This window comes from Mus musculus, chromosome 19 (genome assembly GCF_000001635.26).
Source record: "Mus musculus strain C57BL/6J chromosome 19, GRCm38.p6 C57BL/6J".
NCBI lineage: Eukaryota > Metazoa > Chordata > Mammalia > Rodentia > Muridae > Mus > Mus musculus.
In genome coordinates this window covers 36,074,755-36,142,526 of record NC_000085.6, presented here as the reverse complement: position 1 = coordinate 36,142,526, position 67,772 = coordinate 36,074,755, and the positions used below count along the sequence as shown (strand labels likewise).

Here is a 67,772-nt window from a genome sequence, read left to right as displayed (position 1 = left end):
TCCATTCCTTATAGAAGTGCCTCTTCTATGTATAAGACCTTGGAGGTGGTGCAGTCCTTCTAGAGCACTGGTTCTCAACCTGTGTGTCTCAACCCTTCTTGGGGGTCAAACAACCTAAGACCATCAGAAAACACAGATATTTACATTATGATTCATAAGAGTAGTGAAATCACAGATATGAAGTAGCAACCAAAATAATCTTATGTTGGGGATAACCACAACATGAGGAACTGTGTCAAATGGTCACAGCATTAGACAGGTTGAGAGTTACTACACTAGAGCCTCCAGGGAAGAATTTGTTTTCTTGTATTTTCCATTTCTAGACTACATTTCTTGGATCACGGTCCCTTCTTTCATCTCCAAAGTCAATGATTCATATTCATTCTGTCTCTGTCTCTGTCTCTGTCTCTCTCTCACCTTCCAGAAGACCATCACATTCAGTATGTAATAAAATATCTACCTTCTAAAGACACTTGTGTTTGAACTAAGGGGTCACTTAGACAATTTAGAATAATTTACTATCTAAAAGTATTTAACTTAACCACATCTTAAAAGCCTGGTTTGCCATACAGTAGCTTTGGGGGCCACCAGAAACACTACCATATGGAATTTCTAAAATGACCTGCTTATGCATTCTAGGACTCACAGAAGTCTGGGGGACTGAAGAACAAACAGCCTGTGGTTCAACCCTTGGCCAGTGTAGAATGAGAGCTCATGGGTTGTCCTCTGCCCCACTCTTAGACAACTGACACACTTTCAAACACTTGGCTATCAGGGTGACTCTACCAGGATTGGAACTCAGACATTCACAATGGCACCCAGCCTGACAAAGTGGACATGTTTATGGAAAACATTTTACCCCCTGTAGTACTGACTTTGAAGTACCTCTCCAGTGTAAATGACCTCACTGAACTCCAAACTCCCAAATTTAAATGTATACTCTCCATATCTTCCTAATGTCTAATAGATGCCTTTGGTTCACAGGGCCTCAAATCAAACTCCAGCTTCTGCTCACCTGAAGTATATTCTTTCCAAAGTCTTCTGTATTTGATAATTGGCAGTTTTATTTATGTCTTTATCCAAAGCCTCAGATAAAAACTTGATGTCATCCTGGACTCTATTCATTCTTGGACCGTATCAGATTTCCATCTATTGGTGCTAGGTTCTACTTTCAAGTATACCCATTTTCCATGCACCCCTTACATGTCTGCTTGACCCAGTTACAACACTCACTTGGCCTACTCTCATACCCTTTCAGATGTCTCCCAACATCCATCTTGCTCTGCAGTCAATCTTATGGATGACAGAAGATCCTTTAAAACTCAACCTGCACAAAACTCAAGTCCAAATGGATCAAAGAGTAAAACCAGATTACTAAATCTTGTAGTACAGAAAGCAGGGGATAGCATGAAACTCATCAGTACAGGAGACAACTTCCTGAACAGAACACAATGGCTCAGACACTGAAGTCAAGAATTAATAAATGGGACCTAATGAAACTGTAAGTCAAAGGATACTGTTAATGGGATAGAACAACAGCCTACAGATTGGGGAAAGATCTTTACCAATCTTACATCTGACAGAGGGCTAATATCCAAAATATATAAAGAACTCAAGAAGTTAGACACCAACAAATCAAACAACCTAATTAAAAAATGAGGCACAGCACTAACCAGAGAATTCTCAACCGAGGAATCTTGAATGGCCAAGAAGCACCTAAAGAAATGTTCAACATCTTTAGTCATCAGGGAAATGCAAATCAAAACGACTCTGAGATACCACCTTACACTCATCTACACTTGGCTAAGATTAAAAAAAAAAAAAAAAAAACCTCAAGGGACAGCTCTCGAGGCCGTGAAGCACAGGGAACATTCCTCCAGTGCTGGCAGAGTTCAGACATGTACAACCACTCTGGAAATCAATCTGGCGGTTTCTTAGAAAACTGGAAGTAGTTCGACCTGAAGACCCAGTTAAACTGCTCCTGGGCATATACCCAAAAGATGCTCTACTATCTCACAAGGCCACTTGATCAAGTATGCTCATAGAAGCCTTATTTGTAATACTCAGAAACTGAAAACAAATTCGGATGCCACTCAACTGAAAAATGGATAAAGAAAATATGGTTCATTTACACAATGGAATGCTACTCGGCCATTAAAAACAAGGACATCATGAATTCCACAGGCAAATGGATGGTACTAGAAAATATCATCCTGAGTGAGGAAGCACAGACTCAAAAGGACATGAACATTGTACACTTATAAGTGGATATTAGTGACAAGGTAGAGGATAAACACACTATAATCCACAGACCCCCAAAAGCCAAATAACAAGGAAGGCCCAAGGGAGGATGGCTGAATCATACTCAGAAGAGGAAACAAAATAGACATCAGAGGTTGATGGAAGGAGGGAACTGGATGGGAGAGATCGGGAGGGGAGTGGGTATGATCAGATGTAGGGAGAGAGAAGGAAAAGTGCCCAGGGTGGAGGGGCAATCTCTAGGACTTGCCAGAGACTTGGGATGGGTGGAAGCCTCAGGGGGTGACTCTAGCTGAGACTTCTAGCAGTGAAGGGGAATTTAGATCTAGAAGTGGTCACTTCTTCTAGCCAGACTGGACTTCCAGGGGAGGGATAAGGACAGTAACTCACCTACAAAATCTTCTCCCCAAAATGTGTCCTGCCTACAAGAAGTGTAGGGACAAAGATAGAACAGAGATGGATGGTATGGCCAACCAATGACCGCCTTAAATTGAGACCCATCCCATGGGCAAGAACAAATCCCTGACACTATTATTGATATTCTGTTATGCTTACAGACAGAAGTGGAGCATACTGTCCTCTGAGAGGCTCCACCCATAGCCAATGGAAAGAGATGCAGAGACTCATAGATGGAGCATTAGATGGAGCTTGGGGAGTCTTATGGAACAGTTGGGAGAAGGAATGAGGTCCCAAAGAGGATAGGGACAGAATCAATTAACATAGACTCTTGGGGGCCCCCAAAGCCTCAGTTACCAACAAAGGAGTGAGCACAGGCTGGACATAGGCCCTGCATGTATGTAGCATATGAGAAACTTGGTCTTCAGGTGGGTCTCCCGAAAACTGGTGCAGGCTCTGTCCCTGAGTCTGTTGCCTGCCTGCATGTGGATCCCATTAGCCAAAATGGTCCACCTTGTCAGGCCTCAGTGGGAGAAGATGCGCCTAGTCCTGTAGTGACTTGATGTATAGGGGAGAAGGATGGGGGGGGCACTAATACCCAGAGGGTGTCTCCCTTTGCAAAGAAGAAGGGGAGGGTGGAATAGGGGGAATCTGCATAAGGTGGTACTGGGAGGAGAGAGGGGCTGATATATTTAAGTGTTACTTAAATAAATGTATCAATTCAACTTTTTAAAAAGTCAATTCAGTCTTCAAGCTTTTAAGTTTGTCTTGCCCTTCAGAATAATCTACATATTGTCAATAATCTAGAAAGTTCTGCATAATCTGACCTCTTTGGGCTTAGGGCCATTTTGGCTTTTGGCAGTTCCAGTGTACTAAGCATGCTTTTCCCTTGGGGATTGCTCCCAAGCTGTGTGCTCTATTTTGAAGTCTCTGTCAGCAGAGAACCATGTCAATTTCTGTCAGGCTTCTTCTTTGGCTCCTCCCACATCACACATATAAATAAACAGACAAACAAACAAACAAACAAACAAATAAATAAAACTAAACAAAAAAATTAAAACTTTGTCTCTTGCTATGTTTTCCTTCATAGGACTTTTGTAGTCTACAGGACATTCTTGCTTATATCGATATTATTTATGCTCTACACACATACACACACACACACACACACACACACACACACACACACACTGTAGAATTCTGTCTCTTCCACTGGAGCAAGGATTTGGTTATGGTTTTAGCATTAAGCAATCCTCCTGCCTCAGTCTCCTAAGTAGCTACTCCTTATATCCATATAATACTTTCCTTGTATGAGTCTGTATCCAGAATTTTTCTTCTTAGAACCTCAGTCATATTGAATTAGAGTCCTCCCTGGGGGGCTTCATTATAACTTAACCCTCTAACTACTCCAAATAAGTTCACATTCTAAAGCATGAGGGGGTTAAGATTTCAAAATAAGAATTTTATAGAGATGTAGTTCAACCTACAATAGGCAGAAACCCAGGGAAAAGGCCTCCTTCATTGGTGCTCTTGGAAGGGAACAATTCTGGTTACATCTTGTTTTCATACCTCCAGTCACTGAAGTTTGAGAAGAGAAATTCTTGTTGATCAGAATTGCAACGGGTGGTCTTTGAGGTGGCAGGCTAAGAATCTACGAGTAAGTAGGGTGGTTTCTGCAAGAGCTAGGACAGCAGCCAGGCACCCATGCTGGTTTTACCACATTGATGGTTTGAAGTTTAGGAGTAGACGCTTGCGTTCACATCTGTTAACAGATTAAAAATATTCTATAAGTCATTTGCGGAGGTTTTACATGTGCTAGTCACAGACTCCATCAGCTGGAAATCCTCATAGTTTGCACATTTCCAAAAGAGAAATCCAGGCAATAATATTCATGATTTTAATTTACACCCCTCCTTGTGTCCCCCCCCCCCCATGAAAACATAAATTGAAGCAAACCAACAGCCAGAAACCAAAATATTCAGGGTTCAAAAAGTGGCATTTGATCACATCTGGTGTTATTTCATTTAATAGCTGGGGGTGGGGGTGAGGGTGGTTAAAAATGCATGACTTTTGTAAACCCATAAGTTCCAGTCACAGATCGCTCACTGGATCTGGGCTATGCAAATGCCTCCAATGGCTTTGCCCTTGGCCTGATCCTCTTTCAAATGACTGCTCACCATTTCTACAGGACCTGGAGAAGCAGCAATGCTGTATGCTTTATTTACTATGTAGAGCTGGGGTTTTTTTTGTGTGTATGTTTTGCGCTTTTTTTCTCACATATTTATTCTCATCTTTTTCTTGCACAGCAGGATTTATTACTTCAGTCTGTGGCTAAGCATGTTGACTTTCACGAGCACTCATAATCAATTAGATTCGTTGACCTCACCATCAGCTGTGGAACAAAGGCTTCTCAGGAGTTAAAGTCAGTTGGACCACAGAATCAAAATACCAGGTATTGCTTTAACTTGCTACTGTGGTTTAAATGTGGTATAACACCTTATATAGAGGAATCAGAATTATGCAAATTTAACCTAACTATGATATTTAAAGATGATGCCTTTGGGAGATTGGTAAGATTTGACAAGAATTGAGTAGGTCTTTCATTACTAAATTTTGTTGAACTTCTAAGAAGAGACAGACCAGAACACACACACACACACACACACACACACACACACACTTCTAGTCTCTCACTCTATGATGCCATCTGTTGGCTCTGAAACTCAACCAGAAAGGAGGCTGTCCACCCACTGTCTGTTATTGGGTCTCCTAAACCGTGAACTAGTTCTGTCTCTGTCTCTCTGTCTTTCTGTCTCTCTGTCTTTGTCTCTGTCTCTCTCTGTCTCTCTCTCTCTGTCTCTCTCTGTCTCTCTCTGTCTCTCTCTGTCTCTCTCTGTCTCTCTCTCTCTGTCTCTCTCTCTCTCTCTCTCTGTGTGTGTATGTGTGCAGGCATTCTTGCTACAAAGCATGAGTAGAGGTAAGAAGACAATTCATGGGAGCTGTTTTCTTCCCTTCTTCCATGTTGGTAGCAGATAGTGAATGCAAGTCATCAGGCTTTGTAACACGTGTCTTGATGAAATGAACCATTCCCATGGCTGGACTTTGTTCAAGTCAGTAAGAATGGACACAAGGTCAGACAAAGTCAAGAAGAGTCTATGGATGAGCAAGATAAGGTTTTCAGCCAACACGGAACAGTTCATGGTTGTAGGTAACATAGGGTACAGTTCTTTAAAGACAGGAGGACTAGCCAAGGATGGGGATGGAAGGGTCAGTGCTGGTGACAATAAATGGGAAGGCAGGAGGAAGAAGGGTCTAGACTGCTTGGTGAAGGCTAAACATTGTGACATTAATCTCCCTCCGCCCAGGACACACCCTAGCTCAGTTTGATCACTACCCTCCAACTACCTACCACAATAAGAGACTGTGAAACTTGTTACTGAACATGCAGGAGCATGAAAAGCCTGGCCTTTATGTTTTAAGTGTTACAGCGAGTGATCTGGATTTCAAACTCCTGGGTTTTTCTATGTTTGTTTTTTGTTTGCTTGCTTGCTTATGGTGAGAGGGGGTGTTGTGTCTTTGTTTATTCTTGCCTCTGCCATTAACTCTTGAGAGAATCTATCAAAATTCCCAGATGTCTGAGGTGGGCCTCCATTTCCCTTTCTGCAGAATGATGAGGTTGCACAAAGTAGACGAAGCTAAGAGTTGTGTGACAACCGTGCTGCTCCCAATTCTGATGTTCTTACACAAACTTAACCAATCACAACACCTTTCTTGCTAAATCTTAACACGTTCTGGGACAAACTCTGTTTCAACGTGATGCCCCCAACCAGTCATGATCCATTGACCCAGAAGGCTGGCAAGGACACTTAATGGGCACTGGACTGGTTGTAAGCCCCGTCTTAGACCCAAATCTCAGCTCTGCCGGCTGCCATGTGCCATTGAGAAAAATCACTTAGCCACCCTGGCTCTTAGTCTCTGTTTCTGTCAAAAATCTAAAAATAACCCCCTTTTATGCAGTTCTTAAAATGACCACCTGAGACCATAGACATCAGGCTTTCTTTGCAAATAGTGCAGGGTTGGGAGTATTGGAACAATTCTTGCCCCTATGGTCTCTAAAGTCTTGCACAGAGTGTATGTGTGCAGAAAGCCTATGGAGGCTCTGAAGAAGGTAAGCAGGTGACATTTGTTGCCAGTTTTATCTCTAGCTTCGTTCAGGGTGGGGAGTTTAGCTATAAGCATGGGATTTGAAAGTGAAGATGGCAAAGTTAAAACACTGGCATTTGACCCTCAGATCTCTTGGTTTTGAGAAAATTGGTTTAAAACATTGGACTCAATTTCTTTATCTGTAAAATGGAAATGGATTAAAGAGTCTCACAAGGTTCTTAAAACAAACCTATCAAAAATCCCAGAGCTTTGCACCTGGCAAATGGCCATCAATGTTATCAAACAGGTGGAGCCAGGGAAGGAAATATTATACTGTTAAGACTTTATCCCAGTTGGGAGCTATCACATCCCACAGAGCCTTACTGAAGACTTTAAAATCTTTTCTCATCAATTTCATGAGCCATGAAATGAAGAAGAAAGTATCCTTGCTTTTCTGACTTAGATTCCCCTAGAAAAATTATAAAAAGAAAACAGAAAGCAAGGGATGGGGGCCCGGGGAGATGCTTCGGTGGTTAAAGTACTTGTGTGGAAGCTGAAGACCTGAGTTTGGATCCCCAGCACCACATAAAAGGACCGGATGGCAGCATGATCCTTCACCCCAGCACTGAGGACTGGGAAAGAGAGCCTGGGACATCCCAGAAGCTCACTGGCATGTCAATCAAGCCCAAATGGTGACAGTGAGGTTCAGCGAGGACACTGTCTTAAAAAATAACATGGTGGGCTGGTGAGATGGCTCAGCGGGTAAGAGCACTGACTGATCTTCCAAAGGTCCTGAGTTCAAATCCCAGCAACCACATGGTGGCTCAAAACCATCCATAAAGAGATCTGACTCCCTCTTCTGGAGTGTCTGAAGACAGCTACAGTGTACTTACATATAATAAATAAATAAATAAGTCTTAAAAAAAAAATAACATGGTGAGCTCGACATAGTGGTGCATGCCTTTGACCCCAGCACTTGGGAAGCAGAGGTGGGCAGGTGTCTGAGAGTCTGAAGTTGGCCTATTCACCAAAGTGAGCTCCAGGACAACCAGGGATATATATGGTAAGACCATACATTGTCATCGTCATCGTTGTTTTTGTCATCATCATCATTGTTATTGACAGGGAGCAACAACAGCAAACACCTAATAGTGACTGCATGCTCACATGTACAGACACAGTAATAATAATGAAAAAAAAATACTGCTCTGTAACCTCTCCCCTATGTCCTTCAACAGCAGACAGCCATCCTCTGTGACTGAAGATGGCTCAGTTCACTCAGAAGGGTTTCTGTGGATCCTAACAGAACAGTCTGTGTTCTGCGTGCATGGTTAATCAAAGTTCTTTAATCAAAAGATGGCTTCTTCATTGATCCATTGGGAGTTTTTTTCAGGTAGCCTCTCACTCAAAGATCACCCGGAAAACAAGGTTCTCGTATGGGTTAACTCTCAGGCAAATGGGATTCTCCTTTCTCCTTCCTTCGAAGAAATAAGACGTCTCAGTGGCCTAGAAGGTTCATGGCTCTAGCTGCAGCAGGAAATGATAGGAATTTTTTGACATTTCAGAACCTTGAAGGAGCCAATCTCTTTGGACATTCTTTCAAAAAAGAGAGTGTGTCAGAAAAGAAAATATTTCAATAGTTTCATTGTTGTACCTGCTTTAATAATCTAAGGGGAGCCAAGGAAGATGGCAGGAGCTGAGCAAAGTGATCATAACAGGCAGGAATGCAAATTAATGTGGAATGGAAAATTGACGGTATTACACCAAGAGGCAGCTGCCAGCAGAAAGCCTTTGCTGCCTTTTATAAACAGGACTCTGGCTTCATCTCTTTTCCTTCCCGACTTGTGGTGTCTGGATTTCAGTGGACCAGTGTTTCTCTGACAACCCTTTGTTTCCTTAGTTCTGAGCAGAAGGCAGGCATTGCTTGTCTACTGTGGTCTCGGCCCTGACGGGGACCTCTGACCATATTTGGGTTTCTTTGACGCTCACTCCATCAACAGAAAATGCACTGCTCAGTGGCAGGCTGCAGCCACAGCCAACACAGAACACAAAGAAAGGAAGGCAGGAGATAGACTAATAATGAAAAAAAAAAAAAAAAGGACAGACAGCCAGGGGAATAGAAATCTTGTGAGTCCCATTGGAGAACCAAGAACACCCGACTGAGTCAGGGGTCTGAAGGAAGTGGGACCCAGAGACCACCATGCAGACTAGAGGGAAGGAAAGGAAAGGCCAATTAAAAAGTACAAAGACAGAGACTTGAGCTTAATATCTGCTTATTCACCAACATAGGTACATTAATATGTAACTTATGTGTCCTCAACCTACTCGCACACCAGAAAAAAATAAATCACACACACACACACACACACACACACACACACACACACACACACCAGCACGCTGGCAGCTCCAGCAACCCCTGAACCCCTATTGGTACAGAGTTTGGGTGGGATGATTCGGTTTGTTTGTGTAAATTGTGTACACAACATGAGACACCAGTGAGTTCAACGACATCAATACCCCTTCCAGTACAAAGATCCTGCCTCACCTTTGCTGGGAATTTCCGGTCACGTGTGCAAAGTTCTACTTAGCAGGTCAGCTCTTTTTCCCATGGTACATTTTAGCTAAAATGTAGTACCTGTTAGCATAATGTCTAAACTCCACCCCACAGTTACCTGGCAACAGCCAGGTATGCTCCTCTCCACAGTTACCTGGCAAAAGCCAGGTAGGCCTGACCTATAAAAGGGGCTGCTTGCCCTTTCTCCCTCTCTTTCCTCTCTCTCTTACCTCTTTCCCCCTTCCTCCCCCTCTCTCCTCATTCCCTTCTACCTCTCTCTCCACATAGTCATGGCCAGCCTCTACTTCTCTACTCTCTCCCTCTGCCTTTCTCTATCTCTGCTACCCTCTTAGCTCCCCTCCCCATGCCCTGAATAAACTCTATTCTATACTATACTGTAGTGTGGCTGGTTTCTCAGGGGAAGGGATGCCTCAGCATGGGCCCTTCCCCCACACCTCATCACACCTCCATAGAACATATCCTATACCTCTTTATCTTTTTTATAAACACATCAGTACCTTCCTGGTTGATTTTTTTTTTCTGTCTTTATTTCCAGTTTTTGGTCAGAAGAGGGTTCAGTTTTCTGGTGTGAATTCTTTCCCTGGAATCATGCCTTATAGTCCTGAAATTATCTAGCTCTTAATTCCCCAATGTTCCAACAACTTGTCATTTTCTGATGCTGGGATGAATTTATTAGAGGAAAATTATGGCATAAGTCCGTCCCACCCCCACTCCAGTAAGAGCTGGAGGGCTGGGGATTTCCTGAAGGGTCACTCCAAGAACTCTCTGGGGCGTTGTCCCTTTCCTTAGAATGCCATGTGACTCTCGTGATCTATTTGTTGTAATGCTTCTTCCCTGGTGTAAAATACTCATAAGCACAAATAACTCCTCCCCACAATACCCCAGAACTTTCCAATCTGCAAATCTGGGCCCGAGCTCCCCTGCTTTAAATAAACGGCAGACAGATTTTTCCAGGGGAAGACACAGCAAGTTCCTGCCGGGCTAAAGCAGTACTTTTTACTATATTTACTCATTCTTAGGATGCCTGGCTACACGGATTTGGCAGATATTTTGATGCTGTGTTGTTTAGTGTGCAAAAAAAAAAAAAAAAAAAAAAAAAAAAAAGACATGCTACATGAAGAAGGTTCTATATCATTGTGCCTTTTCTCTTTGCTGTAGGCATTGCTTTGGCTTTGGCTTTTATGCTGTCCGGTACAATTGTGGTCCTTTCTATATATTTTAGTATGGTCTATATGCTATCTCCTCCCTGTCCTTTTCTCCTTTCTTTTCTTTTTTTTTTCTTTTTCTTTTTCCTTTTCCTTTTTCTTTTCCTTTTTAAAGACAAGCGTTTCACTCTGTAGACCAGGCTGACAACAGTTGCCTCCTGCCTCACCCTCCTGCCTCAGCTTCCTGAATGTTGGGATCACAGGAGTGAGACCAACCCTGGCCTCTGCCCTCTGCCTTCAACTTTCCAGTGTTCATTCTGGCATAAGCGTAGCTCCCATAAACAGCATAGGGTTGGGTTGTCGTTGTTTTACAGTACACAAGAGTATCTTTTTGGTGTTTCTAAGATAATTCATTTGTCAGCCATTTTTCCTCTTGGTTTTTGCTGCAGGACACATACGAGATTCCTTGTTTTTCCCTTTGGAAGTGTGCAGTTGAGCGGGGTACAAGTTGTGATAATACATCTGTCACCGCCACGCACCTCCACAACTCTTGACGCATGGTGAGAGCAAACTCCATATTCCAGTCCCTGACCCCCCTCTTCTCCAGTCTTTGACTTCCACCACTGTGCTTCCTGATTCCATGTGGTATTGTATGCTGGAATATCCTTCCTTCTCAAGGCTGAATAATACTTGATTGTATACAATTCTGACACGATGCTCTTCCATGTCTCTTGCTAGACACTTGGGATGCTTCTACATGTTAGCCTAGGTGCTATAAACATGGGTGTAGAAATATCTGTTCCAGGGGCTGGAAAGTTGGTTCATCAGTTAAGAACAATTGCAGAAGACCAGGGTTCAGTTCGCAGCACACACGGTGGCTCTCAGCAGTCTGTGACTTCAGTCTTAGGGTATTTGACAACTTTGTTTTGCTTTTTTTTTTTTTTTTTTTGGTCATCAGGCACATAAGCAGTGCACATCCATACATATAATTAATAAAATATTTAAAAATAAGTAATGATTCTAAAACAAGTATCTGTTCAAAGTTCTGTTTTTAATCATACTAGGTTTATAGCAGAGGTAGAATTTATGATCCCTAAGATTAGCTGTCACCTTAAGAGACTTATTCAACTCATTTATATTGAGAGATTTATAAATAGATGGCATATTTCTTCCACTTTGATTCATATATTTAAATTTTATTTATTATTATTATTGGTGTGTTTTCTATGTGCATGTGTGCATGATTTTGTATGCACACTTGTATTTGTGTGTTTACGTGTGTGTGTGTGTGTGTGTGTGTATGTTGTGGGCATGTGCTGTGGCACGCATGTGGAGATGAGAGGGCAGGTTTATGCAGCCAGTTCTTTTTTCCCTTTACATAGTTTCCATAAGTCAAAATGGAGTCACCAGGCATGGACAGCTAGTCCTCTACCTGCTGACCCTATCTGACTGGCTCCCTTTGTTCATATATTATTATCCTCATGTATGCATTGGTCAATTCAGTAAATATTTTCTTCCTTGTCTTGCTCTCAGATACAGGATCTTTTGTTTGTAACCATGGTGATGCTGATGCTCAGCCCAAGTGCACCTTTAGATACAGCATCTGAAAGGAACCTTGTCTCTTCCAGTCAACAAAGGCAGAGCTGGACAAAGCTTGCTGATGAGTGCCGGCCACTAGACAGGAGTTAGCTTGGCTTGGAGTTGTGGCTCCTCCCTCCACATTTACTTGCTGTGTGAGTTTGAGTAGTTAATTAGCCGCTGCAGCTGCTAATTTCCTCATTTGTAATGCTACCAGAGAGATTGAAGAGCTCACCTGGAGAGGAAAGCACTTCCCCCCATAAGACTAGGCTCAGTTCAGGGTCTGAGCCACGAACAACCACCACCACCACCACCACCACCACCACCACCACCACCACCACCACCACCACCAACAACAACAACAACAACAAACAACAACAAACCCCCAATCCCCACCAAGCATCTCCGTCCTTTTGTGGCTGCTTCCTTTTCAGAGCTGGGGTCTGGCTGGTATGCCAGAGGCACGTGAGCTATGTAATCTGCTTGTCCTCTTGAGAGGAGGCAAGTGGCCGGCCATTGGGTGAAGCACATCCGGGCGGACTGTGGTGGGCCTTGGAATTCCTAGATAAGGAAGTGCTAAACGGTCTGAGGGCTTCTGCTGCTGGAGGAGAGGCAGAAGCGCGGTGGCTGTGAGGGCCACCAAATAAGGAAGGCCGTCCTTTTTCTCCACCTTATCTGTGTGCATGCCAGTGAGCAGAGCAATTTCCTCATTCTCCGCAGCATCCCCAAACATGGTTTGGAAGAGACTGTAGGTGCCGCGTGGAGCTGAGAGAGAAGAAGAAAGGAAACTAACAAACTAAAAGCCACTTGTGGTGTTGTATATGATTTCTTGCTTCTCCTTTCTTAACTCCTCCGGTTGCCATACATCATTTACCTAGAAAAGAGGACAGCTGTCCTTTCCCAAAGCTCCGGTGACCCTGCCCCGCCCAGTGTGACTAGCCCAGGTTGGTGATTCTGATCTGTTGCCAAACCAAACTGGCTCCCCGGGGAGCCATTTGGTAATGTTCCCTGGAGTCATTTCCTTGCGAAGCATTCCTTTTCGGTGAGAGGACATTTTTTTCATCCCTGATAAACAACCACAGCCTGCGCCAGCTGAGATGGGTGCTCAGCTCTGTAAATTCCTTTGTGAAACCCAAGATCCTTGTCTCCAGAGAGCGGAGATCCCTAAGGGGCTTCAGGCCCCCTCCTCCCTGAATGATCTGCTCCCGGCACCAGGAGAGTCTGTGCCCACAAACAGGCTCTTCCCTTTCTTGGGGGAATTCAGTTTAGAAGGCTTGGGCGAGCTCCTTCTGTGGGAAATCATCCTGATTTCACTCTTGCAGATCTACAGAGGAAAAAAATGACAAACCTAGGGTGCAGGGGAGGGGCAGTTAAAAGGTTCTGAACCCAGTCACTATTAGAGGGTGAATAACAATTCCATCCCCCAGGGGTACCAGAAAGTTAATTCCATGGCAGAGGCAGGTTGATGTTGGTGAGTTCAAAGCCACCCTAGTCTAAAAAATGAGAATCTGTCTAATAAAAGGGTGTGGGCAAGGAAAAAATAAATAGTAGGAAAAAAAGTTGATTGTGTCACTCCTACTTCCTCTGGTGACTGCACCTCAATTTTTTTTTCACACTTTAGAGGCTTTTCAATATATCTATTTCCTTGGGCTGAAGAGATGACTCTGTTGTTAAGAATGCTCCCTGGTCTCTCAGAGGGTCTGGGTTCAGTTTCCAGCATTCACACAGTGGCTCACAACCACCTGAAAACTCAGTTCCAGGGCTGGAGAGATGGCTCAGCGGTGAACAGCACTGACTGCTCTTCTGAAGGTCGTGAGTTCAAATCCCAGCAACCACATGGTGTCTCACAACCATCTGCAATGAGATCTGATGCCCTCTTCTGGGGTGTCTGAAGACAGCTACAGTGTATATTTACATATAATAAAATATAATAAATAAATAATTTTTTTTTCAAAAAAAGAGAAAACTCAGTTCCAGGTGAGCGAATGCCTCCTCTGGATTCCCCAAACACTGTCCACACATTGAGAGTCACATAGAACAGTGAATTCACAAATAAATCTTTAAAATAGTTCCTTAACCCGGTGTTTGGAAAGGACATAGAAAGTTATCGTCTGGTAGAAATCTCAGAAAGCTCACCTTAAAAAAAAAAAAAAAAAAAAAAAAGATGTCATTTTGGTGACGTGAAATGTAGCCATCAGCTCTACCCTTTGCACTGGGAGTGATGTATTTCATGGTCCCCGAGGGCCAGTGATCACAGTTTCTCCTGAATGTAGAGTGGTTGGCCGAGTCTGTGTGTTCTGTCGTTGAACTTTCGTGAGAATACTCCCCACACCATTTCCAGCTCCATGGAGTGAAAGGCAAACGGGTCATGACGAAGCTCTTCCATTCTGAGATGTCTTTTCCCTACCTCTGCTCAGCTAGCCTGCCACACCAAGGGTACAACGCCCAGAGGAGCCTTATTCTGGGCCTAGCTGTGGCTCTACAGAGCCTCTGAGAAGACAAATGCTGGCTTTTGTAACAACAGACTGGCTACTCCAAGGTTTGTCCCTTCCAACACACTAAGTTTTAAGTGACAGGATCTAGCTGTGGCCTCCAGCCTCTAGTTCCTTTTAGTCTAAGACAATAACCTCTTTCACAATTCCTATTATGGAACCTTTTGAAGAGCCCATGCTAGCTGGCCATGGGATGTCCTGCAGGTTGCCTTGCCATCAGATTCAGATTAGACATATTTGTAAAGACAAGGACATTATCTAAGAGATAGCATATGTTTCTTGCTGCCATATTTTCAGAAATTCATAGCTTTGGGAAATGTGACGAAGTTTAAAAAACACACCTTGACTGAGTTCGTAATCTGTGTCACGAGTTGCTTGTTTCAATGTCTGAAATTACGATACTGAATGGGACAACATCAAAGCCCTTTTTAGCTTCCAAAGACTAAAACTCACCAGGAGCAGCCTTTGAGGAGAGCTTTGTTTCCACGGAGGGTCTGTGATAGTTCACATAGATCCCATAGCAGGAACTTCAGTTTTCAATCATTTCCCTACTTTTAATTAACAGAAGTCATTGTAGGAAATGCTCAATAAACATTGTTGCTGGTGCTATTCTTTCCTGGTGTTAGGGCGAGACAAATAGACCAATACAGGATTTAGGTAAGGCACAGGAATCTTGTGTCACAGTTCTGATGTGTCAGAAGTCTTAAGTCCTTGGCATTCCTGACGGCCCAAGGATGGACAATGCCCTGTCAGTGTCTCCTCTGATTGCAAAAGAGTTTCTAGTGAAGATAGCAGGTGGCGGTTTCTGTTTTATTAGGAAATTCCAAACTGCACCAAGACACTTTTTTTTTTTTTGCAATAATCTTTCTTGAAGTCAGAAATTGCATTTTGAAAACGATTTCCCCCCTCCTTTAATAAATGGCTAAGAATGTTAAGATGGATTTTCTTCCTATGTTTGCAGTCACAGAAGCATTTATCTCTCATCCCAAGCGGATGTCCTATGTAATTGGGTGTGGAGTAATTCCAAAGTTGCATCAGAATCTTTTCAGAGCGTTGCTATGACAATTGGACTTCTTTTGAAAAAATAATTAAAAAAAAAAAAAAAAAAAAGCCCAGACCTGCCTCAGTACCAATTCCCCACTATCCACAATAAATTTGGCCTTTCAAAAAGTCAAGGGGGAATAATTATGCAATCATATTTTAACTGATTCTTCTTGAAGTTGTAATAGATAGTAAAGTCATCCTTATCTCAGTTTGAGAAGGATGGTTCTTAAGGGTTTTGCTTTCCTAAAACTATGGAGATGAGTGAAAGAGACTAAACAATTACCTATTGTTTGGGGGGGGGGGGGATATGAATTTTAATAGAAAGTCACAGGCAGCTCTTCTGACCACTTATCACAAAGGGAAGAGCTTTGGTGAGTCACAGCAGAGAAATAAAGCAGAGAACTGACAGTGGTACACCAGTAATCCCAGCCCTCAAGAAAATGAGACACTAGGGTCAGGGGTTCAAGGCCAGTATAGGCCTCACAGTGAGACTCCTTCCTTCCATTCTTCCTTCCCTCCCTTCTTCTTTTCTTCCTTCTTTCTTTCTTCCTTCTTCTCCTTCCTTCTTTTTTCTCCTTCTCCAATCCCCTCTCCTGCTATTTCTCCAATCTTTGGGATACTTCCTAAACTCGGGAAGATAAACATATTAAAGTTATCACTATCAAGTCAGTTTGATTTGGGTCCCAGATTGATGGTGATATTTTAATTCATGTCAACAGAAACTGTGAATTTATTTAAAATAAATGATTGGAGGGATGTGGTATTGGCTGCTTCCTGGACTGATGAAAGCTTCATAGCCATGTCCCATTTTTGAACCTTTGCAGGCTCAATGTTGCTGTCTATACACGGTGTTGTAGTTGGTTTCAATTAAACTTTAGAATCCTAGAGTTTGTTTTGTTCAAAGTGCTATTTTTGTAATTCAGGGACTAGAAATTGTTAAAGATATTTAGGAGGGTAGAATGTAAAACCAACTTGAATACACAGTTTCTTGTCTCTTCATAGTCATCACACACACACACACACACACACACACACACACACACACACACCATAGCTTCTATCTTCTTTCATATTCTTTGACTTGAGGCAGATGAAGTTACATAGCAATTTCCCTTAAATAATTCAGCAAAACTATAAACCTACAAGGACAGAGGAGTCTGTATTTTTTGTTTTTGTTGTTGTGTGTGTAGAAAAGTATCCGACACACAGTAGAGCTAAGTAAATATTAAATGAGTAATTTTCCTTTTTTTTTTTTTCCTTCTTGCTGGGAACCAGACCTAGAACTGGATAGGTGTGAACTCTGCCATCAAGCTGCAAGCTACATGTTCAGCCTGGAATGAGTACATCTTATTAACTTGTTAACTTGTTTGCTTCCGACAGTCTTTGTAAAGACAAAGTCATTAATAATCTAAATCTGGGACCAAGATTAGACTAGCCGTACAACTAAAGAGCATATCCAGATGTAAATCTGCATCCTAGAGGAATGTTCTCAAAATTGATTGGAAATTAGAACCCGGTAGAAAAGATTTTCAAACACCAAAACTTGTTCTTGAATGTAGAGATTTATTTGCCTTTTGTTTACCTGGTGTCTTGGGGTATAAGTTTTTTTTTTTTTTTTTTTTGTCTTTTGTTTCATTTGCTTTGCTTTGATTTTGTTTTTAAGCTTCAAGGCTCTCAAAATGCAGTCTTCAAACCGGGCGTGGTGGTGCACGCCTTTAATCCCAGCACTTGGGAGGCAGAGGCAGGCGGATTTCCTGCGGATTTCTGAGTTCGAGGCCAGCCTGGTCTACAGAGTGAGTTCCAGAACAGCCAGGGCTACACAGAGAAACCCTGTCTCAAAAACAAACAAACAAACAAAATGCAGTCTTCAAAAACACCACCCTAGGAAATGTTCATTTACATCTTATGGGCTCTAACTGGGAGATTGCACTCTTTAGGGTCCATTGGCATTTGAAGGATCATAATGAAGTCCTACTGCAGAATCCTTAGCTGTAGCCTCCCCTCCCCAGCCTGAAACCTGTTTGCTCAGGTTTCACTGTTTGCATCGGGGTGGAGCTTGCCGATCAAGATCAATCGTTCTGCCACGTCCACTGCTGGAGCCTGCAGCCTTGCTGTTCCGGAGCCATACACGTGGTCACCCTGCAACTGGACCCCAAGATGATTTGGCGGGAATTGGGCCCCTTCCCCTCCTTCATAACTGAGTGTCGAAATAGTAAAATTGAGATTTGATCAGAATGACTGTCTTAGCTACATCTTTCTCTTTCCCGCCTAGCTCCCTCTTCTCTTCCAGGTTTCCAAGATGCCTTTCCAGACTAGAACCCAGACATGTGAGCCACTGGCCTGGCCGGATACAACACTTAACCAACAAGCATTACCTGTCAATTAACATGAGAAATGGTGCAATTTATTTCTCACTAAAAGGGGAATTCAAGGTATGTGGTTTAGCTGGGAAATGAATTTAAGAATCCCCCCTGGAGTTCAGCTAAATATTTATGTAACCCCACTGAGTACCTAGCTATTGTCTTTGCCTTTGAAGTCCCAGGCCCAGAGTGAACATTAGGATTCAGAACTTGAAAGTTAGGGCAAGACAATTGCTAGAATAGAGTTAGTTGCATTTGCTTTCATTAAACTTTTTCTACAGGATACTGTCCATTGACTAGAGTGCCTTGACTCTGGTGTCTATGGAACTGTTGGTGTTGAGATGAACAGCAGAATTTGCACCAAGATGCTTTATTTGCTCTTACTGTCGGGCTGAGAGACCAGGAGTCAGAGAGGCTTCCTGGTATGCAGACAAAGAGGGAAAGGGGCCATGGCTAGGTTTAAAGGGAAAAGAAAGAAGAATTTCCTCAACCTCCTGACTTGAGACAAGCTTGGTAACTTTTGTCTCCTATCAACAGGTTCCCTCTGATGGACAAGCTCAGCAAGTTGAAGGCTGGATCTCACTCAAGAGTTGGGACCAATCAACCGTCCTATCTGTCTTCAAAGTGAGAAACCCTAAATTAGGGGAGAAAAACTTTTCAGGGTCTTTAAAACTGACAGGCCTCAAAGAGAGACTGGATATTTTTTCTGTTTCCTGAGATCCCTCTCTGCTTGCAAAGAGTCTTTTTCTCTGTCTGTTGTATGTGTTTCCTCACCCCCAAATAAATAAATACCTTATCTGCTAATTCTGTCCGTGGTAAGATTTCTCCATGGCTGCCTGTTGTGCTTCAGTTTTTTTTTTTCCCACCTTTTCTTTAACTGGCAGAGAAAACAAACCCAATCAGGACTCTCTAGACTGCATCATATTGGGGGCTTGTCTGGGATTTCTTCTGTAAGCTATATCAAGGTATGGGAATCAGATCTCCAACCTTTACCTTACCTTAGTGTCAGGAGTTCTCCAGTATTCCAAAAAGGAAGTCTCTGTTCACCCAAGAGAGTCCTATCCAGAGCCCAGAGTAGAGGCATTTTAGTTTGTATGCCCTTTTCTTGACAGTGGATGCCACAACTCTGTTCAAAAAATATCCCTAGAACTTTTATGTTGTTCAAAAATATGAATAATTCCATTCCTGATTGGCAGGAATTTTGTTTGCTTACTTTCCTGACTTCTCTTTGGTGTTTCCCAATGATGTTTTCCAATGAGTCATTCTTGGCTGTGAGGATGATTGGATCTGGGGGTGTTTGTCTGAGCCAAGGAAGGTAAGCAGGAGCTGGGACCTGGAGGCTATTAAGGGGGATGGCAAAGGAGCAATTATAAGTGCCACTACAGTGGAACAAGATGTTTTCCAAGTCAGAATCTGGCTACAGTCCTTGGGGCTCTTCTTTTAGTGTTGAGTTAGGTTTTTTAAGGTCAAGGAATGTTAATAACAATAAAATTTGATGTGCTTTATAATCCTTCAGTTATAGCAAATAAAAACAACCATTGTAAAAAAGAATCTGCCATGCTCATGCACAGGAGAGAGGTCAAATAAGATATGAATTTCCAAATCATCCAGCCCTTTAAAATAATGGCTTAGAATCTGTTTGTGCTGTTAGAGAATGATCTCCAGTGCCTGTTAGTAAGTGGAAAAGTCATACATTAAATTTATTGCTTAGTAAGAGCTCAACTGAGGAACAATCTCTATGTTATTGATCTTTAAAAGTGGATATGCATATTACCTGTGCCATTAAAAACAGAGTTAGATGGGTGAAAATGAAATATTTGGTATTTATGCAAAATGACAAAATTACCCTTGGAGTTGAACCTGGGTGGAATCTCGGGACCCTTTTCAGGAGCTGGGTGCCAATAAGGAATGTGTCTCTCCCTCATACATTCTCTTGCTGAACAGTGGATTAAAATTCTGATTATCTTTCTTTTCATCTATCAGTGCATAAACCCCAAGAAGATGGCAATGGTTGTGCTGTCCCAGCAGCTGAGCTCTGGCACCATTCCCTTGCTGGTTCTCATCAAAGATACTTCATATTGTGCCAAATGACTGGAGATGCGGCAAAGAAAGGTTATGCTGAGAGGCTGTGATAAAGCCAAACACACAAACCTCTGAATTTATTTACTACATGAACCTTTATGGGAAGGAAGCTCCGTAAGTGATGGGAGCTCTCTTCCAGTTGAGAAGTTTTGCCCTTGATTTTGGTGAATACAAATCATTTAAAGCACAATCTACCCTTATCTATTGTTAGGCATATATACATATATACATGTATATATACATGCATATATGGTACAGCACTTGCATAGGCATGTGTGAAGCATTGTGTTCATGCCCAGCACTGTGAAAATCCCCAAATCAAACCATAATAAATGATCAAAAGAGGATCCTTTCATGTTTAACAATATCAACCCTAACCCAAGGGGAACAGCCTGCCTGACAGTGGCTTTGCCACCCATGAATACTTCCTAGTCTAGTCCGTTTGTGAAACTCAGCCCATCCCAACACTTCTGCAAGCCCCATCCTCTACAAGGTGCTCATTGGGAATTTCCTGGAGCTTCTCTTTCAGGATCAGCCTGATTCTAGGGCAGCAGTTCTCAACCTGGGGGCCTCGACCCCTTTGGGGGAATCAAACGACCCTTTACAGGGGTCACATATCATCTATCCTATATGTCAGGTATTTACATTACGATTCGTAACAGTAGCAAAATTACAGGTATGAAATAGCAATGAAATAATTTTATGATTGAAGGTCACCACAACATGAGGCCGCCACACTGTTCTAGAGAAAAATCACCTGGGTGGGGAAAGGTTTGGGAAAGCCTTTCTGTCCATTCTTCATTCTTCAAAGTGATGTGTTCACAGAAAGCCTTTCAGCTGTTCTGCTGGGGCTCTTAGTAAGTCTGAGTAGGAACTGTATGTACCAGGTCTGCTTCTTATGGGTGGAGCCAAGACGCATCGTGGGTGGAGCGAAGACGCAACCTCACCTTCTAGCTCTGCATCCATAGCAAGTAGCCTAATGTTTCTGTGTCTAGGTGTCATCTCTGTGAATCGAGATCCTTGGCCTTGCTTGAATTAGGGAGGCACAAAATACTCAGAGATTCAAGACTGCTCAGCAGCCCAGAGTCCTTCCTCAAAGGAAAGGTCTCAACTCTCAGCCCCCCTTAGCTCTGAGTCAGGCCTGGAACAAACGGCCACAGGAATGAGAAAAGCTGCCATAGCTGCTTGTCACTTCAAGAGGTCAAAGAAAATAGTGTTAACCATGAAAACGAGAAGACCAACAGTTATCCATTGATAGCGTCTCAGGACAGATAGGACAGAGAGAACACTAGGAGAGGGGAACCCACGAAGGACAAGGTATTAGTGTGTTGGTTTTCAGGGCAATGTCTTGTACTGAAGATTCTAGAAACACAATTTGCTGGTTGAACAGCTGAAGTGGGGTGGGGGTTCTTACCCCATGTTCATGGAAGGGTGAGTGAGGAGAGACAGATATATGATGGCCAGCATAACAAACATACACAACACCCTAATTAACACTTCCCTCTTCTACTGACACCCCCTTCACTCTCCTCTTTCATAAAAAATAAAAAAAGTATTTTATGTGGCTCTTACGATAGAATCTTTCCTCGAACTATAAAAAGATCTAAATATTTATATTTTTCACATTTTAATATCTTAGCGATGACAAGCCAGAAACAAGTATTTTTGCCTCTCTCAACAGCAAAGCTTGGGGCCTTTTTGTTTCCGTGTTAGGAATAGAACACGAGAGCCCCGTGTATCTAGGCAGATGCTCTATCATTAGCCCATGAGTCTCCAGCCTCAGACGCACATTTTTCTCGGGCTCTCTTAAGCTTTTCCCACAGCATTGGGAAACTTTACTGACAGCATCCAAGTTGTGCTTCTGCTAAGAACTGGACTCACATCTCTCTGTGCATCACTTCGGCCCGTTTTGGGGTAGATCCTCTGATTAGCCTTCAGATTTAGAACACGGTGAGCCTGTGGTGCACTAATTATGGCCAGTGACACCATAGAGTCAAAGTGCATTACTGAATGCTTTCAATTTCTCCTAATGCTGGTACGATGGCATGTCACAGGGCCATTTTAGCTGCAGACATCACTCCAGAGAATTCCAAACAGATAGAGACAAGTGGCACCCAGACCCATCTCCTTCCCCTCGGGCTGATTATCCCCAGAAATAGGATGTCCCAAAGCAACACTTCCCAGCCAACTGGAGTGCTGATAAGTCCAGTTATCAGAAAGATATGGCTGTAAGTGTGATGCACAGTGCTTGCATTTTCTTGATACGTTAGTCATATGAGAGCTGACAAAGAAGGAAAAAGAGCAGCGATGTGGTGCAATATTAACAGGCAGCTGTCCCCTGGCTTCCCGATACGTGGGATGACTCGCATTGCTGAGCGGTGTGGTCACTGCCAAAGGAATGACCCTCTCACATTTCTTCCTGATTCGCATACGCCGCGGCCAGCTTGTCATCTCCCTCTTGGGCTTCCCAGACACTAAGTCTGGAATGAAAATTCACCTGCCTCTGAATTGGCCACTGGTGGGGGCAGGGGTGTGACTTGGCTTCCCAGGCTGGAAGATTATCTCACCCAGCCCTAGCTATATAACGGGCTGGTGTGGAGGGGCTCCACAGGGCCAGTTCCAGGGGTTCATCCACAAGAGAGAAAAACATAGACTCACGGCTGCCAACATGATGGTACTGAGAGTAGAGGAGCTGGTATGTAAAACATCTTTTTTTTTTTTTTTTTTTTAATCTTGGCTTTTATTTGAAAATACAGATGGTTTTTCTTTCTCAGGAATAATGTGGGGTTGGCGTTAGTGACTTCCTAAGAGAAGGTGGTTGAGTGGGTTGAGTGGGTTAAAAGTGAATTTTCATGTGCTAACCTGATGCTCATCTTAATTGTGAGAGGAAGGCAGGCACCTGGGATACCTGGAGCTATGCTCCAGACAGTGCACCGCCTGAAGGTGGCTGTCGCTGGATGGAGAGGAAGGACCTCCTGTGGCATTGTTTGTGGACAGTTACCCCAAGATGGGTAGCTTTGCTTCTGACTTCAACATCTTCTTCACATACAGGTAACAGGCAAAAAGAACAGCAATGGGGCCGCAGGGGAATTCCTTCCTGGGGAGTTCAGAAATGGAGAATATGAAGCTGCTGTTGCTTTGGAGAAGCAAGAGGACCTGAAGACACTTCCGGCCAACAGCGTGAAGCAGGGGGAGGAACAACGGAAAAGCGAGAAACTGCGAGAGGCAGAGGTGAGGACCTCCCACAAAATCCTAGTGGGAGTGGGGTACGGAGGTCCCTGAGGAAGAGGGGAAGAGAGGAGGAAAACAAATAAAAACTGCTCTAAAGATGTCTTTTCACCAGATATGAAGCGCATGATGCAAAGAAGCAGTGCACATGGAAATGACTGGGGGAATTACTTTTGGATTCCTCCTGTGTGGAGGGTTGAATCAATGATTGAATGTGCTATGACCACGTTTTGATCAAAGGACAGACAGATAATGATAACCAGAAAAGCTCCAACATCACACACTGCCTACTCAATTTGAGCCAAGGCGATTTGTTCTTTTTGATAACATTGAGTTGTGGCCCACGGGTCATAGAATAAGCTTGCCATGTTTATTGAAATTTATTTATTGAATTTTTGTAGATTACTAACACAAATTTAGAAGTGCAGCAGTAATCTCCGTTTCAGAGACTCGTGAAGGAGAATGGCATCAGTATTTGTGAATTTATCTGTATTTTCTACCCTTGGTTAAAACATATGTTAGTTTTTGAGAATGAGAAAACAAATTCTATAGAAATCTGGGCTTTATGGTACTAATTACAAAATGATTACTGAGAGACTATGTCGTGCCTCTAACCAATTAGTCAAGGACTAGTTCTACAAGCAAAGGAAGTAAATATGACTTAGATTAAAATTAGACCCCAAATACTTTAATGAAAATAAAATCCCTGAAGTCAGACACTCACTTGAAAGTGCTTTGGATTTCCCATTCTCAGCCCACTCACAGTTTGCTCAGGCTGTGCAGGGTTTGTTCAGGTACCACAATAGTTAGAACTCACTATATATTTTTCAACACTTGATTTTTCCCCCCTTTCGTTAGCTCAAAAAGAAAAAACTAGAACAAAGATCAAAGCTTGAAAACTTAGAAGACCTTGAAATAATTGTTCAACTGAAGAAAAGGAAAAAATACAAGAAAACCAAAGTTCCAGTTGTGAAGGAGCCAGAACCTGAAATTATGGTAAGGACTGTTTGGTTATTGCACATCCTTATAAGTTGCAGGGGTGAGTCCTGTGGAGGGACGACGGCAGCAAAACTCATGGCCACTTTCGATTTCTTTCCCTTTTCTCTCCTTTCTCCTCAATTTCTTTCTTCTTTGTTCTTTCCCACTTTCTCCTCTACTCTTTATGAGCATCCTCTCCCTTCTTCTCCTGTCTTGTCTTTTCCTCTCCCTTCCCTTTGCCTCTTCCTCTTCCTTCTCCTCCTCTGTCTGTCTCCTCCTGCCCTCCTCTTCCCTCACTTTAGACTGAACCTGTGGATGTGCCGAGGTTTCTGAAAGCTGCGCTGGAGAACAAACTGCCAGTTGTAGAGAAATTCCTGTCAGACAAGAACAGCCCCGACGTCTGCGATGAGGTAAGCAAGCCTGTGCCGTGCCTTCCTGGAGGCTGGCAAATACAGTCTCAATGTCTTCCACCTAAAAGTTTCTCCAGCTGTTGCTACATCTGCCAGTAGCAGAGAGAGAGAGAGAGAGAGAGAGAGAGAGAGAGAGATTATTGTTCCCCTCTGTCCCACAACCGCCAAAACTAGATTAGCATGATGGATTGCATGAGGCTTTTCTTGTTCTCATATAATTCTGTTTGATTTATACGAGGTCAGTTCATCTTTAACTTCTTAGATCCTTGGTCTAGACTTCCATAAAGGCAAGGCCAAAAAATTACTTCTGGTGAAAGATATTATTAGTAGTGTCTTTGATCAGACTCAAATGCCCCAGCATTTGGAGGGGAAGGTGGAATTCCCCATCTAGTTCTGTCATCTGGCTTCCTGATTTGGAACAGTTACGATGCGCTGTCTCCCTCTCAGTCTATCGGTCATCACAGTCTCATTCTATTAGCCTAATGGTTCATCAATACAAAGCAACGTGTCAGAAATCTCGAATGTATTTTTGCTCCTCTGGGGAACTGAGATGACAGCTCACACCAAAGCTGAATTTCCTTCCTCAAAAAAGAAATGAATGCAATGGTTTTTGATATTCAATGTAACAACAATTCTAGATGGAGGAGAGCCACCTGATGTAAGTAAGGAAGGGGATGTTTCAGCATTGAGATGGTTTTTGAGATCTGAAGTCCACATCCATCCCTCTTCTGCTTGGCCTTTAGCACTTAGGGAGGGTCTAAGGATAGGAAGGAAGCTCAGGTTCTAGTTGCCAGATAATTATTCAAATTCTGTAATTCCATTGAACTCCAGCATTTGGATGCATAAAGAATTGCTGGCCTTTCTATCGGCTAGGTCATCACAGACCCAGCTTCATAGCTCTTAAAGGATTATGCACATTTTTTATATGATACGAACCGCTATCTCTTGCTTTAATCTCCGACAGTATAAACGGACGGCACTCCACCGAGCATGCTTAGAAGGACACTTGGCGATCGTGGAGAAGTTAATGGAGGCTGGAGCCCAGATTGAATTCCGAGATATGGTAAATATATTTCTTGCTTGGAAATGAGCCAACATAAGCAGTCCTTCTGAAAAGCACAGGAAAACGTCCATGGGGGGGGGGCGGCGACGGGGGAATGGGCCCGATTGGATTGAAAATTGATCTGAGAAAACCAGTCAGAAGCTCATTGCCCCATACCTAGGGGAGGTGGGCGATGAGACTAGGTCATATGGAAAGTATTTTCCATACACACTGAAAAGGAGAGGCATGTTTCAGAGAAGAGGAGGGAGTGAAAGCTGTTGAGCAGAACCCAGTAACCTCAGCAGAGAGTTTGAGCCATTATCAAATCAGTCGCTTTCCTGGCCTTTCAACACCCCAGTCCTTCTATCAGAAAGTACGGCCTTCTCCTGGCCCCTCAGCTGCCAGCAATGCATGAGAATTTCTTAGCTGCATACTTTGTATGATGGATGCCCATGGCCACCAATGAGATTTGGGGCTAGGCTGCATATGAAATGAATCACGGCTAAGGAAAGTGGCTGCTATCAGACCTCAATGATTCAGCCACTGTGACTTCCGTAAAGACTAGTATACAATATATTTTATACCCTGAAGATTGAACTGGAAAAATGCTTCATTTATTTATATGCAGCTCAATTTGACATTATGGCAGAATGGAAAAGGAATAAAAAAAAAATCTAAAGAACTTAGCCTGAATTGATTCAAAGGACAAAATATTGGGGGGAAAAAAGGAAGAAGAAGAAGAAACTAATAATAAGAAAGTTTGGATGAAAAGACATCCAAACCCCCAAGTTTGGAATCTGGAAAGTTCAGAGATGTACCAAACAAAGCAGAGAGGTGACAATCTCTTCAAAGAGCAGTGTACAATGACCACAGTGATTGACAGCTGAGGTCCCTATCCTGTGCTAATGTAAACAACCATAAAGAACCAGCAGGAGATGGCCAAAGAAAAACAGGCACCTAGGAGGAAGCGATAGATCCAGATGAAGGTATTTTGGACTATGACCAGACCTACTAACAGTTTTCTAAGGACATACACAAGTACAGCCATTCAGACACTCTTTAGCTGAGATGTTTAGTGGGAATCTCAGAGGTGACCCTCAAGACCAGGAACACTCAGTTTCCCATATTTTCTCAGGTGTTTAAAACAAAAGACCCACCCCTCACCCCGGACAAGATTCTCCATCACACTACCTTGCTTGTGTTTTTCCTTTCCCAAATAGCTTGAATCCACAGCCATCCACTGGGCATGTCGTGGAGGAAACGCAGATGTCCTGAAACTGTTGCTGAACAAAGGAGCCAAAATCAGTGCCAGAGACAAGGTATTTCCCAGTCCTTCCGTAGGCTTCTGTTTCCTTGAGAGTCCTATCCGTCCACGGAGGTCCTCTGCTAGTCCTTATTCTGTGAACACCTCAGCCACACACCCACTTTGCACATGCCTTGAGGTCTCGGACAGTGTCTGTTCTCACTCCTTCCACCATTTTCTGATTTTTTAAGCTTCTCAGCACAGCGCTGCATGTGGCGGTGAGGACTGGTCATTACGAGTGCGCTGAGCACCTCATCGCCTGCGAGGCTGATCTCAATGCCAAGGACAGAGTGAGTAGTTGACAAGTCTGTGCCAGCGTCAGCTTCTTTGAAATCACCCAGACAAGCTGGGGTATTCTGGCGGGACTCACTTCCTGGCTTCCCATGTCTTATACCAGCTTATCCTTCTTCAAGGAAGGAGACACCCCACTGCATGATGCTGTGAGGCTGAACCGCTATAAGATGATTCGACTCTTGATGACCTTCGGTGCGGACCTCAAGGTCAAGAACTGTGTAAGTAGTCAAATCAAGGGCACAACTGTTCTGCTTTTGAGTTTCCAGAATTCCTCAAATATCTGAAAGTATTATGTCCATGGTAATAACTTTTGAGATACACTGAGGGTTCAAATGTCTCTATTTGCATAAGAATAGCGTAAGACTTGGCATGAATTCAGGTCACAGGGTCAAACATGGGGAAGACTAGAGATTTTGATCTGACCTTGGAGCCTAACAGTTCTTTGAAAGGTTGATCTTGAATGAAGGATGGTCAAAATTGTTGACCTTTAAAATACACATTGTGAGACTGGAGAGATGGCTCAGAGGTTAAGAGCACAGGTTGCTCTTCCAGAGAACCTGAATTCTATTCCTAGCAACCAGATGCTGTCTCACAAACATTTATAATGGGATCTGATGTTCTCTTCTGGTGTGCAGGCATAGCAGTTATATACATAAAATACATAAATAAATCTTTAAAAAAAGATCCCACATTGGATAATTCTAACCTGCCTTGGTCATTCCTGGCTGAAGAGACCCCAGAGCAGGTAGGAATATATACACTAACCTTTCCCCAAATAGCTCCCAACTACCCAGAACTGAAATTAATCATTATCAAATCTGGAGAATTCCAAATAGTCCTTTGCTCACAAGAATGTAAAATGTTGCCATTCCTTCTGGGAGTCACCTTGCACTTTCTGATTTTTTTTTTTAAAATAACTACCATTCATTTTCCACTTTGACTTATATGCATGAGTCTCAAAATAATTTCCTACATTATTTTAAGTCCCAATGTGCTAATTAAACCTCATCTTTATGCAGGAAATGTAAGCAATTTTCCCTCTTGGCTCCAATTCCCAGATAAATATCATCTACCATAGCTGCAAAAGATAAGGGCTCGCTCCTTCCTTTCTCCCTCCCTCCCTCCCTCCCTCCTTCCCTCCCTCCTTCCCTCCCTCCCTCCCTCCCTCCCTTCCTCCCTCTCTTCCTTCCTTCCTTCCTTCCTTCCTTCCTTCCTTCCTTCCTTCTTCCCTTCCTCCCTCCCTTCCTTCTTCCTTCCTTTCTTTTTAATTTAATTTTATTTGCAATTCATTTTTTTACACCCCATATTCCATTCTCCACCCCTCCCCATCCACCCTCCGACTTCTCCACATCCCACACCTCCTCCCTACCCCACCGCATCTCCACATGGATGCCCCTACCCCCACCCCACCTGACCTCTAAACTCCCTGGGGCCTCCAGTCTCTTGAGGGTTAGGTGCATCATCTCTGAATGAACACAGTCCTGGAAGTCCTCTACTGTATGTGTGTTGGGGTCCTCTTATCAGGTGCTGTATGCTGTCTGTTTGGTGGTCCAGTGTTAGAAAGATCTCAAGGGTTCAGATTAATTGAGACTGTTGGTCCTCCTGGAGGATCACCCTTCTCTTCAGCTTCTTTCAGTCTTCCCTAATTCAACAACAGGGGTCAGCTGCTTCTGTCCATTGGTTGGGTACAAATAACTGCATCTGACTCTTTCAGCTGCTTGTTGGGTCTTTCAGAGGGCAGTTATGATAGATCCCTTTTTGTGAGCATTCCATAGCCTCAGTAATAGTGTCAGGCCTTGGGACCTCCCCTTGAGCTGGATCCCACTTTGTGCCTGTCACTGGACCTTCTTTTCCTCAGGCTCCTCTCCATTCCACCCCTGTAATTCTTTCAGACAGAAAAACTTATGGGTCAGAGATGTGACTGTGGGATGGCAACTCCATCTCTCACTTGATGTCCTGTCTTCCTGCTGGAGGTGGGCTCTATAAGTTCCCTCTCCCTACTATTGGGCATTTCATCTAAGGTCCCTCCCTATGAGTCCTGGGAGTCTCTCCCCTCCCAGGTCTCTGGTGCATTCTGGAGGGGAGGGGTGTCTGGAGACATTTTTGAACCTCACCATGACTTGAGGTGTTACGTTATTGTAGGGACCAGGGAATTTTTTTTTTTTTTTTTGACAGCACCACTGATAGTTCTGTGGATGGTAGATGGGAAAGCCAATAAAAGTATCATGAAAAAACAGGGACAGGATAGTTTGAATAAACGGTATGTAGATCACTCATATAAAACCCATATACTCTGATAATATACCTCATTAGCATAGGTGCAGAGAGTGCAAACTGACAGTCACCCGGAAGTCAAATTTCCCTTTCTTCTGTGTAGGCTGGGAAGACCCCCATGGATCTGGTGTTGCACTGGCAGAGTGGAACCAAAGCAATATTCGACAGCCTCAAGGAGAATGCCTACAAGAACTCTCGCATAGCTACATTCTGAGAAAAGAGACTCAACAGGAGCTGTTCGCAGGCATTTTTAAAGCATTTCCCAACAGAAGAGCAACTAGCAATAAAATCCAGCTTTTGTTTGCCAGCCAAATAGGGAGAGATGCTCAAAGAAGCTTCAAGAAAGCACTGGGTTGTAGGTGTTAAAATATCCTCTAGTGATGTTCACCACTTTTATTTATTCCTACCTATTTATTTATTTCATAGCACCAGTATTCAGGCTTTCATGAACATCATTTTGGGGGAGCAAGACTTCATCTGTATGTACATTCAGAGTCTTCCCATAGCTCTTAAACCGTGTGGGTGAATGGTGTCTAATTGCACCCCTTTGTGTTCTCACTTGCATAAAGCTATTCAAGGTACTTTTTAAAAGGCAAGGGTTGATCCCCGCAGCCCTTCTCTGAATTCTCACTGCTGATATCTGAATGAAGCAACAGAAGGCACGCAGTAACGCAGACGGGAACGGAAGCAGTTCCGCAGGACTGGCGCGGAGGCTCGCCACCCACCCACAGATTTGGTTCGGTTTGGTTGTTTACCAGATCACATGATGTCGATGTCCCAAGGTGAAGGCAACGTCAGGAGTGCCGCATGTAGGGAGATGGAGGGAGTAGGCAATGGGGCCAAGGAAAACTGAGTTCGATGAAAGAAGAAATCAAAAGGACACGCGCTGTAAATGTATAAATGTATATTGTGTTGTATGTATATTTTATATTTATAATAAATGCAAACTAATTCTCGGCCGTGTTCTAAGGTTTTTTTGTTTTTTGTTTTTGTCAGATCAGTGGTAGGGATTTCTCATGTAAAAGGGGCCATCTAGGGAGGGGCTCATTTGTCAGTGTTTTCTTGCTTTTTCAGATTAGAAATCTCGGGGGATGGAAAGATGACTCAGTGATTAGGAGCACCAAGGGTCCGAATTCAGTTCCCAGGAGCACAGGAGGACTCGCAGCAATTTGTAAAGAGGGTGGCAGACCTGATGCTCTCTTCTGACTTCATAGGTACCAGGCATGCGTGTGGTGCACATACATGTGTGCAGCAAAAACACTCATGCACATCAGAGTAAAACAACTCTAAAAAAAATTAATAAAAAATTAATAAGAAATGGAGGAGGAAGAGGAAGAGGAGGACCAGGAGGAGGAGGAGGGTGGGAAGAAATACCTTGTAGAAACCAGTCTTGGTACTTATGGAGTGATAGATTACCCAGGGATCTTGATAAACTGAAGAATTGCCCTCAACTGGTGTCAGGTGTGTGTGGGGGGGACTAGTGAATCTGCATTTCTGACCAGCTCCTGCCACTGAATTATGATACAACCCCCCAAAACAAACAAACAAACAAACAAAAACCAGTTGTTGTTTTGCTCCAATAATGTGGAAAAAGAGACCCCTGGTGGGAAGAATGATTACTGCAGGTTAAAGAAGCAATTCTTAAGTTTTCATCTGGGCTTCTTGACTCGCTAATTAGGGGCCTATCAATCACTGTATTGTGGACAGGCGCTGACAGGATCAAAGGCTCCCCTCCTGCCCCCCCTGAGAGAACATTCTGGGTCAATGGCTTTTGACCTCCAGCAGGAAAAGGTTTGTTGCCAAATGTTGAGCGGAGGTGAGAAAAAGATTGTCTCTGAGCTCCTGGAGCAGACAAGTATAAAGAAATAAGTAGGAAATAAACATACAAGCCCAGTGAAGGGAACGGTGGAATGCTCTCTTTGAGCGTCTAAGATGTGGAGGTCTATAAATGATGGAGATGGGGCAGTTATGATTTTTTCTTTTTGGAGGTGGTAAGATTGAGGGACAGTCCGAAACAAAAACAAAAACAAAAACAAAAACACCAAAAAACCCCAAGAAACCAAAAAACCAAAAAAAACCAAAAAACCAAAAAGAACAAGGGTTATTCCAGCCTACATTTCTGTAGGCAGCAGCAGAGCTTCGACAAGCTCAAGGGTGTGGGGAATGTTTGGAACTTGGCACACAGTCTGTGGAAGACACAGGTCAAACTCCAGCCCTGTGCTCTCCTGAAACTCACACCAAGTAGGACTGTGTTCACGAACCTCCTTTTTATACGTGCCTCCATCACTGTGGGAGAGTACAGGCACGGTCTGTAGCCAAGACATTGTTCAACCACACAGTAACAGACACACGTGGGTTGGGCTGACGGCCAGAAATGTTTTTTTTGGGGGGGGGGCCCTTTCTTTCTGTCCCCCTCTCATATGAAGAACCGAATGGCAGATTCATTCTATCAGTTCTTTCTCTCTCTGTCATCCCTCCCTGGCCACCTGGACAGAGGTCTAAGTCAGCGGTTCTCAATCTTCCTAGTGCTGCGACCCTTCAATACAGTTCCTCACGCTGTGGTGACTGCCAACCATAAAATTATTTCATTGCTACTTCATAACTGTAATTTTGCTGTTATGAATCATAAAGTAAACCTCTGTATTTTCCTATAGTGCAGTCGACCTCTGAGAAAGAGTTATTCCACCCCAAGGAGTCATGACCCACAGGTTGAGATCTGCGGTTGCACATTTAAGGTCTGGGCATCCAGTAAATGTTTCCAATACAGACTGTTTCTCTTGCTCATGTCCATATCTGCCTGGTATAACGTGGACATAATAGTATCTGACCAAAGTGTCTTATTTGAGCCTCTTTGCCCCAAAGAGCTTGGGGGTTAAAAGGAGAAAAGACTTAAAAATAAGCTTTGCACTGTCACGTTTAAACCTTTGTACTAATAAAGAAGTAGAGGGCACAGGAGACCTGTAGAATGATAGCAGGTAGACAGACTGGCTCTGACTATGGCTCTATCTTTGTGAGTGGAAAAGAGAAATATCTAAGGGGAAAATTCCATTTCTTCCACACCGATAGGTCTCAGAAGCCCCTGTCTCCCCCTGAACCAACTCGTTGCTTATTGTAAGGAACGCGGGACCAGGGAGGCAAAGCTACCCACCGGTGCACCAGCTTCCGAGCCGCAGCCATGTAACCATGGAAACCATTCCATTTTGTGTGTGTGTAGGGGGGGGGGGTCGTGAATGAGATAAGGTAAGGGAGGTAATGTGTAAACGCCTTAGTTATGATTGGCTGAAATTTGTTAAAAAAATCCCTGGTCTGGTGGCGACTCACTCAATCCAATGGAGACGTCGTGCTGAGAGATGAATGCAAGTGGACGCCCAGTGCCAAAGGAGAACTCGCCCGCATCGGGTGGGTCCAGCTCAAGTGGGAACCCGAAAAGCAGCAAGAGACATCGCGAGCTTACCTGACGCTCGCTGCCATCCAGCCAGGCTACGACATCAGCCAGATCGGTGGTTAGTGAAGTGTGTGTGTGTGTGTGTGTGTGTGTGTGTGCGTGCGCGTGTGCATACTTATGAATAAATAAACTGTTTTAACCTTTCCTTTGAGTTCCAGGATTTCCTTTTTGCCTCTGTCATTAATCCCGATTCACGACAGTTTCGCAACACTTATGGTCTTTTTTTTTTTTCTTGTGTTCTCTTTGTCACAGAAGGACATATTTTACAATGGAGAGTTCTGGAAGTTATTCTTGACTTTATTTCCACTCAGAGCTTTTGATCGTGACCAAGTTTTATCAAACACGCTGACTTCTAGTCCGCTCTGTAATCTGTGCCCTCCAACCTAGGCAAAGCCTGAAACATCAGGATTACTCAAACATCCTTCTTTGAAAAACAAAAAAAAACATGTCTATCTGTGTGTGTGTGTGTGTGTGTGTGTGTGTGAGAGAGAGAGAGAGAGAGAGAGAGAGAGAGAGAGAGAGAGAGAGAGAGAGAGAGAAACCATGTGTATTCAGAAGCCCAGAGGCCAGAAGAAGGTGTAGGAGCCCCTAGAACTATAGTTACAAGTGGTTTGAGCCACCCAGCCTGGGTGCTGGGAACTGAACTCAGGTCTTCTGGAGGTGACGCAAGTGCTCTTAAGTTCTGAGACCCTCTCCAGTCCCACTTCTCTGTTTTTAGTTGTGGCCAGAAGTTTCCTAAAATGCAAATCTGACCCAGCCAGTCTCTTTCAAATCCTTCAATGTCGTCGTCGTCCCATTTCTCTCGGGATCACATGCAAACCCCTTGTCTTAAGATATCTTTAAGCTTTGGCTGCTGCTATTCTTTTTCAGTTCTGGGGATTAAAGGCAAAGCCTCTAGGACACAGGCGAGTGCCCAAACCTGATCGGTACAGCACCCCGCAGCCCCACAGTGCTCCCATGCCCTGTTCTGTTCTCTATTGTTGCTTTCTTGTATCAGGATCTCCCTAAATTGACCTGGATGGCTTTGAACTCTTTCTGAGTTTAGGCAATCCTTGAATTTGTGGCTTTCTTACCTTGGTCTCCTGAATAGCTGGACTCTAGGGCTGTGCCTCCAGACGTGGATCAGGAATCCATCTTCTTCCAACACTGGTTGGTTACATGTGTGCGTGTAAGTGCCACAGCACAAGTCAGAGGGGCATTTGTGATAGTCAGTGCTCTGCTTCCAACCATCTTTTTAAAAACCTGCTTCTTTCATCTGCTTTCTTTGGGCCTTTGGCTGCTGCACCTGGTCACCTCCTCTCCCCTCTCTCTTCTCCTCCCTCCTCTCCTCACACGGCTCAGGGCCAGGTCCACTCTGGACTCTCCCAGAGTCCCTGCCTCTGACTATGCTCTCCCACATATTTATAATAAACTTTCTCTTTCACCAACCTGAGAATAATCATGTTCTTTCCTTTTAATTTTCCTTTATTAACAACTTACTTCAGATGTCTTAATTAACCCTACTATTTTGTTTCAATGTGCATGGATCATTTAACTAATTTTTGTTGAGTGTTTAAGTTAATCTTCCCATCATCTTACACACTGTAGGAGTGAATATCCATATAGGTGCACTCTTTCTACCCAGCCAGTTCTTTTTATTCTTTTTCCTAAAACAGGGAGGATCTCACTGTGTAGCCAAGGCTGGCCATAAACTCAAAGATCCTCCCAAGGGGCGAGATTATAGTGTGAGTGACTATAATCTCAGCCCTTGTCTAGCTCTAACTTTACTTACTTTTGAAGAATACCTTGTAGAAGTATTTATAAGGTTAACATCAAATTATGGCCACTTTCAAAATAGTCTACAGCCTTTCCCAATTGTGAAAACACTAACTTTGTGTCCGTTTTAAACTTTCCCAACCTAACCAGCAAGCATATCACCGATGACTAGTAAAGTGTGACATTTTCATATCTGTTGAGTGCTTTTTGATCCTTATTTGCTCGATTGTTTTAGAAGTGAAGTTGGTCCCTCTTGCAATGAGGATCTTATACAAATGTTTTATTTACTGAGGGCTCTGCAGAAGGGGAAATGAGGCAGGATGACAGAGGGAAGGTTGTGGTCTCAGGAGAGAGCTATCCTCAGCTAAGCCCTTGAAATGTTCAGGCTCTAGCCCCAGGCTAACCTCATAGTGTAGTTAAGACTGCCCAGGCATCATAGGGGTAAAGTTAATGCTCTGGGGGAAGGGTATTTCTTAGTACCCAACTCAGACATCTGGAGCATAGGTCTGCAATGCTGGGGAAGGGATCTGAACTAGCACTATTTGTCATGGTATTGTGTTTGAGACATGATCTGACTATGTAGCCTAAACTGGTCGTGAACTTTGTGTATTGCCCTGCTTTGCCTCAAAGTCATGATTGGCCTTCCCAAGCTTCTTGAATGCTGGGATTACCATTGCAATGGTGGGGTGCTGCATGCCTTTTGAAAACAATTCAGGTACAGTGATTCCAGTCTCGCTCAACGATAACTTGAAGGCAACTTTCCTAGATTGTATTGTTTCCAGAATATTCTATTTTTTGTTGTTTTTCAAGACAGGGTTTCTCTGTGTAGCCCTGGCTGTCCTGGAACTCACTTTGTAGACCAGGCTGGCCTCGAACTCAGAAATCCGCCTACCTCTGCCTCCCGAGTGCTGGGATTAAAGGCGTGCGCCACCATGCCTGGCTCAGAATATTCTAATTTCATAATACTAGAGACTGAACCTACAATTCAGTGAGTCACATTTCTAACTTCTAACATAGTTTTATAGAAATCAATTGACATTTTCCAGTTTCAATAATCATACTTGAGTCTATTTCAATCTAACATCTTTTTAAAATCTACATTTTGTCTTTTCACTTGTTTTTTGTTTTAGAGATGGGTCTTCTGTAGCCCAGGCTGGTCTTAAACTTGCTATGTACCCGAGAATGTTGGTGAACCACTGATTGTCTTGTTCTCACATCCCAAGTTCTAGGTAGAGATACAGGTTCACATCACCTCCTGGCTTATTGTTTTTCTGTGCTATTTTACAAATTCAGCTTAAATTTAAATCTTTGAACCACCTGAATTTACTGTGGTTGTATATTGGTGTGATAGAGATCTTAGTTTTTTCTTTTCTCCAAAAGGATAAGAGTAGATAGTGAATGGACACTTTCTACGACAGGCCCTGCTCTAAAGCTTCTATGAATATTAATTATTTAATGTTGGCAGTAAGGCCATCTGTAAGGAAAAAGGTGAAGTGAGGTAGAGGGAGATTTCAGTTTGTCTTTAGTCTGTGCACTTTAACTTCCCCAGAGAAGCAATGTTCCCAAAGTGAACACCCAGCACATAACTGGACTGTGACCTGCGCTCCCTACTCTTTCACGGATCATTCCGAACCTGTCTCGTTAGGAAGCAGAAGTGACCAATGCCTGTGCGTGCTCAGTTAACTTTCTCTTTATGAAGATCCAGGCCCTCAGACACAGGATGGTGACACTCACACGCAGGGTGTTTTCCCACCTCAATTAGCGGATCTAATTACTCTCAGTCAGTCCACGGACTTGTCTCCCAGTGACGCTAGATCATCGCTGTTCATGATCACCACGTATGCACAGTTTCTTTATCCACTAATCTACTGATGTCTAGGCTGGTTTTTCCCCTGGGGAGTATCCAACGAACAGTCACTGATGCTTGACTTACAGTTGTAATTATGCTTTACATATGTGTGCACAAACTCCACAGATGTACCTATACAATATTCTCCCACTATTTTTGCCTCTTTCATTGTAGTTGGTCTCAAACTTGTAATTTTTCTGCTTCGGTCATAATTGGGAACTACCATACATAATACTTGTCAAGGATATTCACTGCTACGTATAAAATTAAGAGTAGGTACTGGTTTTTAATCATATCTTTTTTGCCATCTATTTGAATATTCATTTCTCTTACTTCTCCTATCACTGTGAGAGGAAAAGGCACTACAAAGCACTGAGACAGCATTACAATCCAGACTAAAGCTTCACTCATGAACAATGTGCTTACGTGTTAGTACTTGAGCTCAGCACCTATGTCTGCGAAGCTGGCATGAGCACCCTTTTACACACTGCTTTTCTCACCTTCAGAGCACCAGTCATCTTTTTTCCTTCAGTTAATTCCACATCCTTGGGGTCCTTAGATCAATATGGCATAAATGCAGATATTTACTGAAATGGCTATCTACTCAGTCTAATGAACTTGTTATTGAAAATTATTTCCAAAGGATATATATATATATATATATATATATATATATATATACACACACACACACATACATACATACATACATACATACATATATACATATATACATATATATATATATATATATATATATATATATATATATATATAAAATTTTAAATTTGAGCCAAATGCTTTACACCTTATAGCAACTAGGAAAATCACTATTAGCTATTGAGGGATTTCTAACTAAAGGGAGGACTATATCGTAAGGACAATTTGAAGGCAGGAGGGAGCGACTCGAGGGGACAAGTAACTCTTATGAGCATCCCTCTGCTTTTACAAGTGCAGAAGTCCTTTAGGAAGGTTTTAACTCAAGCAGTAAAAAAAGAGCTTAAAAAGTAATCAGTTGGCTAAAGTCACCCCCATAACAGGGCTTAAGTCTTCAAAATAACTACCTTTTTTGGATAGTAAAATTTAAAAATCCATATGTACCGAGTAGAAAAACGTTAATTTATTAGTTTTCAATGTCTTACAATACTGAGACATCTTATTTCAGTGTACCTACTGTTATTCATTATTCACATGAAGGATAAAATAGTTTTTCTCTTAAAGTATATCTAAATTAATTAAGCTGTTAGTCTTTAAAAAATGCTTCACTGGGTTTTATTTGCTGTTTTAATGGTCTGAATATAAAGTTGTTTTTATAGACTGTTGGTTTCTAGTTTAATGAAAATATCAACTCAGCAGAGTTTTATTTTTACAGTGACTGATGAGCTACGAAGGGGAGGAGGCAGTGCGTGGAGACTCAGGACTCGTCTCAGCCCTCACATTTAGCTTTCTTGCACACTGGAAGAGATTCATCATCTGCTTCTGATGGCCGTGGTTTCTTCACTGTAGAAATAATTCCAAAAGCAGTTTTTCTAGTTTCTGTAAAATAGAAACCACATTGAATAAAGATAGAACAGTTTTACTTGTTTCTGTTTCTTGAGACAGGATCTCACCAAGTAGCCCAGGCTGGCCTTGAACTCCTTACGCGGTCCAGCCAACTCTGACCCTCCTGCTTTAGCCTCCTAAGGGCAGAGATGACAGGTGTTGGTTTAGCCAGCATTACCCCATTTTCTTTGGCCTATAGCCCGGTAAACAGGAAAACCACAGAGAGCTCTCACGGGTGCAGATGCCATTTATGGTCAGTATTTTACCAGCTAGCTCGTTCCTAAGGGTTTCCTCTTAGATAAACTGCAGAGCAGGGATTCTCCATTGCTCTCTCCATGCCATCTGATGCAGTCAGAACCAGCCATAAGCATTGGTCTAGCATCTGCTTTATGTATGGTAAAAAGATCATAAGAGAAATCCCAGGCCCGGGTGCAGGAGTCGCCTGCACTGCTCCCACAGCAGGGGCTGTGGTGAGCTTACTCTACAGCACACACCATCACCCTCACTAGGCTACCAATGTACAATGTACCAACGTCCAGCAGTCATCTAACATGTGTGCTGGCAGAACACAGAATCAAGCTCACGTTTACCAATCCTTTATGTATGCTAATAATGAAGGGAAAAAGAGGGATTGCTTTGTATGCTCCGGTCAGTTTGGCAGTAGAGTTGAACTTCAACTTAGATTTGTTTTAAGTACATATTAACAGGACAGGCACTGTCATATGCAGTATATAAAATCCTTAGCAGTGGTTTTTAAATATTCAAAATGCTGGGTAAGTACATTACAAATAGACATATTAGAATGAAGGCACACAGGACAATCACCGCCTGATGAACTAAGGAACACACTGAAAAGTGACACTGGAGGAAGGGTGTGGTGAGGAGGAAGGAAGAGCAGAGCTGCAGGAGGAGTGGGCTCTGCCTCATTGTGGGCCTCACACTCCCCTCAGGTACACAAACCGTACATGTGCAGACCATGGAAGAAGTCCAGGAGTCGGAGCGAACTGTCTCAGGAGCAAGAGGACTAATGGGAGGTGGTGTGAGGGAGTATGCACAGAAGGACTGGTCTGAGGTTAGGAAGGGAACCTGCACAAGAGGACTAGTTGGGATCTGCGGGGTGTGGGGAGTGTAACTAGTATGCATGAAGGGGACTAATAGCTGTAAGGGGTGTGGAGTGGCAGGGAATATGCACAAGAGACTAACGGGGTGAGAAAGGAGGGTGGAGGGCATGTGCCCAGAGCACATTTATTAGACTTGCAAAAAATGGCCTTATGTAACCTAGTATAATATTTTTACATAACCAATGACGCCCCCCAACCCCTTGGGAAAAACACACCCAAAATACGTAACCGTAGATACATGATCATGTAAACCAAAATAAGAAACATTCTGAGTTATAATAAAAACAAAAGTTATAGACTGAGTTTAGATAGGTGGATTTAAAAAATGATGTTTCTGGGTTGTTTTGTTTTGTTTTGTTGTTGTTTTTTGAGACAAGGTTTCTCTGTGTAGCCCTGGCTGTCCTGGAACTCACTCTGTAGACCAGGTTGGCCTCGAACTTAGAAATTCACCTGCCTCTGCCTCCCAAGTGCTGGGATTAAAGGCGTGTGCCACCACTGCCCATCGACGTTTCTGGTTTTTTTTTTTTTTTACTTAATGGTTTGATGTTTTCGTTTCTTTTCTGTTCCTGTGTAAAATACTCTGATAAGAGCAACCCAGAGAGTAATCAGTTTATTTCAGCTCACAGTGCAAGGGTAGAGTCCATCTTGGAAGGGAGTTCAGGGGCACAGGAGCCTGAAGCAGCTGGCTGCATCCTATTCCCAGCTGAGGAGCGCATGTCTGAGTGCCAGTGCTCAGCTTGCTTTCTCTAGTTTATTCAATCCAGGATCCCTAGCCAGGAAGAGGGTCTTCTCACATCCACTAACCAAACACTCACATTCTCAGGGGCTTACCGAATCTAGATAACCCCTCACAGGTGATTCTGGAACGGGATGGTTCTAGATCCTGTCAAACTAACACTACTATTCCCACTCCTGTTTCTGAAACTTATTTATTTTAGCAGGGAGAAAGACCACCCAGAGAAAAGCAGGAGCGATGTTAAAAGCCTCTGAAAATGTGGGCTGGGGACAGTGTGTAGTTTGAAAGAACACATTCAACAGTCATTCTGTAATGCAAACTACATACAATGCACACACTACATACAATGCACACACTACATACAATGCACACACTACATACAATGCACACACTACAGAGAGGAAGGCCTGAAATGAGGGCAAGGAACAGAATATGGTTAGAACTGGTTGAGAAGACACCCTTATAAGAACTCTGTAGGAAGGATAGTTAAAGCACATATATGCCAATTATCTGATGATAACCTGCCTCTAACGAGACCATTCTGATTTTACTATAAATAACAACATGCTTACCTCCATGGAGAAATACAGCTCTGCAATTTGTGGACACGGCAGCCTTGCCATCATTTTCAGAAAGCCCAAACAGCAGTCCTCTGATAGGGTCATTAAGGACTTCAACCCAGAGTCCGCCAAGGATATGAGACAACACAAACACAAACACAAACGAAGGGCAGCTCACCTGCTCACAGTGGCAGACAGACTTAGCCTGCCTGAGACCTGCACCCAAGAAGTCTCAATTAACTGTTTTGTCCTGTACAGTCCCTTGTCTCTCTTTTCTGCTGCTTAATCCAAACACCAGGAGAAGAAGAAGAAAGCTACAACTAGTTGTTATTGACTTCCGAGGCTGCTGGTCAGTAAACTTACAACTAAATGATAACAAAACACCAGGCTAAATTATAATAGCACTTTTGATTACATTTTTCTAAGGGAAAATTCTAGTTCAACGTGATGGCTCAGAAGAATTGTATAGAACAAATGATCAGCAACTCTGTTTTAACATTTAAGGGTGTCTGTTGGCAACCTGTGGCCTTGGATGGATGCCCAAGACCCGCAAGGTAGAAGGAGAGAACTACTTCCTGAAGTTGTCTTCTGATCAATGCCCAATAGGAACATAGGTTTTAAACAGAATACTGAGAGGATACAAGTTTGCCACGTCATATGGTCCTCTTATTTCCAAAGGCTAAAATGAGAAAAATAGAAAATAAAATGAGATATGAGATGTTATTAACATCTTAATTATTTATAATAAGTACAACTAAGTATCCAAAGATAAGTAAATTTCATAAATTAAGATCCTTATAATTGTGATAAGTTTTTAAAAATATATAATAAACCATATAAAGGGTTGTTTACAAGGTAAAGGGAAAAATAAAATCACTTTATTCTAGTTAATTCACAAATACAAACATGCATAGGCAAAACCCGAAGGCAAAATCAATGGGATACATTTCGCAATTACCATCGGCAAACAGTTACAAGCACTAAGAGGCAGTTCATCTCACTGTCTTGTCAGGTGTTCTAAAAGTGTAGCCAAGCTTTGTAACTGCTGGGACAAAGTATTCCATCTATGCTTACCCTTTCTGCAGCACTGGACAGAATTACATTCTATAAAACAGAAAGTGAGCAATATTAATCTTAGATAATTAATAACATAATTGAAGAATTGTATAGAACAAATGATCAGCAACTCTGTCTAACATTTAAGGCTGAAATACCAAGTTCTATTTTTAAAAGATAAGGTAAACAACGAATGAGAAAGCATCGAAAGCTCTCACTCAAGGCAGCCAATTTAAAAAAAGCAGAATAAACTTTGTAAGTAAATCTTAGTGAGGACGAATTAAAAGCTGTAACTTTAATTCACTCAGAGATAATCAACTATTATCTACAGAAGTCTTTTCATTGTGGCAAACTACAAATCCCTTATCAAAACTAGAGGCTTTCGGCACATCTTTCCTCCCTATCTTACTCCGCCCTTGGGAGGTTTTACAAGATCTCGGAAAGCTCATTGAAACTGAAGAATTTAGTGTTTTGAAAATTTTCTGCTTAAGGCAAGGAATCAGTTGACAGCACGGACACACTACTAAACTGTCAGAAGCAGAAAGCATCCTCTGGGCTGGAACTATACCTTTCCTTTGCAGATCTGCATCAAATTGAGGGCATTGGAGATTGTGTACCTTCTCATCGTTGCATCTCTGATAGCAGGACCATAGACAAGTTCAAAGCCCAGGCCTCGCTCAATTGCCTTTACCAGAAATAAAGAAGACAAAGTATAAACCGTCAAAGACAAGTACATTACCTACTTCCCTCTGAAGTCTCTTTCCACCTCCCTTCTCCCCCTCTGTGCATGTCTCCTACATGGCAAGGGACTGGCTTAAACAAAGGCAGGCCCACAGCTCTGCACCCCTATCCAAAGTGAGCAAACAGACATGAAGGTCTACTTCATGACAGAGCTTATGTCAGTTTGGGAAGCTACCTACACAAACAGGACCTGCAGAGGCAGAGACAGCCAAGTGTGTGCAGTGTGCACGTGCACAGGGCTACTGCTCACCTGGTCCGAAGAAAAGGATGTGTGTGCTTCCCTATGCAGGGAATCTGAGCCAACAGAGAGCCAAGCAACTTGACCCAGGAATGAAAGAAAGGAGATGAAGATCTGAAGGGCCGGAGGAGCGGGAGGGGAACCTCACAGCTACGTCATTTACTACACACAGATGAATAACTGAACAATGACGGCCATGGCTAACAGAATGCTATGTGGGAAGAACAGTGCTACTAAGATAAGCACTGTGGCCAAGATTCACAGACACGTCCTCACCCCACACTATTTAACATTGTTTAAGGTTCATTGAAAGCAAGGGGAAACATGAGGGGGTTTTAGATGGAGGTAAGAATCAGACAGGAACTTGCTAAAGTCACGTAGGTTATAGTGGCTCACTGAATAAGTACGGGGAGGACAACTGGCCCCGTCCAGGCAGGACGGTGTCAGTCTCTGTAGGTGAGCTTCTATGCATCTCACTGCTCGGTCCCCGAGGGACTGATCTCGCAGGCCTGAAGTCACCTAGAGGTATACAACAAAGCTGTTCTCCTTCCTTGACATTTCCTTTTCCACGCTCCACCCCCACCTTTCTTTCACTTTGTCCTCTGGTCTTAAGGCTAGTAGCGTGTAGATTTTCCTACATCTTTTTCCACTTTGAATCCTCTGGCTTGTATTCCTTCTAGGAATGGCATTTGCTGCAACCATCTGGCACTGTAATTACACGGGCACCTCACTTCCTTGCCCAGCTTTCATCTTCTCACAGCTGGTATAACAACTCCTCCTTGTAACTCGAGGCCACGCATGATACCGTTCACTGTGAAATATCTAGGAACTGGGATGAACTTGGTGAAGGAAATCCGAAGGTAAAGAAAAACATTGCTAGCTGACTCCTCAGCTATGTCTTTTGCCAAAATGAATTAGACACAGGAGCTCAGTTCACATTTCCCTACTCTTCTGGCTGCAGACGTAAACCACTGGGCAGTGGGAGGATGGCAGGAAGAAAGGATGTGAGCAATATGGCACTGGATGATCATATCCCTGGGTGCTTCTAGGTGAGTGAATTTAAACTTTTCAACTTGTATGGGAATTACAGGAAAAATAAAAACTCCCTTTGAGAGAGAGGAATGGAGAAAACAGGATAGAAATGCCGGCTTATTTTCTTTCACATATGATTCTGGTCTTGGTACATTAATCAGGTTCACTTTAAAACTGCTAAGAAAACTCTTGAGAAAGAAATTAAAGATAATCTTGTATTGAAGGCTGTTGAGTATTTCTTTCATAAAACTTTACCATTTTAGATGAATAAAAATACAGTCATTACCTGGTCTCCTGTTCCTGAGAGCATTTTTATGTAAATTGCTGAAAGCTCATCATGTGATTGTTCATAATAATGTCTTCACAGAGAATGACAGTGCCTGCCTGATTGGCTTTTGTTCTCATGTCTGAACAGAAGTGCCTGAATAGGCAGATGATGAGGGTTTTTTTCTTTTAAATTTTTTTTCCTTCTTCTAAGAAATAACAGTCACAATGATGTCACCAAGGACAGCATGTGACGCTTGGATCAGGAGATACTAGTAATAAAATTCCATGTATTAAAAACTTAAGCTAAGCTTTTGAGAAGGAAGAATGGAAACTGATAGTTTATTCCAAAGTAGCATGCTGACAGCTTGCCCTAAGAAGAAGGGCCTCCGCTGAACTCAGGATAGACAGCCTTCCAGCATATCATTCATTCAGGTCTCATCATCTCCCAATTCACTGACCAAAGCCACATAAGGAAACAGTGAGTCCCCCTTGCATCTGCTGGTACTGCCTTGCCCCCCCACCACTGCTGTAATCACTTCCATTTATTTCTTCCACGTTCTTCCAGTTTCGTCACATAAATATAAACAACTGTGAATACGTGTCATGTTTTCTTTTTTCTAACTAAAACGTGGCTTATCTTGCCTGATTTGAAGGCCTTTCCATATCAGCTTGTAAGTTCCGTTTTCTTTTATAGCTGCCTAGTACTTATGGAGGTGTAACAGGCACAGTGTTTAGAAAGCCTTTACTAACAGACACGGGCTGTTTCAAATTATCAGCAGGATAAACACTAGAGTGGGATGGCTGGGTACTGTGAGCTGAACTGTGTCCCCATCCATAACAGATATGTTCCATTGCTAACCTGAAGTATCTCAGACTGTAATGTTCACTAGGGATAGGGTCAGTGTAGGTGTGATCAAATGAGGTGACTGGTGCTTTTATACGATAGTCAGGTACACAAAGGGAAACATGTTTACAACAAAGACAGAGAATGGCGCTACTGTGGTCAACAGATCACTACTAGCCAGGACGACTCACATAAAGGCTCTTTGTAGTGTCTGGAGAAAGCACAGCCTGCTCACACCTTGATTTCAGCCATGCTGGCCTTGGAATGGGTAATGTCTCCCATAAGGCCATGTGTTGGTGGCACTGTAGAGCTTATCTACAGGAAGTGTGCTGCTGAGGTTGTAGACCACCCTGCCTCCTGTCCCTTGTCTCTATGTTCCGGTTGCCTTGCAGTCACCAAGTAGCTGCCTGCTGCTGCCTCACCATCCCAACCATGGTGGGCTGTGTCCCCACAATCCTTCTTCTGTGACATTGCTTCTGTGACATTTGAGCAATGAAAATAACTGATATAAACTGAAGGAGGGAAGGAATGTCTTTTGGCCCATGCTACTGAAAAGAATGCCAGGACCCTGGCTTTGTCCTTTATTTTTCTCAATTTTCTGGCCATCGCTAAGTGACAATTGTTGTTTTACTAAATTTTCAATGTGTGTATGGTGTGCATGAACCACACAAGTTTACCATGATGTACTTACTGTTTTGGCACACCTATAGAAAATATGTAAATATATATATTCTGCCCCAAATGAAAATATAGGTACCCGTTTCTAGTTTTCTCTCTCTAATGAACAAATGAATAGGGGCTTTTCTGCTTCCAGAACTGCTCTTTCTGCAGGCTTCTATACCAAATGAAGACTAAATGTAATCTTGTGCAGCCTTTCTGTCCACACCGCCATCTAGCTTTTATTAAACAACACGTGCAAAATGTTCATACCAGAATCATACCATTAAATATTGTATATCCCTCTTGTCAAATTTTTAAATTTTCCAGAATTCTTAAACTGAAAATGTCGGTAGGAATCATGTCAGAAATATCAAGCACTTAACAGCAACTTTTCTGTACTTCAAAGGAGAACTGGCGGGTGGCGGTGTCCTGGTGCCTACCTTACGGGTCACTCTCCTCATGCCACCCTAGCACCCTGCTTCTCTCACGCATATGTGCCTGCCCAACACTGATAACTACCTAATGGCTCACAACATGCATCTTGGCCACGGGGGTTACATACTGTGCACTGCTCATTCCCATACTTTTGACTATTACACGTCACTGTTTCTTCTCAGCCTAGGACACAAAACTATGCATAAGCTCATTCAGGCAAATTGTCTAGAAAATAGGTCTCCTAGTTATTAATGTGAAAATATTGTTAAATATATCAAAAAATATGCACAGTGGGCTGCACTATTTAATTCTGGGAATGCTGTTTTGTGGAAAGCATTGGCAGTCTGAGGCTGATAAAAGAGTAGAGCCAACTTTTAAGGCAGAGATTGCTTTTTGAAGACAGGAAAAATTAAATACATGAGGCCAGTAAGATGACCATAAACTTGGACCCTTTGTACCTAACGGTAGCTAAGTCCCAAGTTCTTGGGAGCTGCTCCCATGTGTGGACCACAGAGGTCATACCTGACAGGCAGGACGCGCACCTGTCTGAGGCCTGTGAGGGAAGCTTGATGGCTTGGCGGCCTTCATTTGATAAGTGAGCTGCTGCATACCATAGATTCCCCACTCCGTGGAGTGGTGACTGGGTATTTAGAGGTGCCACCACCAGCCTGGTTGGGTTCAGGCTCAGCAGCATGCCAGAGAAGCTGTTGGATGGTTTTCTCTATACATTTTGGGCACTTTTCAAAACCCATCTTATCATATACACTTAGGGTTAGAACATAAGTCATCTTACATTTTCCACACCAAACAGACAACTCACTCCCCTCACTGTTGTCGCTAATCCTCAGGATCAAGCAGAAATTCCACAGGAGAAAAGGGAGACAAAAGGGAAGAAGATAGGATTCTACTACAGGTAGTAAGGAAACTGTCCACTTTGAAATAATAGTTGACTCCTGACATAATTAACCTGGGGTTCGGAATGCTTGCTAAATCTTTTTTTTGGATAATAGTTTTTGATAAGATAACTGAGTTCTGGAAGTCACTATGCTAAACAATACTTGTAGGTTTTGGCCAGCGAAGTAAATAGTTCCCAGAGGCACTGACCGCATAACTACCGGATCAGTTACTGGTGTGAGGTAATGCTATCTTTCTATCATGGAAATGGGGGTGGGGGTAGGGGCTGGAGCTGGGTGTGAGACTTAGAAGGCAATATGGCAGATAAAAGATGAAGGTATAAGAAAAAGAGAAAACTATAGATTAGGATAATGAGGAAAAAGTCTATGTCAAGAGGAAGAAAAAAATATCCCCGACCTGGCTACCCCGTTGTAACAGTTCTTCTGGGAGCCAGCGCGCTTCAGTGCACACTGTCATCTCACTCACCACTCCCTGCTGACTTCACACCATTTCATTTTGTATCTCAAGGACTTTCTGCGTCTTTACCTTTTCTTTTCCATCTTAATACTGACGTTTAAGTATCTCTCATTATTAAATATTGATTTGAGAAATATTTATCATACATTTTAGTTCCTAAGCTTTTCAAAATACATCTCAATAGTTAACTGACTCCTTCCTTGCTTTTTGGGACAAGGTCTAAGTGCTCTGCTGCTGGTCTTGAACTTCTAGCTTAATCTTGAGTAGCTTGGAGTGTCAACACACTCAGCTAGGATGCTTTCCTTTCCTGTGTGTGTGCTCTCACATGTGTGTGTATGTGTGCCACGTATGGGAGCCAGAGGTAGACATCGAGGTGTTCCTCAATGCTTTTTACACTGTCTACTGAGGCAGGGCCTCACACCTGACCCCAGAGCTGCCTGACTCAGTTAGTATAGCTAGTCAGATTGCTCCTGTCTGTTTCCCCCACACTGAGATTAAAAGCAGGTTGCCATGTTGCCTGGTGTTAATGTCGGTGCTGGAGATTTGAACTAAAGATCTCATGCTTGCACAGAAAGCACTTTATCCACAGAGGTGCTCTATAGTGCCCACCTTAGATACTTTCTATTTTAAGCTTGCTTTCTTCTTCTTTTGGTCAGCTTAGAAAAGCCAAATTCTCTTTTCTAAAACTGCTCCAATTACCCAGGTTCTGGTTCCCTAAGAATATAGGTTTCTTCTGTCCCTTTTCTTATCGAAGACACAAGTTTCTACAGATCCAAGTTCAGAACACAAAGAGCAATACTTACCACATTAACAGGGGGTCTTTTGAAGTAAAATGGTAATTTCTCTGTTACAGTTATACAGACTAAATCCACATCTAAATGTGTACAAGCAACCTGTCAAGGAGAAAAAATAGATTAACAGAAAAGTACCACTTACTGGAATGAGAGCCATGGTCATACCAAATACACAGAAACATACACAGAATGTCTGACTCTGAAGATGTCATGATTGCTCTGGGTTGAACTGTAATAAACCTATTATAAGGCCAGCTGCTTACTATTCTTTCAGGCGTGGCTTGGATGGTTTAATTCTCAAAAGTCAGGGCCTGAAGGCCCCCTAATTCCAAGTTTTTATATATGAATGAGTTGGTCAGTTAGGGTCAGGATCTAGAATATTACATTGAATCATTCCAGAGAGCAGAAGGTAACTGCTCTAAAATCCGAGGAATTGGCAGGCCAGGATGAATGCATGCATAGTGCATTTCTGTGCAAACCATTCTCCTGAGCATTTTTCTGTCAGGAATTAGCCAGGCTTGTAGTTCCAACCAGACTACTCTGTGGCTAAGAAATAGCCCGGCACAGCTGATGGCCTTTTCTTCATACACTCACAGGAACAGTTTAACAAGGAGTTCAAGCTGAGCTGAGAGAATCGAATGAGAGCGCATTTTATCATGTTTGTTGAGCCATTCTCTGCACCTACCTCTAAGAGTTGTGAAAGTACATGTATATGTCACATGGAAAATAAATGAATAGCAGCTAAGGTAAACAAAATACTTACAGAGGAAAGTGAAGCTATTGAAAGGTTATAGAATGCAAGTCAGAAGAGGCCGAGATGACCATCTTTCAGCCTCTACTTTATATATAAGTTCTTACATATGAATGAGTTGTTGAGTTAGGATCAAATTTATAGAGGTAAAGAGAATTGGCTGTTCTGTACCATGTGGAAAATATTACTACTGGGGCTGAAGAGATGACTGGGCAGGTAAGAACATTTATTTGTTGCTTTGTTCAGAGGACCTGGGTTCAGTTCCCAGAACCTACATGATGGCTTACAATGATCCATAATTCCAGTTTTAGGGGATCCAACACCTTCTTCTAGCCTCTGTGAGCATTAGGCAAAGATGTGATGAACATGAACATATGCAGGAGAAAATATGTATGTATGTTTTTATATATATATATATATATATATATATATATATATATATATATACATACATATACACACACACACACACACACACACACATAAGAAAAAATTATTAAACCACCTCTACCCAGAGAGCCAATGCATTCTTGCTAAGTCAGTGTCTGTAGTAAGAATAGGCGAAAGGGTGGTGTAAGAAACAGGGAAGATGGTACTGGTAATACTGGTAAGAGGGGCACAGTTCTTCAGCAGTGACAGATGTCATGTCGCACCCATTTTCCTCAGAATGTCAAGCTTCAGTCACTCTTGCCCCGGCCCTATGGCTTAGTGGTGAGCAGAGGCCATCTGGCTTGTCATGGTAAGCCCGAGAAACTATGTTCTGACAGAAGTCCTTGGTTCCTAAAGAATCCGCACATCTCAGCTGTTCCAGCTGTGTAACTCACAAAGAGTGACCGAGAAAAGCTCTGCAGAGGAACTGAGCTGAGTAACACAGTGAGGAGCACTCTGGCAGGAGCCTCCACCCTTTTCCTTCCCTTACATTGCTGAGGATCAGACCTGGGTCTTGAGAACGCCAAGTGCTCTCCCACTGAGCCACAGCCCCGGTAACCACTGAAATTGATATGCTCAGTCCAGCACTATCACCTATAAACATACATTTTAGAGACTCTAGGATTATATTCTATAGCTAAAAATTCCACACAGGCTAGGGACAATAGATCAAGAATGGTCACTGCCAGGCAAATCACAAAAGAGAGGACAGAATAAAAAACCGTTGCATTTCACTTAAGTAAATTATGACCCCTTCCCTTGGGCTCTTAAAGAGCAGACTATGCCTCTGTTTGTAATTACAGAACTCAGCATATACAGTAAGGTACAAAAAGCATGGTGACAGGAAGGACAGAGGGAGAAAGGGAACAAGAAGTAGGTAAATATTTCTGAAAAAGCACAAACAAATGCTTGCAGTAGCTGCCCCTGGAGTGATGGAGCAGGGAGCTGTGGTGAGGAGGTATTTCTGAGGAGATGCATGAGAAAGTCAGTGTTGGCTGCCTCTGGAAGGCTTGGTTTCTATACACACACTCCTGTGAGTTTGAAGTTACTCTCTCTCACAAACCTAATTAGTTTTAGTGAGAAGATGGTGTGTTTTTAATAACTCTGTTCAATGACTCCCTAGTAAGGCTGAACTGGGTTACTTCCCGTCATGCATTGCTTGTGTCTTCCTCTCACCGACCTATGGGGAAGGACATCACTGCTAAGTACTTTCAGCCACAGAGGACAGCCTCATTTGGCTCCTCTGACCTCTTGAATTTAAATGTTTCAAACTGTATTATTTGGTGATTTAACTTTCTATCAATCCAAACGTTCACTCAAAGAACTATGTGATGCAGGGGCACATGCCCATGTTCCTGGCACTGGGGAGGCTTAATCTAATAGTCCCCAAATCATTAAAACAGTTGAACTATGTCTAAAATAGTTTTAGAGCTAAGTATCTCAGTTTTCTCAGGAAATTGGTAGATTATATATGAATTTACTTGGCCATCATTAACCTTTTTGGGGAGAGGAACAGAGAAATCTACGATGGTTTAAGAAAAGTTTGTCACCATGAAAATATCCAAGCATATGTATATTTTGTTGTTATGGCACACAGGGCCCAGGAGGGTAGTAGGGCTGTCACCCTTCACCCTGGGTATCTTTCATTGGTGTCAGCATTTATCAATCCTCACAAGGAAAAGTCAGGCTTGCCAAGGCAGAGATGCCCATAAACAGTACCTCTCAAATGCATGTGTGCACAGAAGTCATCTAAAAACTATCACAAACGGAGCTGGCGAGGCTATATTTCCAGTGATTCATCCAATAGATTAGAGCTAGTAATCTGTAATTTAATAATTACCCCAGAGAAATCTGAAGCTGAAAGACTCAGACCACGTCCTGAGGATGCTACCTTGGAAGATGCATGAAGACCTCTTTCAACATCGTCCTGCAAAGGCAAGGTCTGAAAGACTGCAGGAGCAGGACAAGATCAGAACGTTTTAAAGCTACTTCTCTGCCATGGGTGGTGGTTGTCTTAGAACTCACTATGTAAACAAGCTGGCCTCAAATACAGAGATCCACCTGCTTCTGCCTCTGAAATGCTGGTAATGGAGTTCTGGTAGTAAAGGCCACCACACCTGGCCCTCAGAGGTCTTTGATGACTAACGACTTGCTTAATCACTCCTTAATCTATCACAAATACTTGAGAATTAATACACTCTTGCATTTCATAAAAGAAGCCACCAAAGGCAGGGTGTTGTGGTTTGTGTGTGCACAGGCATCTTAGATAAGCTATGGCTCAGCACGGTTTCCCTCGGTTAACACAGTTAGCAGTTAAGGCTGAGCACCGTTTCAGCCTCCTTAGTCAATGGCTCCCTCTACTGGATAAACTCAGGGAGAAAGATGTGCTTAAAAAATGGTCAGCCCAAAAACAAAGTAACATTATATGGACTCAACAAGTTGTATTTAGAGGCATATATGTGTGCAATAAAAATTAATGAATAAGTGGTCATGGATTTGAAACTGAGCGAAGAGGGGTACATGGGAGGGTTTGGAGGAAGAAAAGGAAGGGAGAACACAGTTAAATTACAATCTTAAAAATAAACAACAACAAAGAAAATAGTACAGTTAAAGAAATGGGTGTAAGATTAAAAGATGTAAGACCAGCATTCTTCCATGCAATATTGTCTTGGCAGATAGAACCTCTCTGAACCTTCGTTAGGTAAACATTCAGAGCTCCATCTAAAAGTAATTATACCTCATTTCTGTCAGCAAAGCTCACTCCTTTAAAAAGTGTTTCAGGCCTTTCTCCCCACTTTAGCCATTTAAAGGGACAGGGGCAGTCTATCCTGAAGACAAAGTGAGCTAAGCTGCTTGCTCTTCTGAAAAAGCAACAAAAGGTCAGTTCTAAGAGAACAAAAGGAACTCAATCACAAAGGCTCTCAAGAGCACACAGGGGAATCACACAGGCATGTGGTTGATTCTGAGGGACTTCTGGCGACTAAGGGCTGACACTCACACTGGCATACGGCTTACATCTCAGAGCGTGCAGAGGAGGAAGCTGGACCGAGAGGGCTTGCCCTCTCCTTTCGTCACTGATAGGAGTGGGTAAGGACAGAAATTGCAGTGGTTACAGAGTAAGAGAGATGAATTTGCCAAGGATAAATGTTAAGTGAACAAAGTATAGAGAAAGAAACAGGAGAAAACTCATGAGCTATTTCACATCAACTCCATCAAATGTCTACCAGGATGGCTAAAACCAAACCAAACCAAACCAAACCAAACCAAACCAAACCAAACCAACATGCCACTTAAATATGGTCCCATGACAGTGGTTTACAACCTATGAGTTTTAGCCCCTTAGACGGGAGTTGAAAGATCCTTTCACAGGGGTCATATATAAGATATCCTACATATCATATATTTACAATTTTATAATAGTAGCAAAATTACAGTTATCAGATAGTAATTTAAATAATTTTATAGTTAGGGGTCACCATAACATGAGGAACTGTATTAAAGGGTCATAGCATTAGGAGAGTTGAAAACCACTGCCCTATGAAATCCCAGAACCTAGAGTGCAAACACAAAGTTCTAAGTTCACAGCTGGGGACTGACATCAGCTTTAATTGTAAATTTGACAAACCTAGAATCACCCAGGAAGAGTCTCCATGAGGGACTTATCTACACTGATTTGGCCATAGATTATGTCAATGGGGAATTATCTTAATTAAGACAATCAATACGGGAAAACTCAGTCCATTGTGGGAAGGACTAATCCCTAGGCAGGGAGTGGGGTGGTGATGGTAGGGTCTTGAAGTGTTTAAGAATGGAGAAACAGCATTACACGAGCAACCTCGTGCACACATATGCAGTTTTCTCTGCTCCGGACTGTAGACATGTCAGCAGCTGTCTGAAACACCTGCACTGGCTTTCCCACATCAACGGGCAATAACTCATCTTTCTCCCTGTTGCTTTTTACCTGGTTCTTTTATCACAACGACAGAAATGAAGCTGGAAGCGGGATGAACAGAGCACCCACTGTGGTATAACAACAGACTTATATCTAAAGAGAAAACGTTACTCTGTTTCACCTGTCACTTACATGGAAAAGCTTTTCTGTCTTTGGAAAGACTGCAACAATATCATACAGCCGGACCCTTGACGAAGTTGCTCTCTATAAGACAAAAAGAATGTTATCATCCAGTAACAAAAAATGTAAAAAGATGCTTGGTCGTCTATCAAGACTAACCATCCTCAAACTTCAACCAATTCTCCCGCCTCAGCCTTCTGAGTGCTGCGGTGTGAGGTCCCACACCTGGCTGCAAGTCCCTGTGTTCCCCAGCACTCACTCGAGAGCTAACACGGGAGAGCACACACTTACAAGTCAGAGACCGTGGCTAGATTTCCATGACTGATTCAAGTAACAGAGATGGGAGCCGTTTAGGGAACAAACACCCTTTTTAATCCAAATTTGTAACCATTCAGAGAATATAGAGCAATGCTAAATTACCTGTTGTTTTTGTTTTTAAAAAAATAGAAGAAGAGTAAATCCCGAGACAGCTTTCTACTGTACCAAGTTATCAGTGAACTTCTTTCCACTATAAAAATATGACTAAGCTCTCGGGGCTGTAAGCCTGCAGCTTTGTTTGTATGGGAAGGAAAACACGGAGACAGCTGATGCCCAGTTTCTTGGAGTAAGAAAGAACGTGTCTTATTTTTTATTTTACAGAGCTCACAATAAAAAGACTGAGTTTAGAGAGACTTTTAGGTAGTTTAGAGAAGCTTGAACTTTGAGTACTGGGATTAAAGAAGTGTGTGCCAACACAGCCTGCTGAGGCTCAGTGAACTTTTGAAGTGTTTGAATGTTTAAAGACTGTGGAATTTTCCAAAGTTGCAATGTTTTATATTACGATACCATTACACATATGAGATCCTGGGGATGAACAAGAAAGGAAAGGTAATGGCTCAACAGTGATGTGTTTGTGTGTCCAGCTGACAAGAGGTCAATTATGCTGCCTACTGTCAACTTGAAGCTAGAGGCATTTGGGAAGAGGGAACCTCAACTGAGAAAATGCCCCTACCAAAGTGGCCTGTGGGCAAGCCTGTGGTGCATTTTATTGAATGAGGGCCAGCTAATTATGGGCAGTGCCATCTTAGGATGGTGGTCCTGGGTGCTTTAAGAAAGCAGATTGAGCAAGTCATGAGGAGCAAGACAGTTAGTAGCGTTCCTCCATGGCCTCTGCATCACTTCTTCTAGGTTTCTGCCTCAGGTTCCTGGTCAGACTTCTTTTAATGAAATGATGGAATATGATGTTGAATTGTAAGCTGAAATAAACATTTCCTCCCCAGGTTGCTTTTGGCCATGGTGTTTTATCATAAGAAAAACACTAAGATGGCTCTCAGTGGAATTAGTTTAGTTTGTCTATTATTATTATTATTATTATTATTATTATTATTAGGTAGACATAGCTAGATAAGACTGTTTTATATGTTGTGGGTAATTCACATGACTGTGACACACAAGCTCACAATAAAAATACTGCTCAGTATAAATTAAAATGCCAGATATAAGAAAATACTTTTGGTCTAGGATAGGTGGATACACCAGTAAAACACATTTACTGTTTAACAGGAAAACCTTAAACCTGATAATATACACAAGAATGAAAAAATACATTCAAATGTACAAGCCCTGGATGCTGGAACCATGGGATATTCCTTCTTTGTCTGTTGGTACCTGTTAGCTTTTTGGAAGAGTCACATATTGTGCAGCTTGTACATACAAGGAACACAGGCAGGTGTCATGGATTTGAGGGATACAGGGGTGAAAGATTAGGGTGAGATGGAATACGACAATATCTAACATTGGTTAATATAGTTTAAGAGGCAAATGGAGAAAAAATAATAAACTTACCAAAACATTACAGTGAGCTGGATCTGTAACTATAATTGTCAATCTAGTTAAAATTTTAATTGGTCTTGATTTTCCCTATGAACAAACAAACAAAAAAACATTATTAAAAAAGATAAAGTGCAAATGAGTCATTGTCTTTTTTACCAGTGGAAAATAGTAAAAATTACAAAGTATGCTTGTTCTACAGGAATTTATAGCAGCAGGGGAAGACACTATGCTCATCCAGTATCACATGATGGAGAAGGAAGGGTACCCAGCATGACCTGATGGGCAGTAAGAAACCGCCTGGCAGGAGGAGGCAGGAGAGGCTCAAGTTAGAGAACACCAGGTGAGGGTGGGCATGTTTGAATCGAATGAACAGACTTAAAAGACACAATGCCTACCTGTACGATGGGTAAAGTTGTGAAGAGTTCAGAAACTGCTATTGGCTTTTCAATTTCCTACAACAAATGAGACACAGCTGCTCTGGTTACATGATAAGGAATGAAGCACAGCAAAACACTTTAAGTGCCTCTCGGGGGAGGGGGGTGGATCAAAGAAAGCTAACTTCTAGTATTCAATAGCTTTTGTTTTTCTTTCTTTCTTTCTTTCTTTCTTTCTTTCTTTCTTTCTTTCTTTCTTTCTTTCTTTTTTAAAGAATTATTTATTTTATGTATATGAGTAGACTGTAGCTGTTTTCAGACACACTAGAGGAAGGCTACAGGACCCATTACAGATGGTTGTGAGCCATCATGTGGTTGCTGGGAATTGAACTCGGGACCTCTGGAAGAGCAGTCAGTGCTCTAAACCACTGAGCCATCTCTCCAGGGTATTCTCTTTCTTTTTTAAGGAAAGAAACCAGAGAGCAGAAGTTAAGAGCAGATGCTAAGAACATCAGAGGTTAGGAGTAGAGGTCAGACGGTGGTGGTACATGCCTACATGCTCTTAATTTCAGCACTCAGAGACAGGAGGATCTCTGAGTTCAAGGTCAGCCTGGTCTAGAGAGTGAGTTCCAGGACAGCCAGGGCTACACAGAGAAACCCTATTAGGAAAAAACAAAACAACCCTCAAAACCAAAAGCAAATCTTAAAGACAGAAATGACACACATATAGTTGTTTGCCTAAAAAGAAATATACATATTGACAGTCTATCAAGGAGAGAAATCAGTCAATGAGTTCATGAGACCATGGCACAGTAAACAAGATGACATGCTTTCAGTTCATTTAATGGCAATGTACTTTTAAACATCTTTGAAAGTAACTTAGTTAATATAAACGCAACATTAGGAATCCTTATACTACATTAGAATTTTTCACAAACAAAACAAAAATCATTTGTATATGTTCAATTGCTAAAGTAAATAAACACAGGGGTTTTTTTATATCTAATTTTTTAATTAGGTATTTTCTTCATTTACATTTCAAATGCTATCCCAAAAGTCCCCCATACCCTACCCTCCCCCACTCCCCTACCCACCCACTCCCACTTCTTGGCCCTGGCGTTCCCCTGTACTGAGGCATATAAAGTTTGCAAGACCAAGGGGCCTCTCTTTCCAATGATGGCCAACTAGGCCATCTTCTGCTACATATGCAGCTAGAGACACGAGCCCTGGGGGTACTGGTTAGTTCATATTGTTGTTCCACCTATAGGGTTGCAGAACCCTTTAGCTCCTTGGTACTTTCTCTAGTTCCTCCATTGGGGGCCCTGAAACACAGGGTTTTTAAGAAATATAGTTGAGGGTTGAGGATACAGCTCAGTTGGTACATGCCTTCTAAAATCCCTAAGGCCTTCCCTATGAGCCTGTAATCTCAGCACTGGGAAGGCAGAGGCAGGAGGCCATCATCCTTGGCCAGAGTGAGACATATAAGACCTTGCCGCAAAAGAGAAACATGCTTAGGATGAAGGATCCTTGAATGACCACAGAAACACATCTCTGTCTATTTCTATGATGGTGTTTCCACCCTGAACGGGAGCTGTGCTACTTCACGGGTTGGGAGCCTGAGCGAATTAACTAAAGAAGGAGGTGAGCGAAGCCCCAACATTTGTCTCTTTCTGCTTCATGACTGAGGAGAAGCTGTGACCAGCCACTTCACGCTCCTACTGCCATGATGGACTATACCGTCAGAGGATAAGCAAAATAAACTCCTCCTTCCTTAAGTTGCTTTGCAGGTATGTGGTCATAGCAACAAGAACAGTTAACTAGTACACTTGTCTCTAGATCCATATTCCCAACACAGACACAAGGATTTATAAACACTTGTATTTAGCAACCAGTTACATGAGAAATTCTACTTTACCCGTTTCTTTTCCTTAAAGTCAACAATGTGATTGATGGCAACAACTGAGTATCCCACTGAAAAGAAAAATAGATCATTTAAAAAATATACTTTCTTGTTCACAATGATCATATTGATAAGAGATTCAAGAGTCTGGCATGACAATAGGGATGTAGCTAAGTGTCAGGATGCTTGCTAGGCATACACAGAGTCCTGGATTCAATTCCGAGACCTGGAAAATAAGGGGGTGGGGTAGGAGGCAGATCCTGAGCCCTACTGTTTATTGTGACTTAAGGTGAAGTTTCAGGTTCTTCACCTGTCCCATGATGTTAACAGCAGACAGGACTTTCAAGTGTCATGAAAATGAAGTGAAACAGCACCAGTATTTTAGAAGAGTGCACATATTTAGCTGCCACATTTAGAAGCCAGGCACATATTTAGGCTGTGGTTCATATTAACACAATGCTAAAGACTCAAGTTTTATGTCTTTCTGTCACCTTTGTTATCATTTCTTTCTTCTGCGATCCCCCTCACATTTGCTCCCTTTCCTACGGAGCAATGGAGTGATGACTCCCTCACATCTCTTTTGAGGTACTCTACAATAACAGACGAGGGACACTACAGGCTTGTCTTACCATCACAACAGACAAGTGCCCTGTCCCCAATACATTTAAATCACGACTCTTGTCTTTAAGTTGCCTAAAATACTGACAGGATAATAGTGTATTAATATTAAAAGAATAATGCATGGTAATGATAAAATAGCGGCCCTTCGTCTTCCCAGTCAGCCCAATAACGCCCTACTTTCCTTCCTCTCGAAGGGATTTGAGAATCTATTATTTGGCAGGCCCTATGCCAGGTGAGAGCTCACATGATCAACGTTCATCCTTAAGGCACTTGAGATGCTCGAGAGAAATAAGGTAACGCCCTTCCCATTCTCTAAGCTCCCACAGCAGTTCCTGCCCGAGACCCAGCTTTCTGTATTTGACAGATGCCGTGTGACTCAAAAGGGGCTGATACCAAAAGCACTGGCTGAGGGGACCAGTCCCTGTTCCTATCATTCATCAGCTCGCAGGCTCCATGCCAATGCCTCGACCCCTTAGGCCTCCGTTCTCTCCCTCTGCACGAATGACTGGGCAAACACAAACAACAACAGCTTTGTCAAGAGCCCGAGTTTCTCACCCAGGGGATCCGGGTGATACTGCAGCTATTCTCTGCCTTTAGGGACGTCAGGCAGATCACACGAGAGACCGGAATGGGGCCTGAAAAAACTACCAAACAAAGCTGGATGGTGTGGGGGACAGAGCCAAGCCAGTAGACTCACGGTGAGCAGCAGTCTCCACGAGTCCGCGCAGAGCCTTCAGGTCTGAGCCCGCTCTTAAATCCAAATCTGCGAACGCCGCCATGCTGACATCCCAGGAGCACCCGCGCGCCAGTCTGCGCAGCCGCCGTGTTGTCCCTCAGGCATGCTGGGAGTTTTAGGTTGTTCCTTGAGCTTTCTGGGATTTGTAGTTTTTCTTTCTCAGTCGTCTTGGGTCGTCTTGCAGAGACTTTCCTATTCCCTAGAATCCAGCCAAAGTTAGTGTGTTGGGACCTATAGCCTTACTTATTCATAATTTGAATGGGAATGTTTTGGTACTCTCTGATGGGGCTCAAATCTCCCATGCTCCTACCATACAGCAATGCAAAGTGACTCATTTTAAAGGCACCCATAGAGCATACCGATGTCAAGCAGACATTTCTAAGGTCTTGAAGCCTGTTTAAAGCTCTGGGGAGCCGGGCGTGGTGATACACGCCTTTAATCCCAGACCCGGGAAGGCAGAGAGAACTCTGAGTTTGAGGCCAACCTTCTTTATACCGAGAGTACCAGGCCAGTCTGAAATACAGAGTCTCAAAAGTAGTTAAACTAACAAATAAATGAAGATACATGGGAAGTTATTTTTCTTTCCTATTTCCACAGTACATTCCATTCTTTGAAAGTGGCCTTTTTGAAGTATTTGGTCTGTGGCTAAGATTATCTAAACTCTTTGGGCTAAGACAATCCGTTACAGACTACAACCACAAGATGGCAGAGTGCTCTCAAAGCTGATGGTTTAGCGCCAACACATCCTTTAGCCAGAGGACTGACTGGGAGGGGCAAAAATGAAAACATGTCTTACAATGTTTTTCATGAGAAACATACACATATCATTTGATGTTTCTACTTTTAAATGACCCTTTTAAAAATGAACTCTTTAATATTGACAGATCAATTATTCAACAACATAGAACACGATTTTTAATCTACTTGATGTAGAGGGCCAGTCCTTTACCCCTCTCCATTCAGTCTTTAGTTGCCTAGCATGCGAACCCTTCTGCGCATTACTAATAAGCAGCTCCAGCCTCGTGCAACTCAATAGGACTTCTGAACTGCTGGTCTCTCAAATAAGAAAAGTCCACTTCTCATGAGCTTGTCCGTTGGGATTATACCAAAGTGATGGAAATGTTTAGAAGCATTTTCAATTTCTGTACTAATCACAAAGAATATGGAGTCTTCTCCATCTGACCACACTACTGTAATGATCACTAATTTCCTACAAATTTCTGAAAGATGATGATGATGGCGGTGGTGGTGGTGGAGAGGAGGAGGAAGAGAAGGAGGAGAAAGAGGTGGAGGAGGCAGTAGCAGAGGTGGTATTATTAGTAGCCCAGGGTGGACTTAAATCCACAATCATCTTGCCTCAGTATCCTTGGTTTTGGGATTACAGCTGAGCACTGCCACACCTATGTTTGGTTAATTTTCATAAATGATTGTTTCCAATACTTGATATTTTCCAAGAACAAAACAACAACAAAATAATGTCTGCAACCAGACCAAGGCCGTACAAAACAAACCCCTTGCTTTCATCAGAATGTCTAGTTCTAACTTTTATAGTAGTAGAGAGATGTCTTCATACAGGATCACAAAATCTAGATTGGTCAGTCGAGTAGCCATTGTGTAGTGGACCTAAATAAGAATTTTAGTTATTTGATATTAAGGTTAGACTACAGAGGGCATAATTCTTTAAGAGTCATGGTGATGTTACTGTGGTCTTCACCTTTTAGATTCCCTTTGTTCTGAGTGTTAGCATTTCTTCTAGGCTCCTCCTAACAGTTACCTAGCAACAGCCAGGTACAAGCCTGGCTTGCTATAAAAGGGCTCACTAAGGCACCCCCTCCCACTGCACCATGATGCTGCATTTCAGAACAAATCACTGAGCTTAGGTGAAGAGGAAAGGAAGGATTAGAAATGAAATGAAATGAAGAGATAAAAACCACTGAGCACTGCACTGCGGCAGAGCATCTGCCAAGTACTTATGTGTGCATCTTGTTAATTTTCAAAGCAAATAAGTATTTTTTTTAAACCAACATCTACCTTTTTGACATTTGAGCTAGTGAATGCTTCAGCAGTATAATGGTGGATTGAAGCATTTTGGCTCAGGAGCTGCCTAGTGTGTTGTCTCCTGAGAAAAGCCAGTAGGGAGGACAGTTGTGGATGGTATGAGGAGAGAAGAGGAAAAGAAAAAAGGGAGGTTAAGGAAGGAGAGAGGAAGCAGGGAACGGGAAGGAAGGGGAAGGAGGCAGGACTGGGCAGAGAGAAAAGGATGGGAAAGAAAAAAGTTCAAATGTTGGCCTGAATGGGTGGCAGAGGCCTCAAGGATGCAACACTTGAAGAAGACCTTAGAAATTGCTGAACGGAACACAACTGTATGTTTTGCTGATTTAATTCTAACAGGCAAGTGGGGTGATGGTTGATAGTGATGGTGGTTCCTGTTTTCTGGGGCTCTAGGAGAATGGCTACTAAATAATTTTCTCTTCCATAGTGGAACTTAGTGTCAGGTCCATCAGAAACTGGGAACAAATGTCTAACTCCGATGCCAATCAGCACACAAAGCATATGATGATGGCTTCCAGGTTCTCTCAGTATCTCAAGTACTTGTTACAGAGTTCATGCTGGCTGGCATCCTCCTCTCCTTACCCTGACCCATACCCTAAACTGTTCCAGCTCATGGGCTTCTCTATGATAGAGAATAACAAGTTCAAAACTTCAACACCATTGTATTGAAAGAATCCATGAGGAAATCACTTCAACTTGTAATGTGTTCGTTTGTGAAATGTTTCCTGTTGGTGAACTTGCCCAAGATAGATAACTTTGCAGAATGGGATAGTTGAGCAAATCTTAAGAAACTGCCTATCCTTGTAAATTCTACTGCCTCTGTTGTTCTTGAAAGACAGTGGGTCCTGGGAACTAATCCCAGTGATGCTTCTGTTAGAACTGCTTGCTTGCCGGAGATGGCTGAGGCATCTACAGGGTGTCTATTGTAAAAGGCATGCAGGATGAGAAGTAGTTCCACACCCCTAAAGCCTCATGGCTTCTGCCATTATAAACCCAGGGTAAATACGGATAAGTGCTGCATTTTGAGAATCCTCGTGTAGACCAGGCACCAGTATACAATAAAGCCTCTCATTTGTTAAAATTTATTCATGGTCATGGTGAATCTCTGAGCAACCCCAGACCCATAACACTCTTCCACCAGCTTCTTATTCCCATATAACCTTGCCATTTTGGCCATACACATTCTCTTTGCTCTCTTGGTCATTTTGGCCCTTTCTCTTCTTTGCTCTCTTCTCTCTCACTCAATCCCTGTTTCCTCTTCTCCTGGTCCAGTTCAGTTTTCTAGCCATGTTTAATCTACTTTCTTTTCCTGCTCTAGACTCTTCCAGATGCCTCTAACTTTTCTCTTTCTCATATCTATAATAAAAACCTTCCCCTCAACCATGCCTTGAGGCAGTCATAACCTCACTTTAGACACTTAGAAGATGGGGCTTTTGCATCCAAAGTAGCCTTTGATATCTTAGCATCTCCAAATATGTCTAAATTTGTGTGTTGAGGGGGAACAGGAAAGAAATACTGGGGAGTCTCAGCAGAGCAAGAGTCCCCTTTTATGATTTGAGGGTCCTCTTTTGGGGTTCTTAGTTTCATTAATAAAAAAAATTAAGAACAGACACGGATAGGCTGGAGAACAAAGAAAGCAGAAACTCAGCACAATTTATTAGAATTTAAAAGGAGAACCCCAAAGAAGGCAAGCTGTAAACACCACAGCTGCCTGCAAGGGAGGAGAAGGAAAGGAACAAAAACCACACTGCTTAGAATGAAGCAGCATGGAGGTCAGCCACCTGGCGGCAAGCATCCCTAAGCTGGGCAGGCAAGCGTCAGAAAAAGAGCTAGGATGCAAAGAGTACTGGTTAGGGAGTTTAAAGGTTCTGGCTGTTGTATAAATGGTTACTTCCTTAGGAGTCAGGTCTCATAAAGGTAAGCAGACCCAACTGAACCTCAGAGAGGGTCAGCTGGTAGAAACTTCCCTAGCAGATAAAATGCTGGAAAGAAAAGGGTATTTTCACAGTAAGGCCCCTGGTCTGGCAAGTTTTGATCGACCCTTAAGAGAGGAGTCAAGGGCATGTCCACCTAGAGGCAGACTCCAATGTCACTGTCACTGCGCTTCTTGCTTCTTTCTTTCTCAAGCTTCCCTTCTTAGGGTCTCATTTTCCCACCATTATACCCTGTCTTAGTCTCACCTGAAAGGTGAAAGCCAGGATTATCCAAAGATGGGTGGGCTCAGGACCCAGGAAGACCTGGAATTTATTTCAATTTGAGTCCAAAGACAGAGAAAAGCTTATGTCCCAACTCATGGTAGTCAGGATGAAAGAATTCCACAAGATGAGGGACCTCCATCTGCACAGGATCCACCTTCAATAGACAATCAGATAAAGCCAGACCTCAGGGAGAGCAATCCACTTTACTCAGCCTGCTTACTAAGATGCAAATTCCATGATGAAGAGTACCCACAACCTAAACTAAGCACAACCAAAAGCAAACCAGTAAAACAATAGTACTGTACATCACTTGAAAAAAGTTGCTCAGATAAATATTTTCATTTCTGGCAAGCTTACATAGGGGCATTTATTCAGGACACAGAAGAGCGCAGAGTCTATGTAAACTTGCACTTATAAATGTAATACTTAGAAATTCAGCTGCTTAGTAGTGTGGTTTAGATCTCAAAGGACGTTCCCGTTAAAGAAAAAAAAAAGAAATTTATTTATTCCTGGAATTTTCATTGCAGCTTCTAAATACATAAATGCCTGAAAGTTACCCGTGCTGCCGAGAATTTTACTTTATGTTTAAATTACGTGTAAGAGTGTCTATTTGTGCAAGTATGTGCCATTGCCTGAGGAGTCCAGAGACATCAGATTCCTTGGATCTGCACTTATAGTTATTTTGAACCACCCAACATGGGTGTTTTGAATCGAACTTGGGTCCTCTGTAAGAGTAGTAAGTGCTCTTAACTGCTGAACCATCTCTCTTCAGCCCACGTTGTGAGAATTTTGACAAGACTAAAAGCCTTTCAGAAACGGTGCTCCTCAGAGGTACAATCTTTGAAGTAGCTTATTTCTGTGTAGGGAGAAGAGTTTTGAGAATTTGAAAGTAGACTCCTCAGAACTGGTAACCATGACAACAGATGGGCTTCCTGCAGGGGTCCGTATTCACTTCAGACTTATGAAACACAAGTGCGATGTGACATGGCTTCATCAAAGCACAAAATTTAAGCTAATTTATTGTACCATTGACCAAAGGCCACTTTGGACTCTAAATTAAAAAACCATACAAATAATAACTGAAGCATTAAGCATAACCCCCACATAGTTCATGCTCCAAATAACTATAGTGAATGTTGAGAGATGTTGGAATTGTCAAAAGAAATGTACTTGTAAATGAAGTACACAATTTACATCTTAATAAGTTAGTGATCAAAAAACAGGTTCTTTCGTTTGATGGGACTGTAACTCTTTAAAAAACTCCATATGCTCTACCAAGGAAACATATAAACTGATTTGCTCATGTATAGTAACATATCTTTGGAAAACTCATTAGATTAGCAGTAATTTAGCTCATTTTCTTAACTACAACTCATGTCTACATATGAAAATTAAAGACTTATTTCCCCTTGCATCACACTGTGGGGGGTCATATCAGTAGACATGAAGGTCTGTTGGGTACTTGCAAGAAGTTCTAGGTTCCTGTGTCCCAGAACAAGTTAATTGAATAGATACAGAGTTACATCAGAAGCAGAGACAGGATGCTAAGGAAAGATTGGTGTCCAAGGGAGAAAGGCTGAGAACAAAGAGCAAGTTCAGGAGCTCAAACAGCACCTGTGTACAAAATCTCTGCTTGTATGTTTCATAACCTGGGCTTTAAGGGTCATTAGCATAGCGTGGGCTTTCTGGCACATGGTCTGTCTGACTTAGTGCATCGCATATGTCCTTAGCTCCATAAGTCATTACTCAGTGGTATACACTTTGGTATTATAATGAGTCACCTTCAGAGTTTTCACAAACTCTGTCCAAAAGTAGATAGGAACATTTTCATTAGGCTAATGGTACTAGGGTTCTAAAGCCAGAAAACCCCTTTGTGATGAGGAGTACTAAAGAGCAGCATCTCCTATGAATTTGTATGTAATAATACTCAACATATACCCCTAAACCCAACTTTGGTAATACTCAACAAATACCATAAACCTAACTGTTATAATACTCAACAAATACCATAAACCTGTGATAATACTCAACAAATACCCCAAACCTAACTGTAATAATACTCAACAAATACCATAAATCCAACTGTAATAATACTTAACAAATACCATAAACCTAAATGCAATAGCATATTAAGAATATTGTATAGCCTTGACCAAGTGGAATTTAACTCAGGAATGAAAGGATGGTTCAACAATGGAAATGAATGACTGTAATAGTTCATATTAACAGAAAGAAGTAACAAAATCACATGATCATCTCAATGCCCAAAAGCACAATCCTAATTTTTTTCAGGATATCTCCCTTCTAACTCTTTTTCTTAAATAATATTTTCACTGTTTGAGTAATTTTTTTTTTAATCAAGGAAAGAATTTTACAACCTAGATTATATCTCCTTGTTCAACCATCAGTTTTGTACCTTAAAACAGAACTGATATGCCTAGCTATTCCACAGTAAAGAATTGCAAAACTAAAGAATACTTTGAACTTTTGTACTATGCTACAAAAATTTCCCTGGGTCTGTAACACACTAATTTGTTTCTGTGTGTGTGTTTTATGTTTTATAATCAAGTTATGTAGGGTTAGCATTGTTTGCTAGACCTGGTATCTACTCCATAAGATTCAGTTTCCCTTCTTAAACTGAATTGAATGACAGTAGGCTTTTTTTTTTCATATACCCTTCATTATGGTTAGGCTTTAACCGCTCCTTGCATAAACAGTTCCAAACCATCAGTCATTAATTTTGTGATAAAATCATTTCACAAAAATAAGAATAGGAAGGACTTTTTGACCTGTGTTTAGTCAGGGTTACTTGTAGAGGAATTTTAATCCAGCAACATGGCTTCTTTGGCAAGAGATCACATTCAAAGGCCTTCTATATCTTTATGATTCAGCTGGAATGCAGACACATCTTTTATTCCAAAAGACAGAGGCAAGCAGATCAAGTTCAAGGTTAGCTTGGTACAGAGCAAATTTCAGGTAAAGAAAAACTTAGGTCTAGGTGTGGTGGTACATGCCTTTAATTCCAGCAACCAGCATGCAGAACTCCAAACTACTCAGTTCTGTCGAGTCTGTGAGTTGAGTGGCAGTACAGTGGAGGGGAGTTGGTGGCAGTTCAGAGACAGTTTTTACGGGGACAGATTTACAGAGACAGGTTACAGAGACAACAAGCTAGACAGACTGAAGACAGAACAAGCCAGAAAATGAGAAGGATCCTAATTAGAATAGATTGCCAGAGTTTGTTTGAGACCAAGCAGAGCAATTGAGTGAGAATCCAAGAGAAACCAGTTTGAATCAGTCAGCTTGGAGAGGAGTTGGAGGCAGAATAGATGAGTTGAGCAAGCTAGTCAGAGTTCAGAACAAGGTAGAAAGGGCCAGTGTATTCAGCAGGGGAGTAAGAGTTACGTTTACAGTTTCTATTGCTGAAATGAAATAGCATGACCATAGAATCTTGAGATGAAAAGAATTTATTTTACTCACAGACCCATAAAAATCAGTGAGGACAATAATTAAAGCAAGGCAGGAACTGATGTAGAGGCCATGGAGGAGTGTTGCTTACTGGCTTGCTCAGTCTGCTTTTTTATAGAACCCAGGACTACCAGTCGGGAGTGGCGGGGGGGGGGGGGTGAGCATTTGTTGATCACTAATTAAGAAAACACCTTATAGCTGGTTCTTATGGAGACATTTTCTTAACTGAGACTCCCTGCACTCTGATAGCTCTATCTTGTGTCAAGTTGACATAAAACTAGCAGTATGACCTGATAAACGTCATCTGTGAAGCCTACAGCTGGCATCACACTCAAACGCAAATATCGAAAAGCTACTCTTTGTCCTTCCCCCAGAAAGAGGAACAAAATGACGGTGTCATTTCCCACTGCTATCCAGTATTTCACTGTCAGGCTATGAAAACAAGAAAAGGAAATTAAAGGCTCCCAGATTCATGAGCCATGTTTACCTCATTTATATATAAAATTCTTTTGAGGCCGTACACAAACGTTTCTAGCGTTAGTAAGTGAGCAAAGCTTTGGCATTTGAGATCAATTTGAATTTTATTTCTATATACCTGCAACAAGCAATCCAGAAATGAAAATCAAAAGAAAACAACATACAGTATTGTCCAAAAATATAATTAGGAGTCAATGTAACCAAGATACTAATATAAAATTAGGGGAGTATTAATAAAATTAAGGCCTAAATAGATAGAAAGACATGTATAAAGTAGAAGACTTGGGATTGTTAAGATGGTTATATTATCCAAATTTATCTATATTTTTGTCATAGTTTGAATAGAAACCTTTATCCAGAAACTCAGGTTTTGACATATATTCAATGCTTGGTAGTTCTGTTTCTAGAGGTTGTAGAACCTTTAAGAAGTGAGACCAGGACATCAGAAGAAGGTTTTGAGGAGTGGACCATAGAAAGCGATATCCTAGCCCATAGTTCTGACCCAACTTTCTGCTTCTTAACACAATGTCATGTGAACGAGGAATTCCCATCCACTCTGCCTCCCTTGCTATAATGCACGAGAACTCTCCGAAACCATAAACTATAGTGAACTAGTTAGAATACAGATCATTTTGACTGCTCACTTTTCTCTCCTAGAAACCAGACCATTTCCCCCTTTACCCTCAGTATGTCCCTTATAAATAACCAACAGCTCCTGAAGTGACAATTATAGCACACAGATCTCAGTGGGATGATCCCAGTGTCTCCCCTTAGCAAGTGCAAGATACATTTGTAGTTTCTACTGTATATCTTATCTTGGCACATAGACCATA

At 42.4% G+C, this 67,772-nt stretch overlaps 2 protein-coding genes across 3 annotated transcripts; one reads left to right on the top strand and one right to left on the bottom strand.

Annotated features, from left to right (window-relative positions):
* Positions 1–22,682: 22,682 nt before the first annotated feature.
* Positions 22,683–30,562, top strand: Ankrd1 (ankyrin repeat domain 1 (cardiac muscle)). Its single transcript, NM_013468.3, has 9 exons — positions 22,683–22,772; positions 23,129–23,308; positions 24,164–24,301; positions 24,586–24,693; positions 25,658–25,756; positions 26,956–27,054; positions 27,230–27,328; positions 27,452–27,550; positions 29,710–30,562. The coding sequence occupies exons 1-9, from the start codon at positions 22,746–22,748 to the stop codon at positions 29,818–29,820; spliced, it is 960 nt and encodes a 319-aa protein (NP_038496.2). The 5' UTR covers positions 22,683–22,745; the 3' UTR covers positions 29,821–30,562.
* Positions 30,563–37,753: 7,191 nt separating this feature from the next.
* Positions 37,754–58,838, bottom strand: Rpp30 (ribonuclease P/MRP 30 subunit). 2 transcript variants are annotated; one of them, XR_386495.3, is made up of 11 exons: positions 58,709–58,838; positions 57,406–57,461; positions 55,512–55,568; positions 55,129–55,203; positions 53,317–53,388; positions 48,062–48,151; positions 42,288–42,355; positions 41,689–41,718; positions 41,256–41,293; positions 40,627–40,706; positions 37,754–38,191 (listed from the first exon to the last, which is right to left on the bottom strand). XR_386495.3 is itself a non-coding variant. In NM_019428.3 (11 exons), the coding sequence occupies exons 1-11, from the start codon at positions 58,788–58,790 to the stop codon at positions 38,082–38,084; spliced, it is 807 nt and encodes a 268-aa protein (NP_062301.3). In that variant the 5' UTR covers positions 58,791–58,811; the 3' UTR covers positions 37,754–38,081. The 2 variants fall into 2 exon arrangements, 1 of the variants encoding a protein (NP_062301.3); NM_019428.3 differs by having other exon boundaries at positions 42,239–42,355; positions 58,709–58,811.
* Positions 58,839–67,772: the final 8,934 nt, after the last annotated feature.

Bases quoted from the DNA above. Each gene is read 5' to 3' on its own strand.
- Rpp30 (NM_019428.3), bottom strand. From the start codon at position 58,790: ATGGCGGCGTTCGCAGATTTGGATTTAAGAGCGGGCTCAGACCTGAAG. The intron at 57,462-58,708 runs GTGAGTCTACTG...TTTTCTTTTCAG, and splicing joins CGTGGAGACTGCTGCTCACC to TGGGATACTCAGTTGTTGCC. The intron at 53,389-55,128 runs GTAAGTTTATTA...TTTGTCTTATAG, and splicing joins CAGCTCACTGTAATGTTTTG to AGAGCAACTTCGTCAAGGGT.
- Ankrd1 (NM_013468.3), top strand. From the start codon at position 22,746: ATGATGGTACTGAGAGTAGAGGAGCTG. The intron at 22,773-23,128 runs GTATGTAAAACA...CTTCACATACAG, and splicing joins TACTGAGAGTAGAGGAGCTG to GTAACAGGCAAAAAGAACAG. The intron at 27,055-27,229 runs GTATTTCCCAGT...TGATTTTTTAAG, and splicing joins AAATCAGTGCCAGAGACAAG to CTTCTCAGCACAGCGCTGCA.